This window comes from Mytilus californianus, unplaced genomic scaffold (genome assembly GCF_021869535.1).
Source record: "Mytilus californianus isolate M0D057914Y unplaced genomic scaffold, xbMytCali1.0.p SCAF_9, whole genome shotgun sequence".
In the NCBI taxonomy this organism is placed as follows: Eukaryota; Metazoa; Mollusca; class Bivalvia; order Mytilida; family Mytilidae; genus Mytilus; species Mytilus californianus.
In genome coordinates this window covers 72,374,954-72,447,042 of record NW_026262745.1, presented here as the reverse complement: position 1 = coordinate 72,447,042, position 72,089 = coordinate 72,374,954, and the positions used below count along the sequence as shown (strand labels likewise).

The following is a 72,089-nucleotide window of genomic DNA, read 5'->3' as shown; positions in this document are numbered from 1 at the left end:
CAATACGATAGAAAGATTTAGAAAAAAACAAATTTATATAAAATTCATATAAAACAAATTTAAAGAGTGATATTGTAGAAAATTGATGTATGGAAGGTTGAAAATATGTAAACAAGCAATCAATTTGTTTTTGAATTCAAAGGGCTTCATAGTTCTTTCAACTTTAAATGTATGATATCATTTCGCATTGAAGTGTATACTCGAATTAGGATTAATAACAATTAAATTTATGGCACGATTTTAACATAAGGTGTGCATAATTTCAATTTATAAAAAAATAAGCATAATGGTATTTGTTGACGGTTTAATTCCATCCAAATGTCAGGTTCAAATAGTTTGTTCATCTCTAAATGGTTGATGAGGTTACACATGATGGGGATGAATCGTATGCTATAAAATTCAATGATCTGAATATAGTAGAATTAAATAGAATTAAAAACTTCATTAGAGGATTCGAGATTGATCATGAAAATTATTATCACCCAATTTATTGATGTTTATTTAGGATATTTGGTAAAGTTGATCTTGAAAAACATCAATAGTCTTTAATCCGGAGTAAAAGTAATCACGAATATACATGCCCATTCAAGTAGTCATACTGTAAGGAAACAGAAATAAGGGTAACCCAGGAAAAACATTCGTCCTGACAATGAGAGATTGACAATCGCTTATAATGATTAATGACGCCCTAATTGAATATTTCCCAAAAGAAGAAAATAAAAATAATCTGAATAAAATGTTGTTGTGTTATTTTTTTGTTATTTTTGTTATGGTAGATTTTCTGTTATTCCCTTTTCTTACTTTGTACCTTTCAAAATGTATTAAAAAATACATTCCACGAAATATGCATAAGGCATATTTTTCGATGCCGAATTCCATCGGTCAGAAGTACTGGTTTACTTGTTTCGAAACGTAGTGGTAATTATAACATGTATAACAATTTCATGCTTGCTGCCTAAATGGTTTTTCTTTTTATTCTATCTGTTTGTAAGTTGATATTGTATTTATATGATTCACATTTAACATTAAAATTAAACATTTTCAGACTATGATACAAATTTATAATGGATTTGTCAGATTGTCAAATAATTGTGTAAGTCCTTGAAAAAAAACCACAATTAGGTGTACTTGCATTCAGACTTTGGAAATAGGAGGCTCCCGGCGTTTGTATGTATCGTAAAATTGGGAACGCGAGTCTCAATAAAATACATACAAAACTTATATTTGTTTGGTCATATTAACAGTTTTTTGACAGTTTCATCAACCTACTTTAATCGTTCTAAAGATCAATTAAAAACTTATTTCTAACAAAGCTAATTACAAACACCTTTAGAGATTACCAGATGTGTGGCGTATGTGTCAATTACAAAGCTTAGGGACGATAAAAAGCACCAACGGACAACTAGAGGTCAGCATAAAGTCAATTTATATAGCACGTTATCAAGAATACTGAACTAGACAAGTTTTAATGTAACTAGCTTAATATCAGGTCCCGCCAAAAGTCACCGCAACCAGTGCAGTAAACATTCTATGTTTGTCAAAAAAATTACTACGCACAATGCTTACTATCAAGTAAATTGTGTTTGCTGGACTCTATTTGCTTTACGAGAAAGAAAATATTTTTGAAAGATATTAGAATTAAAATACGAAATTTCATTTAGCATATAGTTTTCATTCCTTTAAAATATTTGAATGGATTTAAAGATCTCATAGGCGTTTCATTGAAAATACAAATGGACACTTTGTTATTAATGTTACGTGAATTGGATGCAAATGTTCAGTGCATAACAACTGAAAAGATTTGTTTAACTACTTTGACAAAAAATACAATGGTAGAATTATGAACGTACCAATTAAACATGTTAAAGATTATTCCATTATATTACATTTATTACATTAGATAAAAATAAACAAAATAACTTGAGATTACGAGATACAATAAAAAATAAATGTTTTTAACTACATTCCACGTGTTATTAAATGATTGTAAACTCGTAAAAGCAAAAACTTTTCTGTGGTCCGTTGTGTCGATTGATCAATTTTTTTTTTATTTTTTTTTGTGGTAGACTTTTAAAGTCTCTGTAATTTCTGATTCTTACTTTATGTCTTTCAAAAGTAATGAAAATTTGAAATACACTTTATATGCATAAGTAAATTAAATTTTTGATATAACTATATACGTATTTGTTTGCCAGTTACGAAATTGTCAGCTACTTGTCTGATGAAACCTGTGGTAGTTAACATAATGAATTATTTGCTGCCAACATTTTTTATTCTATCTTGGTTTTTTAATTTGTATTATAGTCCTTTAATTTACTTTTCTTTTATATTTGACTATATTACTATTTGATTGATAACTACAAAGTTTAAAGTCATTAAAATATACTTAAATGTAATAAAAATATTTAAATTTTCTTCAGTGAAGTTAATAATTCACAAAAATCGCTTGTGATAACTAGAAAAACTACTACTTGTCACTAGGTATGATTTACATCTGTTTTATATCGTGATTTACTAGATAACATTTTAACTTTATTTAGCTGAGGTAAATTATTTGGCAATCATTAACAAAGGTTGTATTGTCAGTTTTAAACATTATTTAATAAAATATTTATATACAATCAAGATTTCACTTCCATTGGTTTACAATCAATTTATGATTTCATACCTACTACTTCTGCTTGAGTTCCTGCCTCGGTCAATAACAATTGATTGAACAAAATAGAGAGAAAAAAGTGTGTGTGTGAGTTACAGTTTCTTTAGATATTTAGATGTATTTCTTTTCCCAATTAAATTGTAATCAAGGAATCGATCATTAATGAAAAAAAGCTTAAACGATATTTTCTTATTATCATTTTTCAGTAGGTTTCTGAGTTTTCAACTTTAATTAATATATCTAACTTATGGCTATATCGGTACTATTCTAAACCTTAGTTTATATACTTTATTTTGTCTAGTAGTTGAATTAAGTTAAAAGTAGTTTTTGATGTTCAAATCTTATAAAATCAAATAACAAGACAAAAATAAGTTACTAAACGAAAGCTGAAGGAATCGCAAATCGTCACTGCATCAAAATTGTGCGTTATAACTTACGTTAAATCGTTGGCCCAACGCATATGGAATTGTTAATTGCACAATATGTACAAACAGTTGCAGGTATAAGCAATGCTTCAAATTAATGTAAACCAAAAAATTCATAAAAATAAAGATTCCAATAATAAAACAAATTTTTCGTTTTTAGACTGAGTTTTTTCAGCATTTTTAATTAAATGCGAATTTTTATCGATCACATACTTTTATTTTAAACATCTGTAAACTACTGTTGCCTTGCTAACTATAACCTTTTTTGTGTTCCCTTTTGATGGCACAACGATATCGAAACTTGCTATATAGAGTACAGTGAATAATTTAAAGAACATGATTGAAACACAGAATCGCCCCTTGTATTATAACAAATTATAACAACGCTTTCATAAAAACTAATTGTATCTAGTATTGTCTTTATCTGTTTTTTAAACTTTAACTAATCATATAACAATTTACCTGAATTTAAACAAATTAACATGTTTGAGACGAAAAAGTAGGAGAACATAATTTATTATTACCTTTGTAAATGTAGATATCGATAAAATTATAAATTGATGTGCGTATACTTTAAATCATAACTGCTTGATTGACAAGTGAATAATATTAAAAAAAAGTATTTTAGTATTGATGACAAGCTATAATTTTCATGCTTGAAGATTGTACTTAATTGATTGAAATTACATGGTTTAAATTCTAAAATAAATTTCCATTCAAAAATAATATGTAACGATAATAGACACTTTCTACAAAAAATGAAAATATATCGAACAAAAAGACAATCAAATTTCATCGTTGAAGTATTCATCTCTAGACAGGTTTAATCATTGTGTGTGAAGTGTCCTATCTGAAAAAAAAGATCTGAAGTCTGTTATGTTTACTCTTTTGGTAGCGCGTGTATATATTGTGGTAGGGGTGCATTTTGTTGCGAGCGCTTCACCTAGGAAAGTCATCGAACAGCACAACATAAGAGCAATTTATAAAGGTTTGACCAACCAGGTCAATAAAAAAAGCAAAAAATGACTTACAAAACACTATAGGGCTATGCTGATTTAACAAAACTATATTGTATAGAATTAAGCTTGTATGTATCTGTAATTTTAGTGAAGATTTTATGTCACTTTATCTTGGTAATGTCCTTGTTTCTTGTTAACACCATATCGCGAAATGTATTTTTGTTGAATACTAATGTTTCACTTAGTTAAGATAAGTATTTTGAGAGTTCTCTCTTTTTTGTAGGCGACGGAGCTAAATAAGAAGAATGTGTCTTGCTCTTTTGGTTTTTCCAATCATGTGTCTTTTTAATCTTCCGCAGTCGTCTTTAAGTTCCTCGTAAATTAAAATGGAAATATTGGGAAATATTAAAATAAAGAATAGATATATCGGAGAATTAACAAATGGTTTAATACTTTAGTTTTTACTAGAAGAACTGTGTCAACACAAACAACTTTCTAAGCAGTTTTTAATCACAAACATAATCTTAAAAGTTTATCGATTTGAAAAATTATCACGATTGTGTCAGATTTATTCATTTACTACCATGTCAATATCATTCCACAATTTCCACAAGTAACCTTTAAGTTCAAAAAAGAATAATAAAAGAAATGACAATAACTGCTAAAATATCCAAGTGAACAGTATAACAGTCATCTTAGGGTTTATTCAATCCATACGCAGCTAATATTATGACTGCAAATGGGAAATGTGAGAAGTTACCTATTCAGTGATATGATTATAACAGTACCCTTATGAATACTGACTCATGTTTTCCATTCGTTTGATGTGTTTGAGCTTTTGATTTTACCATTTGATGTTGTACTTTCTGTTTTGAATTTTCCTTGGAGTCCGTTGTTTTGTTATTTTACTTTTTTCTTAAAATGATTGAGAAATTGGCAGCAACAGTGGTCTAAAGATATTCGAATTTCACTATGATTAAGTGATTACCATTAACAATCTGGTCTTTGAATAATTGTAATTCAATTTGCATTAAAAAAGCAATTTGAACAAGGGGTGGCGTTTCTCAATTTAAAAAATGAAACCCATAGAACAAACTTATCTTCTATATGTGAAAATAAAGCTGATATTATGACTACAAATAGGACTTATGAAAATCTACCTCGGTGATATGTATAGAACAGATTCTTTATAAATAATGACTCTTGTTTTCCATTCGTTTGATTTGTTTGAGCTTTAGATCTTGCCATTTAATTTGATAGGGGACGTTTAGAAAACTAATGGAGCGAAAGTGGTTGCCGCGGTGGGTACGCATCTCCTTTTTATGATAACTGAACGCATCTGGAGAATCCAGATCCACTGAAAATGTCTTGTTGTGAAAGGGTACAATCTTGATATGTATAGATCAAAAGACTTTTCCGGTATCTAAAGATTTGCGACAGTGCAAAAATATATATCTATTGAGATGAAGGTCGGACATACACAAAATGAATCGCATCGGTCAATTTATCATGGATGGTGACCATAATTTGTGAAGTATTGTTTTCTGACGTGTTTCCGCATACTACTGATTGAGGGTTTTAGCTTTAGAAGCACATGACACAATGTTGTGCTACAGAATAGAAATCAACGTAAGATATGTGGAAGGTGCAAAACATACGTATGCAACACGTTTGACGTTTGTCCCTTATATTTCACCAACGCCTTCGATTAACACAAAGAAGCCTCACCCTTCAAACAGACAAGAATATGTATACTTACTTAGGCTGTTTATCACAACTTCCTGTTTTCACGGCGCACCACACAGTTCTTTAATATAATTCGTCAATCACGTAAGGAAAAACTAAACTTTATTACAGTGTCAGTTATAAAATCGATTGATATTGCAGCTACGATTGCAATAACTTATTGATATCAATGTCATCAATCACACTTCAAACACGTTTATATTAAACAATCGTATTGTTCTAATAAATGATTTTGTGTTTTGAGGGTACAACAAAGTGAGTCTGGTGTTTCAGATTTACACTTGCCTCAAATCCTTGTCAATTGAAACGTAATCGCGTGTATTCCGCTCGATTTTCTGTTGACTATTACATGTTTATCTAAGGGTCAATCTACTGCACAGCTCACATGACAACTAAACGTTTGGTGAACCATTTGAATGAAAGCAGATTTTGCCGCTAATGAATTCCGATCTATCCTTAAGTACCGAGACAATATACATTTTTTTTATTAGATAACTGTTTAATACTCATAGGACCTGTACGCCTTTTTATTAAAGCCATTTCATATAATCAATTCCGATTCAATCTAAATCCAAATCTTAATATGCATACACATTTTGTTCACGCATTGTTGTCAATATAATGGAATTTGATGCGACTGTCATACAAGTGAGAGGTTTGGCTAGCTATAAAACCAGGTTCAATTCACCATTTTCTACATAAGAACATGCCTGTACCAAGTCAGGAATATGACAGTTGTTATCCATTCGTTTGATGTGTTTGTTTTTTTGATTTTGCCATTTGATTGGGGACTTTCCTTTTTGAATTTTCCTCGGAGTTCAGTAATTTTGTGATTTTACTTTCTACACAGTGACGGTACGATTGATTCATTTCATGTATTGCTATTATAGAAAATCAGCTAAATGGTTCTGCATTGTAAAATTCATACTGAAGATTGCATCAGTGGCTTTTAATAAGAATATAACAATGGTAATTACATTTTTGCATATGTGTACAAGATCAGAATAAATTTAGACAGGAGTGAACACAGCTTGCATCGATGTACAAAAATTAGATTCAATCTTCATCATGGCCGAAAGCAGTTGTGATCAAATCTCAACCTTGATTCCAGACATAACTATTTTTGGAAATTGAGCTTGCTCTAACCTTGAAGATACTTCTTGTCAACGTATGTATTTTGAATATATTCACTCGGAAGGAAAATCTTTCTCCTGTAACTGTTTTATTATCATTTTTGGCTGTTACCGATAGCTTAACTGCAGTTACGACAGCAATCATTGATTTCTGTGGATATTATGTATTCCATAACGATACAAACAGATTTGTTTAGAATTCTTACCCTTCCGGAGCACCTGAGATCACACCCAGCTTTTGATGGGGTTCGTGTTGCTTAGTCGTTAGTTTTCTATGTTGTGTATTGTGTTCTTTTATTTGTCTGTTTGTCTTTTTCTTTTTTAGCCATTGCGTTGTTAGTTTATTTTCAATCTATGAGTTTGACTGTCCCTCTGGTATCTTTCGCCCCTCTTTTAAATCGACGTACTTGAGTGACACTGTTTTGATATGGAATAGGAAATATCCCGGATGTGTAGTATTTCAGGTACTAGACGATGTTGCGTATGCTTTCCATATGACATCTGTATTAATAACAACTTTTTTAAGTGTTCAGAAGGCGTTTGCTATATTGTTCCCGATGTGGGATCAAACATACTTGACATTTAAAACTTCTCTTATTGCCAGCACAGTAGCATAATGTTGTTCTCTATCTTTGTTTTTGCCTATTACTATTTCTTCATCATTAGAAATGTTCAATGCATCTAATGGCACGTGCTGTTATTCTGACAAACGCGTCTCAAAAGTTTTAAATGTTTTTCCGAAATGAAAGTGATAATAGCTGGTTAAATGAATCAAGCATCGACACTCCGAGTCAGGTTGTTCACGGTTTTCGTTTCTTTTTTTGAAAATCAGACCAATATAATAATGCTGACTATAAGATTCATGTCTATACAGGAATAATTTCATTTGAAAATGTCCGATATCGAAACAAATAAACAATGATCTACCATAGAATAAAGAAGCATAATTATCAGTTTCATTCGCATAACTGGAAAGGAAGATACCACATATCTGTATTTAGTAGCATGTTAATAGGTATCTTTCTCTGGTTGTCACTGCTTTTAATTTTTTCAATTGAAAAATGATCCCTTGTAAAATAACGAAATATATTCTATTATAATAAATTACGCGAGCTGGAAACGTTTGGGTTTACAACACATTGACTTGTAAATTGCCTGCAATGACCTATAAACGTGAACGTTAGAGTTTTGTGAACCAAAACGTCGTGATTGGTTAAAAATGTCCTTAACAATGGAAATTTAACCAATGACGTGATATTATTTTCATTTTGGGGTAGTCCTTTAGATTCTGATCGGCCAATGCCGTGCGATAATATAGTATGCTATTTGTTAATGGATTTTTGGAATGAGGAAATAATCGAAGCCTTACCTGTTGTGGCTAACGTTTGACAAAAAAAATGAGTTTTATCTATTTTTTCTCTACTCCGATTATATGGTTGTAAGGGTGTGATATGTTACTTTAAAATAAAAGTATTGTTTTCAATAGAATATCATTTGGAAATAAAACTGGTAATTATATTAAGTTGCTATCTTAACCTGCTCCGAATAGTCCGGAATGTGGACATTAAATGTATTTTGCAATGTTTTTGTTGTTGGTTTGCTGTTTCCATTACGGCTCCTGTTACAAAAAATGTATGCATACATAAGATTATATTTCATAATTTAATGTTCAGTACTCCCTCTAAAAACAAAGTATTCAAATGTTGTTACAAATCAAGAAATAGCATTTAAATTAAAATAGCCTTCAATATCAGTATCTTATCAAATTCAGTCGAGGTCCTCTGAATATATCCAATCGCCGTTTTAAATTCTAATGCATTTTAGGTAATATATTCAATTAAAACGTCTAATAAGCAGTAGAAATGCAAGCAACAGTTTGAAGTTATTTTCAATTTGAGGTATGAAAAAAGAATTGCCAATAGGGCATTATGTTCTTTACGGGACGAATTCTTACTTAGTGTTATAATTGTGCTAGTGCTCTCTTGAATATTAAAAGTAATTTACTATTCATCTTGGTTTTTATTAAAACCATAAGATCTCCAGTCCGTTGATTTGTAAATCTGTTTTTTTTTTATTATTGTTATATAATTTCATGATTAGGAATCTATGCAACACCACTTGGATCACTTTTTATCTATTGGCAATTTGAGTCAGAGGTGGACTTTTTTTTATATTTATCACATTTAGGTGATTATTCTTTAGATTATTATTTAAAAAGGTACCCAAAAAACAGACTTATCACTAAAATTGATATAAAAAAAACTCAATATGGTAACACATCACTGACAAACAATAGTACACAAATCACAGCATAGAAAACTAAAGACAATACGAAACCCACCAAAAACTACGGATGATCAAAGGTGCTCCGGAAGGGTAAGCAGATCCTGCTCCACAATTGGCACCCGTTATGTTGTTCATGTTAGTAAAAACCCTGTTTGGGGTTTTTTTATTGCATCGGAGGCATACGATATCTATTAGATGCAGTAATAACGTATGACACACGTTCTGATTTTTAAATTATAACTTCATAGAAGCGACACTCTTCATTCCTATACTGTTATATACAACTCAGGTGGTAAAATATAAATGAAGTACAATTTTTATGATAACAATCTATTGATATCACAGCTGCAATTGCAATGATATATAAATAACGACATCAAAGTCATGAATTAGTTTTTAAAAAAAATTAGACTCGAATTAAATGCTTGTTCAGATCATAATGTTCGCATCGTTAAAATTGTATAAAAAAAATGTTGGCATAGGTTAAATAATTTACAAACGGATAAAGTGTTGTATAAACATAACGTGATTAGATGTAATCATTTAACAACCAGTTTAAATTTAGCATTTTTAAAGGTGTTCTCTAAACTACCACCAATTTTGTAATTAGTAGATGTGATTTTTTTGTTTTTTTGTTTTTGTTTTTGTTTTGGTGATTTCTATTGAAATAGATATAGATACATAATAAAAGAAAGAAAGAAATAGGAATTTAATAATTTATTCAATGTATCATAATCATTAATTTATATACAAATTTCATTCACATGCATTTTATACAATACTGATTAAAGTTAATAGATTTACCTCAAATCATGCAAAAACTACTTATAGCACTGTTATATTAACAAGTTACACAAATCTAAACATAACAGATAGTTCATTACTACTGAAGAAGTTCACTTTGATTGCTAAATGTCATACACTTATTTAAATGCAGTAGAAATGATGTTGCATCTCCATACTCTACTGGTGACAACTGCAAGGTGTTGATGTTGGTGTTGGTGTCATCTATATCTTCTGAGGCATTTAACCAGACGTCCTAAACATGTTGTATTGGTATAAGTGGAAGCACTGCTGCACGTCTAACCGAACTGTTGATGTCATTGTTGTTCTTGTAATGGATATGCCGTCCTGTATCCTGTTCCTTTCGCCGTATAAATTGACAATAATGAAAGCAGCAACCTTTACTAAGAATACCTGGGAATATCTGATATGCTGCGTTATGTACTGCAACTTCATTGTCTTAGAAGAAAGTAGTTGGTTGTAGCTGTAATAATGGCGTTAGCATACTTGTTTCAGTAGTGTTAGGAACCTTGTGTAGGTGACTTGGCTCTTTCCAGGTAGTAATGAGTACATTAGTGGGTAGATTGCTCCGTCGACGAAAGCACGGAAAGTATACAGTTGATAAAATATATTTTGACACGTGTAAAATGTGCCATCACAAAAGATAATATCTGTTGCTGCAAGGTAGGTAAGGTTTGCGTGGTAGTAAAGATCATAATTCTTTCTTGTGCACCATCATCTGCCATTAGGAACTGTTCTCCAACTGTAGTGCGTGTCCACAATTCTGCCAGGTTGATCTCATTGCGTGTTTTTGGTAGTGCTGGTATGTGTTTAGCTCTCTCGTTGTAGAAGCAACCTTTGCAGGACTTATAATTTTGATAGTTATTCAAAATTAGAATTGTTCAATCATTTAAAGTATTCTAATTTCATTAATTCATATTTTCTACAACAAAATTATTTAAATTAAACTTGAATATAAAGAATAAAATTAATATAATGTTTTTTATGCTTGTTTTTTATTTAGTATTTATTAATACACAGTGTTCTATTTTTCTTATTTTTAACTATAGGTGAAGTTTTTAATGCTAGAAAAAACTGACTGTATTTTACCTGTAATAAATAGTTAATTATGTGGGCATAGGTTGAATATGTTTTTATCAAATTAGAGCATAGGTTAAAGACACCGACGGAGCGACGACTAACGTTAAAAATTAAAAGTTAAAGCCATTCCAAATGAAAAGCACTTTCTAGTAATTGTATTCAAACATTAGTTGTATATCATGCATACTTGACGATATCGTACATGCTTGTCATTTGTATTCGGTTTTTAATGGTATTGTGCTATTGTTCTGTTGAAAATTTTTTTTTATTGCTGATATTTTTCCGAAAAAAAAAATTGCAACAACTTGTGAAATGATTCAAACACAGAGAACGTCAACATAAACGTTTTTCCAAGTAAATGTTTTGGGTCCTCGTTTCATTGGTTGAAATTGATAAATTCTGACTGTCAAAAACATCATTATGGAGGCATATTGACAAGATGTTGAATATTTCAAAGGGGGTCCGTAGCAAAGTTATGAGTCCCTTAAAAGAAGTGGATCTTTGATGACTAGGTGCCACGTGCACTCTTCAGGCACTCCGGCTTCCTCCACTAATAAAAAACTGGCCGCCTTGTAATAGCAAATAGTGCTTAAAATGGCGTTAGTTAAACAACAAAAATCAATCCATCAAGAAGCGGGAAGGGAAGATTCCAAATACTAATTTTCACTACAATTTTCTGCTACTGCATGTATTTCATATAAAACTTTGGTTTTTCCAAAAAATATTTTGAAATCATTTCTGGTTAGATTTTAATCAACTTGATACCAATAGTAGCAGAATTGTCACAGGTTTATTAGGATATTTGTTCATTTGTTTGTGTGAATCGTTTTCATTTTCTTTTGATTTAAACACAAATCTTATTTTGTATCCCTTCTGGCTTGCCGAAACGGTAACAGTGGTAAAAAAGTAAGATTTATGATTGGAGTCATTCTGATCATTTCTGCGAAGTTTTGAGACAGTAAAGGTATACTTGTTTGGACTCACGATAAACCGCACGAAGTCATTTCTCGATGTTATGCCCGGTTTTTTTTTCGTGGAGTAAGGGGGATAACTCGCGTATCTTAGGACGCACGTTTTTTAATCATATTCTGCTAGAGTAGTGCAATTACGTAACGTCGCCTCAAATCGTTTTACATTTTTCATGTATGGGCATTTTATAGCTTGCTATGCAGTATTGGTTTTGCATCAAACGAATGGAAAACAACTGTCATATTCCTGACTTCGGACAGGCAATTCCTTATGTAAGAAATGGTGGATTAAACCTGGTTTTATAGCTGGTCAAACCTCTCACTTGTATGACAGTCGTATAAAATTCCATTATATCGACAACAACGTGTGAACAAAACAAACATACATAATAGGTAAAAATGTCAAAAATACGGGTACAGCAGTCAACATTGTGTTTTAATCTTAATCACTATAAAAACAAACAAATATGTCAACAAAGAAAAACAAAATGTCATATAGACAAAGCACATAAGCAAAAATGAAAGACAAAAAAACAAAAACTTACCATACCACAATAACACAATGGTAACATAACGGCCAATCAAATCGTAAAAGGTCGCTTTAATGATACTTACATTGCGAAACGAATCTAAAAGAAAATTGGTTATATTGACAGTGTAAACTTATTATCTATCACAGATTTCAATGAGCAAAACTGTTAATCAATAAGCTTCTTCGGGTACTTTAGATACACAGCACTGAGAAATGTAAATAAACAAAAAACATCGAGAAACATGAAACCTATGAACAATCTCTTTTGATTTTTGTAAACGAATACACAAAGATTAATGATAGGCCAATTTTATACCTTCGTCGTTTTAAGGTATACATAATTAAATTTTTAATGAGAAAATACTGTTGATAAGTAAAATTAACGCTTTCTGTAGATAGTGTTTCTTTGTTTGAATTGAAAATGACGTCATAAATAAAATTGCTTACAACAGGATTAACTTTGATATTTGATATGTTTCCGTATTTCAGTTTCTTTTTCAACAGAAATTATGCTGGGAATTCATTTGTTGTGTGCACTATTTGGTAAAGAGTTTTTTGTTGTTCAGCACTCAGGCATGAAGCCAATGATGTAGGGCATCTCAAACGTTATTGACTGTTTTTAAATAATAGCAATTTCTAATATAATAATTTGTAAAATATTACATTTACTGTAGTTTTAAGTTTGCTAAAATCATTATTCAAATAATCATTAATACGAACTTCTTCTTCTTTAAAAGGTAACATTTGCCTCATATTAAAATTAATACAATTTTATCAAAGTAATGTACAAAATAAATTCGACTGGAGTTAAATGCTAGTTTAGATTAAACTCTTCGCACCACTGCAGTACTGTTTTTGTTTTAAGGCTACGACAGAGGGAAGTTTGATGACAAAGATAAATCAAAAGTTCACTATGGTATAAAGTCATGTGACATTTAAAACACTTTTCTGTATTCCATCAAATATGCATGAAATATATGCCACTAGCCTTAAAATCAAAGCAATACACAGAAAAAAATTTCAGTTTCGTTTTTGTTCAAACTCCGCGTTTTGTCACCAGGCGTTTACTGTTTTAAATTTCTACATCAATATCGATGATATAATTAAAATTAAATCCCTAAACACATGTTACATTAACATGATTGCATCTCAGTATCTAAATGCATTTCAGATGACATTGTTATCATTGATCAAAGAATTAAATGAAACTGTAATATTAGGATTGCATATGTATATCAGCGACTTATATCCAATTTGCATAAGATTCAAAGTGACTTAACCCGTCCGAAGTGTAATCGTAGTGCTAAAATGTATATCGACGTATAAAAAAAGGAAGACCACCGTCATGACGGCCGATAGAAGTTGTAATCAAATGTCATACTTGATTCCTGATATGATCGTTCTATACATTGAGCTTGCTCTAACCTTGGAAATACTGCTTGTCAATGTGTGTATTCTATGTATATTCATTCGGAAGAAAAACCGTTCTCCTGTAACTGTTTTATTATCAGTTTTGGCTACTACTGATTGCTTAACTGCATTGCTTACAGTTACTATGGACTTCTGTGGATATTTTGTTTTCAGCGACGATGTTAAACCTACTGTTAAGAATAGTAACTTAAATGAAACTGTGCTGCTTTGGAACAGAAAATACCCATCTTGTGTAATATTTAATGTATTTGACAATATTGTATATTCTTGCCATATGTCATCTATATTGATTACAACTCTGCTATGTGTTCAGAAGGCACTAGCCATTCTATTCCCAATATGGAGTCAATCCTACTTGACCGTAAAAACATCTCTTATTGCCGGTATGGTAGCATTATTGTCTTCTCTATCTCTGTTTTTGCCTTCAGCTATTATAGCATCACTAGAAATGTCCAGCGGATCCAATGGCGCTTGCTGTTATTCTGATAAACACATATCTGTTGTTGTAAATGATTTACGTAATGGAAAATGCAACACCTGGTTAAATGAATCAAAAAACAACTCAGACTACTTTCTACGAACAGTTGCTATGTTTCCTCGTTTAGGATAACAAATAAAATATTGACTGTCAGTTTCATCTTTGTAGAGATATTATTACATTTAACTAGGTTCGAAATCTGCATAAAATAGTGGATTCATTCAACAATGCTTGAGAGTATCGTGAGTAAAATTTTCCTTGTGGTCAACGATGATGAAAGTTGTGATATCAAGTTTCTGTTCTAATAGTTTATGTTACGATACATATTATGATTTCTAGTTCTTTTTTTCTTGAACTAATCGAACTTTGATATCAGACAAAAATTGCGATACATGTTCTATCATAATAAGTTTTATGTTAGTATTGTGATTTGTTACGGTGTATGGTCACATAACAGAACATTGTAGATCGTCTGCTCTATTTTTTGAACTGAACGTATTGTTTTCAATAGAAAAGCTTGAGCAAATACATATTTGGAAATATACATAGAAATAGCACTTTGTTTATAGGTTAGACTGCTCTAAATACTTTCTATTGTTTTGGCCTTTGGTATCTTTTACATGTTTTTGTATTATAGGGTAGCTGTATCCTTTTGCATCTCTTATTTTACCTACTAGTATATAATTATTGATGGATGTTTTCATAAATTTTTGTTTGATCTCAATTTAATCGACTGATTGAGTAGAGTAAGAATACGAAGACGTCATTATCCAGTGTCTCTTTCACGTTGTCTAGGAAAATAGCTATAAACAGAGTATACTTGGTGTCTTTTTGTTGTGAGGATGCATAAGTACCCTCCCACGTCCACTCTGTGTTTTTGTTAGATGTATTACTATTTGTATCCATCTGATGAGTTAAGCCTTTTTCAACTGATTTTTATAGTTTGTTCTTATGTTGTACTGTTACACCAATGTCCCACGTTAGGGGGAGGGTTGGGTGCCTGCTAACATGTTAAACCCCGCCACATTCTGTATGTGCCTGTCCCAAGCCAGGCGCCCTTAATTCAGTAGTTGCCGTTTGTTTCTGTGTATCATATTTGTTTTTCGTTCATTATTTTGTACATAAATTAGGCCGTTAGTTTTCTCGTTTGAATTGTTTTACATTTGTCATTTCGGGGCCTTTTATAACTGATTATGCGGTATGGACTTTGCTCTTTGTTGAATGCCATATCTATGGCTTTTCAGGTCACGGTATTCCTCGGATACATTTCATCTCAGGGCTATCGCTTTCGATGATACTGTAGCCGTAAAACTCGATCTAGTTTTCAGAAACAAAGATAATGTATAAATATTTCCAAATGTAGTCTCTGTAGTCATTTGTGTTCAAAGAAGCGACTCTCATACAGATACTATTATATAGTTCTTACTCAGGCAGTTACTCATAAGTCCTAGATTTCACGTTGCACCACACATATGGAATAATTTTCTTACGGTTTAACATGTTTATATATGGAAAAATATAACATTTTTACAATGTTAGTAATAAGAATTGACTGATATTGCAGCTTTAATTGCAATGATATATCGATAACAATATCAAAGTCAGAAATTAATATACAAAACAAATTATACCTTAATTATTTACTTATTAAGATAAACTTTTCGCATCGTTGCAGAAGAAGATCTTCGTTTTATGGCTTCTACGGCGCGAAAGTTAATAAATGTCAATAGAAAAGCAGTTATTCGTGTTTTCCACTAGGCATTGTATTCGTGATAAAGTGTTGATCTATTAATCAAAATACAGCACAGCTCTGATGAAAATTTAAAAGTTTGGCGATTCGATATGAATTTAGCAGATTTTAACTTCCGCTAGTAAAGCCCTTTAAATAAGCAGTAATCTAAATGATATACAAAGACATTTGTCGCCATTGATTACTTTTATCAGCTCTTATTTTATAAAATATTCGATTCCGATTCCATGTTAATCCTAATCTATTTATATATATGCATATATAACAAGATATCATTGTAAAAGGATTCTGTTACGAAAGTCTCCCGAACGAACAGCAATTGAATTCCCTGTTGTATATATGCGATTGCTATACGGAAATTGAACATGTCTGTTCCGTCATTGTTTGACTTTATATAATGTTATGTTTGTGTCCATGTGGTGGGAAAAAACAGATGTTGTTCCTAGCAAAATATATTGAAAGAGAGATTACATAAGACCTCATACAGTTCCCAAACCCCAATAATATTACATGGTAGAGAATCCGTTAGTGACAATACGTAGAAAAAACGAAGTTACAATTGTTTTTACACAGAATCAAACGCCTCGGCGGCCAATCCAAAACAACATTTTTTTTGACAATATGCATGAATCGCTACAATCCCTTTCACAGTATACCAAATATCCGTCATCGACGCCAAAACAAAGTAACCGAACAACAAAACATATTACAGTCCGTATATCTTTTAAAGAGCTAACACCAAAGTTTTGTGAATGGTTTTAAAACGTCCTAAACAATAGACATTCAAGCAATAGTGAGGTACAAACAAAGCAATTACCCAGAGTCCTTTAGGTTCTTTACAATACGAAATTTTTACGTAGTGTTATAATTATGTTAGTTCTTTCTACAATATAAATTGTCAATACACATAATACACTAACATTACTCCAAAACAATGATATAACTTTAAATTGAAATTAAGTAGTGTACTATCCTTCCTGGCTTTTATTCAAACAACATGATTTACACTCCGTCGATTTGTACTTCTTTTTTTTTTCTAATCACAGTTATATACTTTTACTTTCTTTCTACTAGCAATTGGAGTCAGAGGTGGGCTTCCAAATTTTCAAATTTAGCTGATTTTTCTTTAGATTATTATTTTAAAAAGGTGCCCAAAGAACAGAATTAGCATCAAAATTGATAAAAAAAAGACTCAATATAATAACATCTTAATAATTGTTTCCCGCTAAAAAAAACATTCTGGTAAACGCATTTCCTTAAGTTTGTTGCTGGTGTTTTATTTTCTAAATAAAAGTTGCAACAGCTTGTTAGATAACCAACGTCATCCTAAACGATTCCAAGTAAAAAAGGTAAAAGAAGACAATTATGACTGTCAAATACATCGTTATGGAGGAATATTGACATTACAAATGATCGCATCAGATGTTAAATATTTTAAAAAGGGACACTAGGCAAATTTTGGGTCCCTTTCAAGAAGTGGATCTTAATTGACTAGGATTGAAAGTTTCCCGGTCAAAGATCGGTGCTTTTCTCTGTGCACTCCGGCTTCCTCCATCAATCACAACATACGGCCATGAAATAGCCAATAGTGCTGAAAGTGGCGTTAAACACAAACAATCAACCAAGAATCAAGAAGGAAAGATACCAAATATCAATTTGTATAATGTTTTGCTTAGTAGATCATCAATTTGATCTCTTAAACGATTTTTCTTATTGTTTCTGCTATTGTTGCTAAGCTAATAACACTTTTAATTTCCGAAAATATCAATGCTCGATATAATAAGTTTAGTCTCGTAAACCATAACGACTTATGAATCATGACAGCTATTTGCAATTATATACAATATGAAATAAAATAAATTTGACGAAACAAGAACTGCATATTTGAAAATATACGTAGTAATGACAATATCTCCATACTTATGTAATATTACTCTAAACAATTTCGATAATTTTACCTTTATGCGTCTCACTTGTTTGGGTTTTTTTAAGTTCTGGTCTTATTGGCATATTACCCATATTCCCTTCCATTGATAATTCTGTATTCTAATATGACACTCCTGTACCGCGTAGAAAACAAAGTCATGTTCTCATTTTAATACAGAATGGGGTGCACTTGCGTCACGTGACAATTACAATTGCATCGTAAGTTGTCGTTTAAATAGCATCGGATTCAAATGGACATTTCTGCTGACATTTTCCGCTAGGAAATTAAATAAAATCATTCTAAAAGTAAGTCTAGATGCATTTGTTCAGTTTTTAATCTCGACACGGTTGGAATTCATCAATTCAAATTTGCATGTTTACTTGTCTTATACATTTGTAGGTCCGCCTTGTTAAATTGGGTATATAGAGTAGCATATAGACTGTTATCTGTATAGAACCTTATTTAGTTTAGTTTTATCATTGACCGTTCCTTTCTCACACTAAATTTACAAATAGAATAAAATAATGAATCAAATTTGCGAAACTGATTTCATCAAATTTTTACTGTTAATATGGTTTGTCTAAAATTAATTAATCTGACTTCTGATTGTTATGTTCTCTTCCTTTGATAATACTGTAAACCAACTAATTTTTGCCAGCGATCTATTTCCGCAACTTTCGCGAGTAGAAAAATAATGCGAATATTAGTCACCGTGAAAATTTCAAACTAAGATCTTTCCTGAATTAACTACATCAAGTAATTTGAAAATCGCGAAATTAAATCGCCACGTAGTGGACAAGAATGGACTAAATGCTAAATGAAGTATCCGAGAAAATAAGTTTGTTTACAGTATTTGAATTCAAGGGACTAAAAGACAATTTTATTATACATGTCATCCTTTCTCTCCTTCAGGGATATTTTTAGCTTTTATTCATAACGAATCCTAGCACCGATTAGATCAGATAAGTTCCCTGAATGACAAAATTTTTATTGTGTGAACGTTAATATTACCATAGTCTGACTTTATATGACATATGCTGATTTAAAAAACAATTAGACACATCCTATATAATTAGTTTGTATGTATCTGTGGTAATTTTCGTGAAGATTTCATGTCACTTTGTCTCGGTGATTTAATGTCCTTTTTCCTTGGTGACACTAGATCGCTATTTTGTTTTAATGCTAATGCTTCACTTGGTTTCAGGTAAGATTTTGAGTATTCTCTCTTTTCCGAAGGCGACGGAGTTAATTTCGAAGAATGTTGTCTTGCTTCTTCAGCTTCTGCAATTAGGTGTCTTTTTAATCTTCTCTCGCCATCTATAAGTTCCCTGTGGATTTAAATGATTTAGATGAAATATTGAAATAGTAAATATATATATTAAAGAATAAACCCATGATTAAATATTCTAGTATGTACACTAAAGAGATTTATCCTGCTGAACTGACTTTAAGTAAAGCTAATACTAACAACTAATACTAATACCTAACTAACGGGAAGCTTAGTACCAAAATTTATGATAAAAGAGATAATTCTTCATTTCTTATTGAAAATTATCCATTTTTAGGTGGTGACGTTCCCTTGTCACCATCTTATGGTGTTTATATATTTCAACTTGTTCGGTTCGCTCGTGTATGTAACAAAGTATTTGATTTTAACGAAAGAAATCTCTGTATTACTGACAAATTATTACACCAGGATTTTCGATATCACAAACTAGTCGACATTAACGAAATGTTATCATCTGTACAAGGACATTATTCGTAAATATAAATCAACATGCAGACAACTTATACGTTCAGGTATTTCACATCCAATCTTTTATGGTATTATTCTTTACAAAGCACAAAAAATGTCGGCATTCACCTCAAAAGCTAACCAATCCTTTAAACAGACTTATTCAGAAGGATATAGTTACGATACTGTCGTCAGGTCATTGAAGATGGCATATTTTGGTTTAATATTGATTCACTCATAGGGTCTTTGCATCGGAAATAAACACATTTGTTCTAAAACCAGTTGTTGGCATGATACGGTTTATGTTCTTCTCATATATTTTATGACGGTATGATACTAAACCCCTGACGGGAGGAATTGTGCTTGATTTTCATATGATAAAGACATAATCTTTCAATCAGTTTAATTGAAGTCTTCAGCTGGCATGTCAGTAACTGCTAGTAGTCCTTTGTTAGTTTATGTATCATTGTCATTTTGCTTAGTTTCTTTTGTTACCTATTTTGACATCGGACTCAGACTTCTTTTAAACTTAGTTTTACTGTGAGTATTGTTATGTGCTTGTTTATTCTACATTGGCTAGAGGTATAGGGGGAGGGTTGAGATCTCACAAAACATGTTTAACCCCGCCTGTCCCAAGTCAGGAGCCTCTTGCCTTTGTTCGTCTTGTATGTTTTTCTTAATTCTAGTTCATTTATATTATTTTGGGGTTTAGTATGACGTCCATTTTCACTGAACTAGTACACATTTTTGAATAGGGGCCAGCTGTAGCCCGCCTCCGGGTGCGGGATTATCTCGCTGTGTTGAAGACCAATTGTTGGCCTTCGGCTGTTTTCTGCTCTTTGGTCGGGTTGTTGACTCTTTGGCATATTTTTCATTTCCATTCTCAATTTTAGTTTTATCAGTAATTACTAGAAGTGTTTTGTCAATACAAACAACTTTTTGCAGTTTTAATCACAAACGTGTCGTAAAATGTTTATTAAGTTGAAAAATGTTCACGATTTAGATTTCTTTAGGGATTTTGGCATATACCCTCGAGTATCTAAAATATCATTCCACAATTTCAACGATGAAGCTTCAAGTTTAAACATATGAATAAAAGTAATAACAATAACTGCTAAAAGTGCGTCAGAGGATTGCTGTCTACAAGAAATATTATGCAAAATTTCCCTATTGGAAGAAATGTTAAATCAATTAATATATCGAAATGGCGAGGCAACATGATAACATATAGATCATCAACAACCAATAAAGCAATTGAAATAATTAAACTTTACAAAAGGTAGTAGTAACTTAACTTCAAAAACAGTAAATCTATTCAAAACAAGTGAAACACATTTAACATGTTTAAACTATATAGCACATATTATAATATATATATATTTATTTATCAAACATGTGATTCAATCTATGCAAACAGACTCTAAATTAAGTGGGAAGATCTGTAAGAGTTCATAGACAATACGCACTTCTAGAATATATGATTTAATTTTCCGTTTTTTTTAATAATAATAAGTATCTACAGTATCTGTCATGCAAAATAGCGATAGACAAAGCAAAAGATATGTATAAATATTCGTATGAATTATGATAATAATAGCAATCTATCTATTCAACACTAGGAATCAAAGCATATATTATAAGCATTGTATTGTCATAAGCGCTATTGTTACCCTGATCTTTTCTTGGATATAATATTTTCTATACGTTTTCTCTCACTTTCAATTTTTGTCCGACTGCATGGCAAAAATAATCCAATATGGTAAAGTAATTGATAAATAAAAATAAAAAAAAAACACTATTTACAAAAATGTATTTCAAAATGGAGATTACATAGATGTTCTGCTCATTCTTCTGGAGCACCTGAGATACCCGGATATTGATGTGTGCGTATTGCTCTTTCTTAATCTCAAGTGTAGTGTTTTGAAGATTTTTTCTTTTCGTCATTATTCGTTTTTTGCCATGGCGCGGTTCTTTTTTCTTTGATTTATGAGTTTTTATTGACTCTTGGAATCGTTCGTCTCTTTTTGTAAACACTTTATAATGATTTGTATCCTTATCATATGCAATAATATCGGCGATAGTATGCTTCAAAAGTCGGGAAACCCCTTAATTGATGTCTGTTAAGTTAAACTCATTTTCATTTTTGTTTTCCAACTGTTGACTGTTACAGTTAAATATATAAACTTCCCTTGAGTATAAAAAATGTAAATTGTTTAAAAAAATGCCATTAAAACATTAAAAATAACTGTACACATTTAAACGATTAAAGTGCCACGTCCCGGACTATCCTTGTTCTACAAAGAAATTTCCCTGTCGAATATACTCCAAAAGAAAGAAAACATTAAACCAAAATGTACGAAATCTATTACACTAGATTAGATCTAATCACTGCCAATTCGAAACGAAAATTATAAGTTTCTTGATACATTTGTGATAAACAGATATAAATCAGTGAACACCCTTTTAAATTAAAGAGAAAAATGGCGTAGAAAACAATCTGGTTATGATTTTGTACATTGTTGTTTTAGTAGCTTTTGAGGTTTTTTGTGTTCTTTTTCTTCTTTTTTTTAAGCGGTTTCTTTTTTCTTTTTTCGTTTTTATGGGTGGGAGTTGTGAACTGAGTGTATTTCTAAACGTGTTGTGATTCAGATTTGTTTTTTAGATATGGTATAGGTTGTCCTTTCTGATTTATTTATTTTTATTTTTTTATTTTATTGGCTACTTAATTGATTTAACATGTTGCCTTTGTTTTATAGTACTTAGTATTCATTTTAAAAAGTACTTACATAAGGTCTACGTCACCATCTCTATTAGTATCTAGATAACCCATAACTGTATCTAAAGCGCTAGTACTGATTGGATAACCTTCTCTCTAAAATACAATTTGAACAATCACTGTAACACTTTATAAAACCGAACATAAGTGTATGTCTGTTCCATTTACTGTAAATTCAGAAATTATTGTGATGTGTTTATTAATACGAAAAATAAAACAGGATCATTTCGCAGTAATGAAAACTTGCATTTATATTTTCAGTAATCATATTCTTCTCAAATTGTTTTCAATCGCGTTAGTTAGATTGCGTATTTTTACCAGTAATCAGTGATTCCTAATGATAAATGCACGTATTAATTTCTACAGATAGCCAGCAATACTTTGATTGCTGATAGTCTGAACTTGTCTGTATATTTAAAAAAAGATTTAAGCGAAAATTGCGTTTTAACAACATTTGTCTAGAGAATCAACATCAAGCTTTAGCTTTATGAAAGTAACATACTATAGGTCAAGCCTCAAGTCTCTCATGGTCTAGTCATTTGGGGAATTAGTTTAACAGAGACTAAAAAGAAATTCAATCATAAGCATTTTTCAAAGAGCTGAATCAACTGAGGTAAAACTTAACACACCCAATGCCAAATTTTACCGAGGCACAATAACATGTTGAGAGTTAAATACGTGTGTTGACAGCTCAATTGCCTAACCTTTTAATCTCAAGGAGTGTACTAACGAAAGCTACTAAGACAAATGTTTAATAAAATCCACTTCAGAATAGGTAAATACCTAAGCTACAGATTCATGGACGATTATCTGAATATATGGGGATTTATGTATCGAGATCACAGGTTCACATTTGATTTAAATGGGTCAATTATACTCGGTTTAAATACAGCTCTACTGATGTCATGGCAAACTTACTTCAAAGGCAAAATGTAGCTCCTCTCTTGAAAGTGAATTACTGTTGTCTTTGTCAAATTTTAAAAACATGTCAATCGTCCTCATGTGTTCCTTCATGAAATATAAAATTCTGATAGGATCAATGTTAAACACATTTTTTGAGTCAATGTTAGAGACCACGCCCTTCCTCACCGGAAGTGAAATATCATATCTAGCCATAAAAAGTCTTTCGTCTTGTATAGTTTCCAGCAATGGATCAAACTCCTTATCTACAACAATACCCTGAAAATAATCAAAACATCATATGATAGATACTTGAGGAAAATATGTCACATAATTTGTAAAAGTTACCTATATCTAATATACATGTCATTGTCGGACCAATATAAATGTAAATATAGCAAATTCGTTCATATTGCACGTTAAGATTTGGTATCTTGCAAATGTATTAGTACATATACTGTTATTCTTGTATTGACCTCAGGTTTAATTTGGAAGATTTGTGCCTGTACAATGCGCGATACAGTATTAATTTGGTTAAATTAAACAAAAATACTTCATAATCGTGACACTTATGATTGAGATGTGAAGTTGTAGATCTATTTAATTGTTAAATATATTGCAGTGTCTTACGTTGAGTTGGTGGCGTTTTATAATTTGCTCTTGTTTCTTGATTTATACAATGTGACACCGTGAACATTATTACATACGTTATCTTTCTAATTGAGAAACAAGTTGAATAGGAACATTATATCGAATAATCTCTAATATTTATATTATCATAATAATCCTGATCGAGTTTTGAAGGTATCATCTGCATGTTATATTAGTCGCTGTTTTTGTTAATAACGCCAAGTTTGAGAAAATGTTGCGTTTACACTTAACAAGCTTTTAGACTTAAACTTACCTTAAAAAAGATATCCTGAAATCTGAAAATTTGTTCTATGTTTGTTATTTAGCTTTTAATGTGTCTATGCAATTTGGGGGAATTGACGTCCATGGTGAATGTTAATATTTCCAGTCAACAAGTGTTTCTGAAATAACTTTTATGCCACATGTGGAGCAGGATCTGCTTACCCTTTCGGAGCACCTGCGATCACCCCCAGATTTTGGTGGGGATCATGTTGCTAGGTCTTTAGTTTTCTATGTTGTGTTTTTGTAATGTTGTTTGTCTGTTTGTCTTCTTTATTTTAGCCATAGCGATGTCAGTTTATTTTCGACTTATGAGTTTGAATGTCCCTTCGGTATCTTTCGCCTCTTTTTGTAAGGTGAACCTAACCGTTTTAAATGACTTGATGGAGTTGCACAATGACGAAATTGTAAAAAATTGAATTTACAAACTATGTGTCATTCATATCATGACAATACCAAAGCAATGGCTACAAGGCAAATGGTGCCGCCTAGATCTAAACAAAATATTATATAATTTCCGTGGTAATATCAAGTGTTTCTGGAATAATAGTGAATTCGATCAGGTATGTTCATTACCAAACGTTTGGAGAAAAGAACATATCATGGCGTTGTCATTTTAATTATTTTCTACTTATAAGATTGAATGTCCCTTTGTTTATTTCGCCTCTCTTTTACATTGCATAAAAGAGCTTATCACAAATTTGTTACGAAGCCATTGGATTTTGCATATGCAATAACCGCAGTTTGTCCTAGTCATATTCCTGCCCGGAGTAAATTACCGGTTATTTTTTCCAGTTATGAAGTTATTGCTTTTAGAAATACAAACCAAAAAAAGCTGAGATAGATAAATGAGAACGCAATACAAAAATTTAAACATACCTCCATGTCTAATTCCTTCAGTCCACATTCCTTTGATGTTGATATCCGTTGGAGAATAATGCTTGTCATAGGAGCTGTGATTGGATTTTGAGCAAGCTGTGGATTTTAAGTTTACTAAATATTACAGTGACAATATTATAAATAACAAAGGGCATGAAGCCATAAATGATACATAATAGTGCACAATGTGTATGGCCTGTTTATGTTTCTAAATTACCAATATTTTGGTGGATTGAGTTCTTAAGACAACGCATTGATAAACAATAAAATGTTTAAATAAGGCTCAACAAGTTGGGCATTCTTTTTATTTGTGGCATAATAAGATACCAATTTCCTTACATGACCATAACCATGATTTAAAAAAAAAACATCACAAACTCTTTATCGATTTTGTCGATATTTCTAATTCCTTTGAAGTCATTTGTCAAACATGTGCTGATTTCAATTGTTGATTGTCATGCTTTTATAAATAACAGTTGCACAATAAGCATCCCATAAATGATAACTTGTTTCATGAAGAAAACAAAGATGATTATTTTATTGAAAACGTGTTGGATTGAAACCAAATGTTAAACGTACTAGTATCTGAAATTAGACAAAAAAGCTTTATGGTTATGTCAGGCATAATTTCTTTTTATTGTTTTAGTATAAATTAGGACAGGATTTTTTTTTCTTTTAAACTGCTTTGAATGTTGTCATTGCGGAGCGTGGTATATCTTTAAATACATTTTGGGTTTTATTCGTTTTTGATGACTGTACGCGGACCTGTAGTTATTAATATCCTTGTTCTTTCGACTTTGGTGGATTGGTATCTCATTTGCAATGTTACCTCATCTCTTTATTTTTATAAGTAAGAGATATGCAAAAAGATACAAGTCTAGTAAGTTCAAGTCTGCTTGATATTTTTACATTCAGTACGCTTCATAGTTGCATATTTTATCCACTGATTGTCATTTAAAGTGAAGGACAAGGTAAAAAGTACCAGATTTTTATTTGAAAAAGATGGACAACTGACTCACCCGTATCGTCGAAAGAGATTTATTTCCACAAACTCCTTTCAGCAGTTCAAACATGGCCGGATTGTGTATCCTGTTGTTAGCTAGGTCGATAGTAGATAGAGTTGAGTTATGAACTAATGTGTGCCCTAATGCTGCACAACCTTCAAAGGCAAATCCATTCCATGCCACTTGAAGATTTAATAATTTTGTGTTTTTCTGAAATCATGATTCTATGAATTATTCAAAAAACATATTATATTGAATGTAAAAATAATGTTTCACCTCAACTCCTTCAAATAAGTATATGCCTGACCCCAGTAATGAAATTAATCACTGTTTTTTTTTCGTTCTACATTGGAATCTCAATGTCTTTTTTATTTGCACAAGTTAACGTTGACGGCAGATCTCTTTTAAAATCTTCTCAACTTTTGCAGTTTCTAGACATTGAGAGCTTGACATATTTAATAGAGACATCTCTTTTTAAACACTGTATGTTGAACCACTCATTTTTTGCCAAAAAAACAATATTTCAATTGTTGCTCAACAAATCATACCATTTTTATAGGACAGACAACACATGTTTACCTTTAAATATATATCAAACACATTAACGAAATATGTTTAACTTTTGATGAACAAATCTTACCATTTTATGAAAGACCATTGACTTAATTAAGGCGACAATTGTTTACCTATGTGAAATTATCGGAAATCGATTAGGAAGAGACAAATCAATGTAACAAACAAAAACTGAACGAAGCGCATGAGCTCCAACAGTAGCAAGACCAGCTACGTCGACAGGGAAATGGTATCCTATGGCATAAATAAGTATTTACCTCTAAACCTCTCGCTATACCGATGGCACCATTACCACGAAGGTGATTCCAACTAAGGTCAAGGGTAGTGATCATTTCGTTTTCCTCTAAAATTTAAAGAACGAGTAATTACATTGAGAGAATATTTGGAAATAAATGTATGTCAATGAGCTCATAAAATGTTTTGTTTTATTCATTGGTTTAGCAAATGTATCAAATAAACAAACATAATATATTTTTCTAAACTAGCTTTAAGTCAAACAAAAAGTTTTAGATAGCTTTAAGTTAAAAAGTAAATAAACGTATGAACAAAAATACCAAACTTGAAGCTAAGTTCAAAAAGGGGGAAGTCCAGAAAACATTAAAAAAAAATAAATTCAGATTATATCAACTTAAAATTGCTAAATGTAAAGCATTCATGATCATTGCAATACTCATTTCATCTGCATCATATTTTGATATTTTTACTGTTACGGTATGTATGAATCCTGAACTTTCAAGTAATCAAGATTTTCAAATATGGCTTTTTAAACTATATGTTATAAAATTATGAAAAGAAAAGTAGGGCTTAGTGGGCAAAATTTTTAATGGCACTACATGGATAAAACCAGAGGATTCCGAATATCTGACAAAAATTCAAAAACACGAGAAGCGAACATCCTTAAGCTGTCTTTATGTCGTTCGTTAACATTTAGAAAAGCAAAAATAAAACTTACTCAAAGCATTCCCAATCAAAATGCCACTATCTCCTAGCTTATTCTTTGACAAATCCAAATTACTTATGCTTTCATTATGCTGAAAAAAAGAAAATCATTACTCTACTTCTTCTTTTAATTATTTACACACAAATTTGCATATTACCTTGTATAGCATATGTGGTCGAGTGGTAAAGGTCACGCTGGACATAGTACAGGTGAAGTTGACACGATGTAACAGATGCATGGGCCCTCATTATCCCGCTCAGGAAAGAATAACATTTTCGACCGCAAATTTGAATAAATTGCTTTGTTGGGCTAAATTTCAGACGGAGTATGTCAATTAGTTGGTATTAGTTCTGAATAAGCCTACATTATCTATTCGATAGAACATCTCTGTCGTAGAGTTTTAACATTTAAACATACAATTATAGAGAGAATGTGAGAGGGCGATTTGTTTTAGATTTTTGTTACAATATGCCATCGAATGATGATGAAACATCGGTATTTTGTGTGTTGTAAACTTAATGTATATAATCATAATTATGACGCAGGTAGCAGCATACATAGAAAGTATGATATCTTTAAGGATTGTATTTTCTTACTTCTCTCTTCTTACCATCAAAAGATTCATGTTTTTTTTTATTTTTTGGCTTACCTTACATTATAAACATGATATAAGTAATACCTCAAAATATCTTGGATATTGCTTCCCTTTATCACGACAAGCGTAATGTTCTGTTTGTGTGATGCACATGCATTTTTGATTTCAAAAAAGGATATTAGTTGAACTAAAAATTGTGTGCAAACGGTGTAAAACATGTTCTAAAATTTTAAATCAATTAACATAAAAAGAAATACCTCGATAATCATTGCCACGTGTGGAGCATCTTTGTCGTCAAAATGATTATCTACAATGTAAGAAATGTTTTGTGTTGCAAAAATCCGGTAAATATTTAAAATAAAATGAAATCCCTATATGCATGTACCTGTTTTCTATATTGGTGTGGTATACACATGTTAAGGGAAACTCTAATTCGTGTATGATATATACCTAAATTGTCTTTTACATATATATACTCCATCTCAATTATTATGACCACTTTTTTTATATATTCGATATTTTTATTTCTTTCTAACCTGTCACAAAAGTTAAGATAATCCAAAAGATTGGATTTTACAATTATATAGCGTTGTCACACACAATGTTTGTGGTCGACTTTTTCTGGTCTATTTCCTCAGTTCGATATTTTACACTTGGAAGATACAGCATCAAATTCATTTAAATGCCAATAAACACTCTAATCGAATAAAAAGTAAAATAAATAAAAAATAGAGAACCCCAAGGAAAATTCAAAACGGAAAGTCCTTTATCAAATGGCAAAATCAAAAGCACAAACACATCAAACGAAAGGAAAACATCTGTCATATACCTGACTTTGTACTAGCATTTCCTCGTGTAGAAAATGGTTCATTAAATGCATAATAACGCAAGCATTAATGAATTGCAATTTATTTAACTTAAAAATTATTCTTTAAAAATCTAGATGTGTATTTAGGGCAAACACAGAAATTGAAATATTCATTTTTAAAAGCTTTTTTTTTCTTTTTTCTCTAGAGTTACGATTCTTACACCATAGGTGTTAGATTTTATAAGATTCGATTGAAATAGACACGAATGCACTAGTACTAGTATAAATAATGGTATACTCAAGAAGAGGTATAGTTCGTTGGTCGAGGTAATCTACGCTGAGAGAGGTTAATGCCACCCTTGTAAATGGTAAGAAACAGAGGCCAAAGATATCAAAGGGATACTCAAACTCAGGAATCTGATGTTCAGTAGTTGTCGTTTGTTGATGTGGTTCATAAGTGTTTCTCAATTCTTGTTTTTTATATAGATTAGACCGTTGGTTTTCCCGTTTGAATGGCTTTACACTAGTAATTTTGGGGCCCTTTATAGCTTGCTGTTCGATGTGAGCCAAGGCTCCGTGTTGAAGACCGTACTTTGACCTATAATGGTTTACTTTTATAAATTTTGACTTGGATGGAGAGTTGTCTCATTGGCACTCATACCACATCTTCTTATATCTATCATATAAGTTGGGAACAAAACGACGATGTCATGGCAAATACAAAAACGACTAGAAGACAAAAAGTACACAAAACACAACATAGAAATAAAAAGACTGAGCAAGGATAATTTACGATAAAGTGTTAATGTTTAGAAAGGAATTATTATCAAATTTAATATGATAAACAGAATGTATAAATTTATCTGCAATGTTCTTGCAAACTAGTTCTGTATACCATTTGTGGTGGATCAATTCGTTGCTATGTTTTAAGCAAAGATTTATTCACTGATCATGATTCATGAAAACGAAATTTTGCTTTCCAATTTTCTAACTCCTGACTGGTGCCACATGTGGAACGGGATCTGCTTACCTTTCCTAAGCACCTGAGATCCGTGGGCTTCGTTTTGCTCAGTCTTCTGTTTTCTTTTTTTTTTGTGTTATGTTGTCTGTCAATTTCGTTTTTTACCATATCATTGTCAGTTTGTCTTCAACTTTTTTATGTCTATATTTAGACATTATCGGAACTGTATTTAATGTTAATCTGCCTTGTTTCCCTTTTTTATATTAATTTTACCAAATGTAAACAAACGATTTCAGTTTGTTTTGATCTTACAATTATAAGTTTACAATAAAAAGTAATATTTAGTTTTAATCATTAAGATAGCGTTTCTTTTCGTATTGGGCAAATAACATATTTATTTTATCATTAAAAATAAAACATAGTTGTCCTTTGTAGCAACTATACTTGTATATTCAAGAGTCCATTGAGGTGCTTTTATTAAATTGTTCTATACTTGTTTCTTTAATTGAAAAATTTGTATGATTTAATATTGCGGAAAATATTATCTTCGTTTATCCCCTCCTTTTGAATATCAAGTTTTACGTATACGTACCGCTAATATCTAATTTTCGTAATGTATTACTTTTGCTGAGGAATTCTGCCAGGGTTCTTATTGGTGCACCACTTAATCCACATCGTCTTAATGTCTGGAGAAAAAACAAATCATTTACAATTTAGAATTCATCATCATTCCCTGCGTTACAATAATATGTGCTCCCAATTACCTTCTGTGTTTCCAAATTAAATTTTTTTTTTTTTTTTTTTTTTTTTTTTTTTTGCAAAGGAAAGCGACTCTTATGTGTGACAAACTCTACCTTTACCTAGTTAAAAAAAAAGCATGATTTGATATACGTAGATGCTACGAATTTTCAAAGCGTAATCAACCTCGTTGCAATCCTATTTCACCATAAATTTGTAATACACTTTCAAAGTCAACATTTTCATCAGATCCCAAACAAAACATCATTTCTTTTTCTTTTTCTTTTTTTTTTTTTTCTCACTAAAAGAAGTTTGCCCCCACCTCACATTTCATTCCTCTCCTACTGTTAATATTTGTATTGCTATGCTAAAGCGTTATGTAACATAGAACGAAATAGTCTCTCTGTTACACAGTATCACATATAAAATCATTCATTGCTTGCAAGAATTTGGGCGAGTATAGCAATAAATGTAGTATGGCGGAGATCAAAAGGTAGGTAACACTGAAACGTGTTTTAAATGCAACTCCCTTAAAAACCGACGTCATGTGCTCTGAAATAAAAATTGCGTTCGATGAACCAGGCTTAGATTTAACATATAATAACTTACCAATGTAGATATTGTTTTATTTGTCCTGAGTATTTCGGAGATGTATTGGATATCCCTAGATGTCAAACTGTTACCAGAAAAGTTTATCTCCATTAAATCTACATCGTTCTAAAAACAGAGATGGAATATCTGAATATCAACCTATATAGCATATAACAAAAATATCATTTTGCATACTTAAAATTATGTATACAATCTTGAAAGAAACACCTATTTAAACGAGAATAAATCTAAACATGTTGGACTTGGTGCTTTTAATATATTGTAATTGTTCAAAAAAAATCATTTTTACAAACGATTTACTCGGTGAAATTAAAGGATTTTGCATAATAGCCAATGACTTCCAATTGTACTTTGAATTTTCTTAAACTTCGTAATGGATCTTGGTTTCCAATTGATTTTCATTCAAGCGCCAATGAGAGGTTTTATGTAGACGAATGGTGCGTCTTGCGTAAAAAGTTTTAGGCCTGTTATCTTTGATGAGGTTCTTTTATCAGTTATAGGTATATCATGGTATACAACATTGCCCTACTGTAAATATTTTTAGTCATGTTCTTGCAAGGCCTCGGTGGCTGAGTGGTCTAGGCAGTTTAACTACACTATTACTAGCCTGTCAAAACTGTGATTGTGAGTTCGAATCCCGCATGTGGCAGGTGTGTTCGACTCCAATCTTAATTGTTAAGATTCTCAGTTTTCCTACCAAATGTGTACCTTATCTTCCTCCACCAATAAAAACTGGTACATGTAGCCACGAAAAAGCCAATAGGGTTGAAAGTGGCGTTTAAACCAAAATATCAATCAATCAAATCCCAAACCATCTTATTACCTTTAATATTTTTGAATAATAATTGGTTACAAGATACATAGTAGTATAAAATCCAGCCATGGAAGGACAAAACCATGGATTCTGTTGATAATTACAATGTTAAGACTGATTAGAATTGGGAAAAGGGCACAAAAAGTGGGTATATGAGATTCTGGATAGGGTTTACAGAACAGCAAATAATGGGCCAAGAGTACAGAAATTATATGAATATAAAATGGGCAAGAAAAATACAGAATAGAGAAAATATGGTGCTAGAACATGAAGAATAGAGAAAAATGGGCAAAACAAAAGAAGAATAGAGAAAAATGGCCTAAAAAATAAAGAAGAGAATAGAAATCAAATCAAATCAAATGAAGACCCCCTCCCCTTTCCCCCATCCAGATACTTATAAACATGTTTTAAAACTTTTTGATATCTTTGAAAAAGGTAAACGTGTCTCATATCACAAGAGTTCATAAATTTCTCTAATCACAAAACACAGACCGTACATATTACTTTTAAAAACCTCTAAACAAAAACCGAATATTAAACATCAAAATCCCCTAATCGTAAAATTATTTACATCACAATATATAATAGGAAACGTTTTAATACCCACATAATTCTGAATTAATAAATAATCAAATCTCGATATGAAATAATGGTATGTGTTGATTTGTTTTAATTACGGACATTTTATATTTGATATAGCCCAGTGTCCAGTTAAGTTGCATCAAATTCATTCTTGTACTTTTTTATCTTGTATCATAAAAATACGAAGATGTAGTATAATTGCCAATGAGACCACTCTCCACTAGAGACCAAATGAAATAGTAATTAACAACTATATAGGTTACTGTACGGCCTTCAACAACGAGCAAAACCCATACAACATAGTCATCTATAAAAGACCCCAAAATGACAAATGTAAAACAATTCCAACGAGAATACTAATGGTCTGATTTATATAAAACAAAAACAATGAACGAAATACAAATATGATAAAAAGCAACAAACGACAACCACTGAAGTACAGGCTCCTGACTTAGGACAGGCACATACAGAATGTGGCGATATTTTTTATTGCCATTTTGTTAGCGTCACTAGTGGAAGCTGGAACTGCCAACCCACATCCTGGATAACTGAGTTCACTATAATCAACATTGAAAAGAAATTTTTTGAAAAAAAAAAGGTAATGATCATAGAAATTATTATAACAACGTGTCCTGGTGTAAAGGAGTGATTTGAACAATTAAAGGTAACTTTATAGCATTGAAAAGAAACTTTTTGAAAGAAAAAATGTAATCATGAAAAAATTATTGAAACAACGTGTCCTGGTGTAAAGGGGTGATTTGAACTATTACAGGTAACACTATCACTAACTGTTATAGGTTAGATTTCGGTCAGTGTTGCGAAATCGTGGCTTATATGAATAGTCAAGATGTCCTACTTAGATTAATTCAAAATAGGTGTTAAAAAAGATTGAGTACAAGTTAATCTCTTCAAGATTTATTAAAATCTAATAATCCCCGTACTTATTCTTCTTAAGTAGTTAAAAGTTTATAACTAACACCCTGTTTTTGGATTTAATATTATTCATAATCACTGTTCGTAATTGAAATTGACCTTTTTTTTTGAATAAAAAAGAAAATAAAAACTATTACAGTAACTAATAAGTGGGCCATTTAAACGTATTACAAAATTTGTCCGTGTTAAGATATACTGAGTCTCTATAAAAACGCAATGAACATGGCTTTATTGTATTTCTTCAACTAATGTGCTTTGATTTCACATTGGCACCCCCTTATATCTTTGACCAGTTTTTAATTCTAAAACTACAGGGTATCGGGAATATGATGCGCCATACATGTATGTGTATTCCGAAAAGAGGTATGATAAATTTTCCGGAACTTTTTTTTTTTTTTTTTTTTCCTTTCCGATTTTTTTTCTTTTTTTATGATATCAAAATCCTAAGTTTTAAACTATATCGATATTATCAAATAATAAACTAATAAGAAAATTAGTACTAAGCATTGCTGTTGCTATAAGATACGAATTTACCTTAAAATGATTTTTCAAATTTTTGCATCAAAGGTTATTTGAAACAAAAAATGTATATGAAAAATAAAAATCATTTAAAAATCTTGTCAATTTTGAAAATATATTTGATTATCAATTGAAAATCAAAGATGTCCGCGTTATTCCGTCTTTTTTCCGAAGATATGATTACGCATTTCTATTTTTTTCAGTATTAATAAATCGTAATAAACAATAAAATGTAAGAATATTCCCCGCGCCAGTGTACTTCTACAATGTGTATTAATTTATAAGTCTGTAAATCCGAAATTAATAATAGAATTGTTATGAAATTAAGATTTGGATTACAGAAGTGCGAATATTACTTAAGTATATATAAATATACAGTACAAACAAATTGTAAAATTTAATCAGAGAACAATAGCAAAAATACGAGGATCTAATATGATGAATAAGGACTATTAATAGGAAAAAAAGCATGCAAATACCACCACCTGAAGAAACGAAATAAATAAGGGAAATTTTCTAGCAAATACCTCTCCATCCAGACATATTTCGTTTTCCAACTGAAGTGAAAAATAAGTGATTTTAATTTCTATATTTGAAAAATGCGATATGATAAAGAAATTTCTATATGAAGGTTGCACCAATATTCGTTTTATATCAAACTCCATAATATGTTAATGAGGATTTTTCAATACCGAAATTTTTCGTGTTTAAATGATTGAACAATTTTATATCTTTTTTTATACTGTTTGAATTCCGACAATTGAATAAAAAACTTAAAGTTTATCGTTTTAGCTCACCTGGCCCAAAGGGCCCAGTGAGCTTTTCCCATCACTTAGCGTCCGTCGTCCGTCGTCGTCGTCGTCGTTAACTTTTTACATTTTGAACATCTTTTAGACAACCACTGAATGGAATGAAACCAAACATGACATGAATGTTCCTTATGAGGTGCTGACCAAGTGTTGTTACTTTGTAGCCGATCCATCATCCAAGATGGCCGCCAGCGGGGGACTTAGTTTAACATAGGACCCTATGGGAAATACATACAAATGTCTTCTTTTAAAGAACCAGTGAATGGAATGAAACCAAACATGGCATGAATGTTCCTTATGAAGTGCTGACCAAGTGTTGTTACTTTGCAGTCGGTCCATCATCCAAAATGGCCGCCAGCGGGGGACTTAGTTTAACATAGGACCCTATAGGAAATACATACAAATGTCTTCTTTTAGAGAACCACTGAATGGAATGAAACCAAACATGGCATGAATATTCCTTATGAGGTGCTGACCAATGTTGTTACTTTGCAGTTGGTTCATTATCCAAAATGGCCGCCAGCAGGGGACTTAGTTTAACATAGGATCCCATGGGAAATAAATACAAATGTCTTCTTTTAGAGAACCGCTGAATGGAAGGGAACCAAACATGGCATGAATGTTCCTTATGAGGTGTTGATCAAGTGTTGTTACTTTGCAGTCAATCCATCGTCCAAGATGGCCGCCAGCAGGGGACTTAGTTTAACATAGGACCCTATGGGAAATACATACAAATGTCTTCTTTTAGAGAACCACTGAATGGAATGGAACCAATCATGGCATGAATGTTCCTTATGAGGTGTTGACCAAGTGTTGTTTCTTTGCAGCCGATCCATCATCCAAGATGGCCGCCAGCGGGGGACTTAGTTTAACATAGGATCCTATGGGAAATACATACAAATGTCTTCTTTTAGAGTACCACTGAACGGAATGAAACCAAACATGGCATGAATGTTCCTTATGAGGTGCTGACCAAGTGCTGCTACTTTGTTGCCGATTTACTGTTCAAGATGGCCACCAGGATATTTTATTAAATAACGGGACCAATATTAAACCAAATTTGGCCTCAATCATTATTTGGGTACCGTTATGATTTTTATCTATCTTTACATGATTTCTAAATCCAAAGTATAGTCAGGTGAGCGACACAGGCTCTTGAGGGCCTCTAGTTTCTATAATGATAGTGTATGAATTCCGACAATTGAAATAAAAAATATCTGTATTCTATATATACTGAAACTATTTTTTATGTATTGAAATTATTTCCGACAATTAAAAAAAAGTTAATCTTTAATTTTTTCTGTATTGAATTTTTTTAGATTCCGACTATAAAACGCCGGTACATGACTGTTCAGTATCTTGTACACATCTGTTTGGGTAAAACAAACAATGAACAGAAAGTTATTATTTCGTGTAACATTATTACTTTTTTTTTAACAAATTCCTATTGCTTCCGTTTTTTTTTTGTAAATGCATTACCAATAAGAAATAATTAAAAACAAATAAAAACAAAACACACAAATAATAATTATAGAATGCCATTGTCCTTGTTCGAATTGTATCCAAGACTTGTATAAATCTATCTAATGTAATAAAAAAGATATACTTAAAAAGCACTTACTATCATCACAATGTATAAAGCTCTCAGTTCTTTCGATGAAAGATTCAAGTCGGTGATATCTATCAATCCAGTACCAAATTGGTTCATAACTTTCCTTGATGGTATAATTCCCAATTGTCGACATTTTTGTTTGTATGTGTTCTTGTGTTGCTCTGCGGCACTGCTATATCTCACTGGTATCATTTCTGAGAGAGAGAAATCAACACAAAACTTTATAAATGGCATGCGTCCGAAAAGCTTTTCTAGATTTACCTTCATCAGGAACGCTCAAAACCGAATATTTGAATGCCAAAAAGAGAAACAGTCGATATAAAAGTAGGAATAACATTAACGGTACCAGTTTTACTGCGCCTGGTGCGCTTTTCGACAATACATGTCTTTCGATGATACTCAAGGCTGAATTATTTGAAGAACCAAATGGATGAAATTTGAAAAAATGGCAGGACAGGAGTTTTGAGTAAAAAAAAGGCAGGATGAGCAACTTGGCAAAAAGAAAAGGCAGGATGACAATTTATGTAAAAAAGTCAGGATAAACAAATAAAAAAAAGGCAGGACCGAATATAGTGAAACATAAAAAGGCAGGACAGAGATTACAACTTAAAAAAAATGCAGGACAAAATTTTTCATTCATTTTCAATAGATTTTAATTCACGACTTATATTTTTAAATCTATCTTATTCTTGACAAACAAACACATGATACATACTTGGCACTTGATTTCTGAATAATAATTGTAGGTCAATTGCCAGAGAAAACAAATTATATATCAAACATTTGAAAGCCTAACACCAATGAAGAGGACTAAAAGGGACACCCGGTCAACATTAACACAACTATGCTGAAATAACATAACCTGGAAACAACCATGTAAATTATATCATTGATATCATACTAGCGAAATGGTGCATGTTACATGACGTTTGGAGATTATGAGAAGAAAAATTGGCTCTATTTCTATGAAATCTGGCATTCTTCAACACCTTAAGGTGGTACATAACACTTTAGGGAGATAACTCTGTAAAATTAAGCTGAACGTTTTAATCACGTTCTATTTTTAAGGAAATATTAAGCCTCTCAAAGATCAAAATTAGTGTTTGTCAAACTGCTATATATCCAATGAAATTTTTCCGATAAAGTGTGTGGTTCAAGTTTTTTTTAAATTTTTCTTTTTTTGTCACGGGTCAAAGTAAATATATTGTCAACATTTTATGAAAATTAAACGAGCCAAATTAATTTTAGTCAATGTGTTTGGTACCACCTTAATAAGGAATTCGTAATATTCGAATTATGAAAATTGCCATTTGAACTATTTGATTTAACGCAACTGTACAGCAAACGACTGCAACATTTATATGACTTGTATAAATATATTAACTTTTTTGACAAGAAATTGTGCTCTTTTCTCCTTGTATGGTGTGTGATATCATGGTACCCTCATGCAGTGGACAGAAGTGGTGAAAAGTACGCGTTGATATTTTCAATTGTATTTTCAAACGCGGTGCAGCTGAATTACCTTCGTCACTGTCCCATTCATATTCTTCATCAAAATTTAATTCTGCAGGTGTCTGCGCTATTCGAGATTTGTTTCTCTTCAGTAGTCTTGAAGGTGGTTTAAACGATACTCTAGAAAGGTTCCGAGAGGCTGTCCTTGATGCGACATCTTGATGTCTCTGTTCATCTCTCCTCCGAATGTCTGCTTCGTTCGTCAGATTTGTGCCAAGCCTTGAAAATGTTACAGTTGACGGCAGTTCTACGTCTGTTGCCATGTCATCAGCTTCCCCTAATTCTGGTGGAACTATGAATATGAAAATAGCATACAGAACAGATTATTTGACTGACATAAAAGAGGCGTGGAAAACGAATACAAGTAATTATGGGGTTATAGGCCAATTACATCGTAGATACAACGCAGCAACCAAATTATACACAAATATTGATGGTTGATCATTGGTTGAACAAATTGGACTTTAATCCATGGAGGGAGATGGATATAAGAAAAAAAATAAGAACGTTTTCGACGATTGTATGTGCTTTCTATGCAAATTTTCACCTATTTTAGTTTAGTATTATTTCAGAAAATAAAAGTGATACTGCAATATTTTTTTCTATTTTCACTTATAGTTTAACGAGCCCGAGTTGTATGCAAAATTACACCAAAATATGTTACATAGGCTATATTTACTGTACCTTGGCTATAATTTCTCATCTCATGAAAACTACCCTCTTTTTCAAGTGAAAGCATCTTCATTCGAGTTGACACACTTTGCTAGTTATTTTATATATTGTTGATTTGTTATCACTCAGATAATACATTAAAAACTTTGCCGCTGGACGTTTAAGCAAATAAACAACCTGTTACCTCGAATTATAATTTGCTAAACTGTTCCTTTATGGGTTTATATAATACTTACGACATCGTTGAATAACAATATCATTTAATCTATTTGTATTAAAGTAAGTCATTTTAAATTATGTACTAGTACTGTATATATTAAAGCTAAACAGTCATAGTATTTAAACACTTAATTTGTTTTCCTTGCCGATTTTATGAAAAAAAAAATTCCCCTACAGCCATCAATTAAATTTTTTTTCAATGTTTAACATATGTTCAAAGAACGTCAGTGGCGGATATCCAAGGCCGTCAGACGTCAGAGCAATTAGTCTCGGATTCCAATAACAGATATCCAACGGTACCAACATTATTGTGTGTATGGGATGAAATAATACGAACATATTGTAATGTAACTTTTAGGTTGTTAAATAATTGCGAGAACAAATCCGTGATGGGGTAACACGGGTGTGCTCATTCCAAAATCTGCTCTGTTTGTAAATTTTTCCGACTTCTCCCTTTTTTTGCTTCTTTTTTCCCAGGTCCCAACCTTTTTTACCCGTATATCCCACATCCCCACTTATTAATCACACCTTTTTTACCCCCACATCCCACATAACAACTTGTTTTACCCCCTATATTACACATCACACCTTTTAAACCTCCGTTATCCCACATCATAAATTTTTACCCCCTGTTTCCTAAATCAACCTCCTTTTTTACTCCCTTTATCCCACATCACAACTTATTTTACCCCCTATATTACACATCACACCTTTTAAACCTCCGTTATCCCACATCATAACTTTTTATCCCTTCTTCCGTAATCAACCTTTTTTACTCCCTTTATCCCACATCACACCTTGTTTTACCCCTATATTCTATATCCCAAAAGCATGCCAACCCCCTCATCCGTAGTTATGCTCTCTGTGCGAAAAAGAATCGTGGAAACAGCTCTCAAATTTCCATGGGAGACATTCTGCAGGGGGAAATCATATTCCTTTTTAACATACCCTCCTTTTCTAGTGGAAGTTAGAAATTGTCTTCACCCCAGTCCTCCCCTTTCCAGAAACAATACCTATTAGAGTATATCATTATTATTGTATTCTTGTCCTCAATATCTATAAATGTCTGCAGCTGAACTTAGAACTAAAATCAAATTTGTCTTCGTATGATTTATAAAATTGAGAATGGAAATGGGGAATATGTCAAAGAGACAACAACCCGACCAATGAGCAGAAAACAGCCGAAGGCCACCAATGGGTCTTCAACGCAGCGAGAAAATCCCGCACCCGGAGGTGGTTCTCAGCTGGCCCCTAAATAAAATTGTGTACTGGTTCAGTGAAAATGGACGTCACACTAAACTCCAAAACATATAAAGGAACTAAAATTAAAAAAACATACAAAACTAACAAAGGCCAGAGGCTCCTGACTTGGGACAGGCGCAAAAATGCGGCGGGGTTAAACATGTTTTGTGAGATCTCAACCCTCCCCTATAACTCTAGCCAATGTATGATTTGTTGACTTTATATTGATAAAATAACAACATCTTTAGATTACATTTTTATCCAAAATAAGTCTTGTTTGAATTAGGTATTAAGAAGACTACAACAAAAACACAGTTTTTAAACTGATAATATTGTTTTTGTCAGGAATTTTACGATTTATTTCCCTTACAGCCATGTTATAAATAAAATGTTTATTTAAAATGTTTTCAAAGAAAATCAAGGACATATATATTTCTAACGGCACCAAATTAATTGGTGTGTTATTTTGGAATATATAATATAAACGGATATTTAAATGTTCTTTTAAATTGAAGCAAGTCTATTATCCGGAGATAGGAGTTAAATATGTCATATTAACCGAATGTCATAATGAGTAGAAGCTATCTGAGGTTACCGAATGATGACCTTTAGTTGTTTGCATTACATCCATGTCGTTTGGACTCTTTTGAATAGTTGTCTCATTGCCAATCACCAAACGGCGAAGCTCGTGTGGATGTACGGAATCGGCCGAAGTTGCGACGAATGTGGTATTCCAATAAACTTGACATATTTTCTTTCAGATCAAAATGATTTGAAAAATTGTTCCTTCTTTCTCATTATGTTTTAAGTTTTTAAACTATAGATTTCCATTTGCAGAAAGTTTTGTTAACAGTCTGACCAAGGCCTGCCTAACTAACCACTTGCATTGGTATAAGTAGATAGTGACTGATGGCTTTATTCGGACAGTTTTTTTTTCTTAATATGCAGAACAAGATTGTAGTCTTGTTGAACGATCTGGTCTCTTTATACACCGAAATGGTAACAAAAGCACTAAAGGTTCAAACTTTTTAAAATTATTCTAACATGAACCATATGAATGTGTGAACTAATAAAAAAAGAAAAATGGAGTACATATGCATCTTTTTATCTTTTTCTTGGTTAACACCTTTTTCTGCATACTTTTCTCGTTATAATTCAATTTGATTGATCTTAAATGCCTTTGGGTCAACCTAACCGAGTCCGAAACCGCGACACCATTCCCACCCCGGACTCGAGGCGACCATGAATATTAAACTGGTACTTGTTGTGTTCGATTACCTATATACTAACAAAAGTTATTAGGAGGAATGCTCTTAATTTGGACACAACAAGGTATGTTGCAGAATTACCTGAATAATCAAGTATTAACATATTCTACTTGGGAGGCTACTGACCGTAAAAGGGCACATCAATTATTAGAGAAACTGAAGATATGAATGCAAGATTTCATCAAAATTTTTAATTTTGTCCAAAATAAAAGTTGATAAGTATTAAAAAACAAAAACATATAAAATAAATAGATAAATATATGAAAATACATGAAATATTTGCCACCCGATATTATGCAATCACTAATCAATAAAATATGAAATAAATGTTAAAAATTCAACAAGATCTGAAATTCGTTATTGAGGGTCTGGGTGGGGTTAACATAATAGAGAATAATGGCCAAAAGGTGCAGATTAAAGGGCCAAAAAATAAAGAATAGAGAAAAATAGGCCAAAAATATAAAAAATAAAGAAGAATGGGTTCCTGAAATATACAAAGAATAGAAGAATCATGTGCCAAAAAGATAAAGAAAAGAGGAAACATTTGTCTTAAAAATTGAAGAATAAAGACACGAAGAACCCCTTTCTAGACCCTCATTAATGAGCATAAAACACACATATATACATCTTCCTATATCTATATATTAGTTTAAAAATATTCAATACTTACGGTACAGACCGGGTGAAAATAAATATGTATCAGTAACGAAGATCGACCCTTAAATCCCGAGAATCGTAAGTATGTGCTGACCTGTATCGTATATATAATCTATTTTTTGTCAACTTCCCACTTTCTCAGGTCAAATTCATTAACCCAGAAAGTTTCCTGTATCGTAAATGTAATATTTTTTTCAACTTCCCACTTTTTCCGGTCAAATTAATTAACTTATAAAGTTTACCTTATCAATTGAATTTTTATATTACTTAAAAACCATGACATTTATATAGCCAGCTTTCGTGATATAAAGCTGTTCTATTCATAAAAAAACAGCGATCAATTTATAATGAAGTAAAAAATAAATAGATCACATTTTCCAAATGACTTTAAACAATTGACTTTTGTTGAAAGGGAAGCAAGTGGGGGTATATCTGTATAACAGAAAAATCGATTTCGAGTGCAACCTTTGCTTATATATTATAACCACGACGTAATAATAATAAGAACTTGTGTTCTTTGTAAAACGTGTAAATAATGTAAGTGCCCGTATGTAAATCTTGAACAAATTGTTGCATGAAAAAAGAAGCAACCCGTGTGTTTGGTGGATGGATGGAGAGACGGTGAAGGGTGGTTTGTCAAAAAACTGGTAACATACAATACTTATTAATAGACTGGATGAAAAGAGAGAAAACAAGCATTCTTTCTTATAGGTTTTAGATTACATTCATGAAAACAGCCATACTCCTTTATTTCATTTACTGGTTTTCGTTTGCTTTTCGGGAATAAAAGGATCACTTCCTGGTACCTAGATGATTTTCACCATTAAACGTTTAAAGGTTTAATATTTATATTTCCTCATAATTGCATTGCAATTTATTTGTCTTCTTTTTAATTTTTATTTACGAAACATGCCTAATTTTTATATTTAAGACTAGAAGGTTTTGTACTGTTTTCCCAATAATTACAGTGTTTAGTATAAAAATTCACTAATGTCCTAAAATAACACCTGTTCGTTTTTATTATGTTTTCTTCTCTGTTTTTGGGGGGTAGATTCAATGAATATATATGTATACATTCGAGGAAGACATCGTAATTTCATACAAAATCTTTTAAATCTAAGCTTTCAAATTTAATTAATTCAAATGGTAGTTTTCTCGTGACTGATTAGATTTGGCGTAAAAATTCAATGCTATAGAATCGGAAACTTATGAATAATGATTTATTCACAGTATCTTCATATTACAAGATTTTATAAAATTATTTTAATTTTTAGTGGATCGAATGCATATATTCATTACAAGCAAGTATAGGCGTGCATGTGATCGTGTTTTAATGTAGTAATTCTATATTACTGTGCAGTTATATATATATAATACTTTGTTTGTATTTCATATCATCTCAGATGTGTTTACTTTAACAGTTAATCTTGATTTGATTATGGTAATTGAAATTATAAACTGAATTTAAAAAATTAAATAAAACTTAAAAGTTAAAAAGGTGTTCCAATTCTTATCAAGAGTACTTTTAAGTAATTGCATCCTATAAACGTGCCGGATCGGAAATATAAAAGTGTTTACATATTTTTAACAAGTGCTTTTTAATCGAATAATTTGTTAAATATTGTCAAGATGTAATATTTTTCATTAGAATCCTATTTTGAAATTTTAATGAATGTGCTTTCCCATATCACAATTAAAATTTTCATTTTTGTACCAGTACCGGCAATCCCTGTGGAAGTAATAAATTCAATCTCCGGTCTTATTAAAAGAAAGACTTTAAAATTCTGAATTTTCTGCTTTCCCGCTAAAACACAGAATGAACACTCAGTGTCACTGAGTCGGCAATAAAGACTTTTAGTGCTCGGTTAGGGTGACAAGTCTTTCCGGGGGTCGTTGTTCTACATGTATAAGGCCTAAATTTGTATGTTGGTGCAGTTCAAATTATTCCTATCGTGTTATTGTCCTAGATGCATACGCATGCAGTAATTGCAACTGAACGTCAACCAACTACCATTCTATTAGTTACATTAATAGAGCTCTCATGATACATATATGTAACTCATCTGCGTGCATATTGATTTAAGGATACATGTATTTTGGAAAATGACCCCATTTTGATCAAATATGTAAACAACTTTACAAAATTGGTTTGTACAATTTCCTCAAAACTGATTTATTTTTGTTGAGATTAAATTTTGCTATTTTTTTGGCAAAACTTATTAAGGAGGTCATAGTTTCGGGTTCTCTTTTTGTTACCTCATTTTTAATGTCTTTAATGTTCAAATCTTCGCGAGAGGATATCTAAACGATATCATCTGAACCCCGAAATTAGCTAAATTGGTCACTCGCAATAACTTCACATTTCACATTATTCTATCCAATATCTGGCTTTAAGGTTTAATTCATGTCATTATCTACAAATTTGTAGTAAGGTTTTGATAACTTTATTGAATTTTTATGTTATGTACATGTATCGTCTACATTTTTTCCAAAATTTCAGTGCCAAAAAGAATGTTTTTAAGAGGAACAGATCTCTATCTGTCTTTTATTCATTTTAAATGCCGTGACTTACTTCTTTTTTACGGATAAGTTGCAGATTACAAGTTGCAATATTCTTCCAAAATTCGAACGGACATTATATTTTACAATTGTTTCTGTTACCTAATTATCGGATTAATTACGTACGTTGTAGAATAATTAACCCCCTTGTAAAGAATTAACCCAAAAATTACCAAATGTTAAATCGTTTCTACTTTGCGTACCCGGATTTCAATACACCATTACCGTAACAAACTATTTAAATTGTAATAAAAACGTTGAATTGTCAAATAAAAATACATAAAATGTACTGTACCTCCGATAACATGCGGCTACATCCAAAGTTTAAAAGTTATTTATGTGTTCGTCATAACACGGTTTGTTTTATGGCTAGTAATTTCACGCATTAAGTTTAAAATTAATTCTATACTACTTAAGAAATACAAGGGTTTTATTCTTAAGATTTATTTTCGTGTATGTATTAAATTGTTATTCATAGGGGCACAGGTTCACCGTCAACAACTAAAGTTTTACCAATTAACGTTTATTGTGATCCCGTGTTTCAGACAGATTTTGTTGTTGATGTTTTAACAGCTGTCTACGAGTTTAATACTTATTTAACATTTCAATACATAATAAAGCATGTTTTCGGTGGTGATCTGTTAATCTTATCTAGTCTTTGTATTCAGACAATTTGTACAACTACACGAAAGTGTCATGGGCCTTGTGATGGACTTTTGGACTATCACAGAACCATACTATGATATGTCTTAGATTTTAAATCAAAGCTGTCCTTACATAGTTATAATGATTACGGTTTAATGACTATCCACGTGATCTTAGCTAAGTTTTATTTACGTTCTAAAGGCACATTAGCTGTCAAATTCATGCTCATCGAATAGACACAGATTCTCAAATTTGATTCATAACATACTAACACTCATATACAAAATACAAAAACTCCAAATGGAACAATTAAAAATGCATGGATTCGTTATCATGTATCAGCACTTCGTGTGTATTTTAGACTAGTCGATCGAGATGACCTCCGAGGAATGCCGATGGTCTATGACCCAATATAAATATAAATACACAGAAAAGCACGTGCACTCGTAGAAGATGACGATTTGTGTAAGTCTGCTTGATTTCATATCATAGATTAAATAATTAAGTAATTCATCGTTTTCACCTGAATAAAAAGGTTTTTCATCGGCCCCCATTCGTCCACTTTTCAATGTTGACTTTATTGTAATATTTAGTTACTGCCCATGTTTGGCACGGTGTCTTCCTCGAATGACAACATTTTATATGTGACCTATTCCTTGAACGCCAACAAAAATATTTCAGTAGATGTTTATATAAAACAATAGGTGTTTTTATAACTATTTAAATGTTTTTATAAGAATTTAACTGTTAAAATAATTAGTGAACTTGATAAAATTGCAACATTTTATCACTTTTTGATAAGAAAAAATAGTATATTTTGGGGTTAAAATTATTATGAATTTAAAGAAAATTAAAACATTTTTATTACTTTTTAAAAAAAAAAGATATTTTGGGATGGAAAATCTTTATTAACATAAGACTTATTAGAAATATTAAAGAAATTTTAGTTAAATACAATTATTTCAAACTGAAAAACGGATATTAGTCTAGAGATTTGGTGGAGAACGTCTGGTTTCAAGCTCTCCAAGACTTGGAGGATGCAGATACCTAAATCAACACCGCAAGATTTACTGACTACGTGACCGAGTAGTGGGTAGAAGGCAACCGTCATCTGTGGAACCATTACAACACTGTAGGACCAAGAACAACCAACAACTTAGAGGGGTGGCACTCAAAGATCAAGAAAATCGTCCAGACTCCACACCCAAATATCTACAAGTTGATCGAGCTGTTACAACGCCAGGAAGCTGCTTCCAGATGTCAAATGCTGCAGTACGCCGCCGGTGGTAAACGAATCAACAGAAAGATAAATGCAGAGAAATTGAGACCAGACTCGGTAACCTGAAACAGCAAAACGCCAACAGAGAGATGACAGCTGTACAGTTTGCAGACTCAGCATCGTATCTTTTACACTTGTAATAGACTGTTAAATGTGAAAAGTCCTTGTATAAACTATTCAACAACTGTTATCAGATCAAATATGTAGTGCTTTTTGTCAATCTGCTAAATGTTTGCTTATGTTATATGTATTGTTTTCTGTGTGCTCTGTGTACAAATAAATAATTTATTATTCAAAATTGATTTTTTTTCTTCTTTTTATGCTATGAAAAAAGTATGAAAATATCATCCACAACTCTACAAAGTTTCAAGAAAATCCATAAAATAGGGTAACAAGAATTCTGATGAGTTGCGAACATAACAAACACCTAAACAATGTATTATGAATCACACAATAAAAAGGGTGTAATATTATAACCAAGAAAAATATCCTGAACAACTGAACAAAATAAAACATAGTAATCTAACACGAGATACAAAGTTTCAAGAAATTCCATCAAGTAAAATGGGTGGATATTACAGCATACACAACTATAGAAATATTGAAAAAAACATCAATGTCCAAAGAGTCTATTGTAGAATTTGTGAAACTGGAATTCCTGACAAAATGCACATGTTGACTTTGTGATGCAACACTTTTCAAAGTTTCATTTTAAGAGAATCCATATTTGTTCAAGCAGTAACAGCAAAAAATGATTTTCAACAACTTGACAAACATGGACTAGATTTAGCTACCTGTAATTTACCTATCTGTTTAATTAGTATGATTGTTTTGATAAGCATGCACTTTAGTTGTGATAACTACTTACACCTATTCCTCGAACGCCAACATAATTTTACAGGTAAATTGTCGGTAGATCAAAGGATGTTGGCATTCAAGGAATAAACCGTTTGGCACATGCGTAACCCATGTTCAATTTAGGGTCAAATTGAAGGTTGCATGAATACGGATTCAAATGATGAAGTAGAATTAATGACTTGCAAGCCGATAATGCATCATCGATGTTTTTTAGCTTTTTTAAAAAAAATGAAGCAAACTCACTGCTTGTACTGAAATGTTATTTCAAAATCCATCTTTTATAAAGGATTACGGGGGAAATCATATTACATATTTTTTTGTATAAATCGTAGCTCATCGCCATTAAAAGACATTTAAAAGTTTTCCTTCTTCTACAATGAACTAATGCATTTAATTTTCTTAAATATAAATACTATGAATATTGTAATAATAATGATAATAATTTGTATAAAGAAATATAACGATAAAAAAACAAAGAAGAGCAAAATAAATAAAAAGTTTTTCCAGACATCATCTTAATATAATTACATTACATGTATGTTTTACAAGAATCCGTTAGTTTGATTGGCTTACAACAATCGCGCGTCATTCAAAAATTAACCTTCATATCAAAATAAAATGTTACATTCGTGATGACAGGTGCTTCCACAAAAAAGTGCACAGGTAAATTAAAGAAAAACCTATTAAAATCTTCCGCGCTTCATACAAAATGTGTTTCGGTCAACACTTTTACACCCCAATAAAATTACAAAAAAGAAGCATTCATTTCTTAAATGAATATAATTTATGATAACATCTTTTCGTTGCAGTTAATCATAACAACATTAAATTTTATTTACATTATCTTGAACCGTAACATCAATTCAGATAGACGGATTTTACGAAAACATTTAACGGACATACATATTTCATAAATTTCCTTTAACAAGACTAAAACTATCTAGAATAATAACACTTTAAAATTCACAAAAAGGCAGAATGTAGCAAAATAAATATAATTGTATGGGAACAATTTTGTGAGACAGAGTATCATGAAACTATCTTATAACATGACTATAGATGTCCTCACTTTACGATATATTTTTGGATTTATCCTAACTTGAGAGACTTACAAAACATCACTTAGGACCATCTAATGACATGCCTTAGTCTTAGATACCTTCGAAACCAAGGCACAATTTATAGAGACAGGTTTGACACAAGAGAACTTCCTTAGTCGAACTTTAATGCGTAACATGTCAGATAGCAGCTGGTAAATCATTTGGTCTCACGTGTAGTATACGCATAATTTTGCACGATCAGTGAAATTTTGTCAAAATCAAATGGTTGGTGCCGTTTTAATTTGTTTTTGGTAATCTTGTTCAAAGGTTAAACTGTAACCAATCGTTGACACATAATTTTTGGTACCAAGTTTTGCTAGACTAAACTCAGGATTGTTGGTCATCAACATCCGCATCGTCCTGAACATGCATGAAAGTTTTGCCACTGGTTGTTAAGCAACCAACAATCAACCAATCAACATATGCATGATATATGTTGACGTCCTTTTGCTGTCTTCCGTCAAATATCCGAAGCCTTTAACGGAACAAGCTGCAGAGTTGATTGTAAAACAAACTAATGCGGGAGCATAAAAAAAAAGAAAATAATTTATTTTTTGGAAGAAAGACTTTTGAAAGTAAATCTTCAATGGTTTGACATACGATGTATAATGATACACAATGTAACAAATGCATTCATCATGCATGCATTAATTGTTTCTATTTGTATGTATAAACAGGATCAAACAGAGGTTCCAATGGCCAAGTGACAAACTATCACATACAAAACAAGTTCATCGAGTTAAGTTTCATCGAATATTTCACGTTCGGAAGTCTCTGGGTTTACATAACCCGAATCATTCAGTCGATCACAAGGACTGACTGAGTTATTCGGGTATGGTTTTCAACATATGGTTTTTTTTCTGTTCTTTGTTTTCCAACTCTTGGTATACAATTAAATTTCAGCTTATTCAAAATGACACTTATGCCTTTTTTCTATGCGTCTTGTTAACTTCAAAAGAGGAAATTATAAATAAATGGAAAATGGGATTACTAGTATACGTTAATGATGCAGCAACCGATAACACAAGTGAAAACAAAAACATTTCTTTATTTTGAGCGGTTACAAATACCACCTACGACAAAAAAAATCCGTAGCACCTGAGATCACCCGCAGTTTTTGGCGGGGTTCATGTTGCTCAGTCTTTAGTTTTCTGTGTTGTGTTTTGTGTACTATTGCTTGTCTGTTTCTTTTTTAGCCATGGCGTTTTCAGCTTATTATCGACTTATGAGTTTGAATGTCCCTTTTGGTATCTTTCGCATCTCTTTTATTACAAATAAACTTTCTAACCATGATTTCGATTTTTCATTAAATATATTAAATGCAAAAAAATAACAGAAAAAATCCTAATAAACCATGAATTAATGATATGATATTAGTTTTTAAAAAATTGCCATAAACAGCCGAATGCATAGTTCAACTCAAATTGAATGGCTAATAACTATACGTACTTTACTAATACATGTGTATCCTCGACCTATACAAATGTACACGTATATTGAGAAGAATGGTACAAAAATTGCTATGAAATGTATATAAGTTGTTTATATAAAACTTACGAGATACATCACTATCTTCTCTTGCCATCTTCAATTCTGTGATTAGAGAAGTGTATTCCTCCATTTTTAGTAAATTATTACTTAAGAGTAAATATTTTTCAAGTGACAATCCTCATTTCTCGTTAAATCTTAAGTGATAAACACGCGCTTCGTTTACGGATTTAAATCCTCAAATATTATTGTTTCATAAAACACCGATGTACATAATTGAATAAAAAAAATGTCCAAAATAATAATTTTCCGGTTCCTAACTGAAGAAGGTACGTCAGTTTTTATTATGAGTAATATTTAATCGTGTTTTTATATCCTAATTTATAACCTATTTATTAAAGGATAATAAAATTTCGATCAGTCATTTATAATTTGTGATAATATTTATGTTATATGATTAAAATTTGTTGTTATTTCATTTGAAATCAAAATGAAACGGATCGCCGCGTATTGATTTACATAAGTAATCGATTTTACTTTTTTTTCAACTGAATTTTCACATAAAGTAGGTCCATTAAAAACAATTTAGAAATGCATATTAATGTGGACATACATTTTACGGTAAATGCTTATATTAAAATTGATGTTAAACATCGTTCTTTTGTCAATATTTATTGCTTTTAAATTATTATCTGTACTTTCATCAAACTTTCATTTATTAATGGGCTTTCCGGTCAAAATAATTCAAATGGTCTCTCTTTTTTCATTATTTCAGTCATTTAATTACTATAATCATATTTCAAAATTGATGAAAGCCAAAGTATTTGATATCTTTGAATGTGTTTACAAAGTAAATGTGTTTGCTCTAGAAGATACAAGGGGGTCTAGTACCTTTACAAAATGTATATGATCGCTAATACCTTATAATCCTTAAAACTAATAGCATCGCAAGTAGTTCTTAGTCATTTAAAAAAAAATCAGGTGCTTGAAGCATGGACTCACTTTGCCCCATTTTGTTTAATGAAATTTTCTTTCTTTTTTTAAAGTATTTCAACTGATTTCCCCTTGTTTATAGAAGAGGGACAGTTCGGATAAACTACGTTATTATAAGATTGTATGGATAAGAGCAAAGTGATGTTCTTGTGCCTTTCGTTTTATATAAATCATCGCTTCATATGTTTTTGATAATCAATGATCACCGCTACATATGTTTATTTGATTTTCAACAATCACCGCTACAGATTTCTATTATTCAACTATCATATTACATATACATCTTTGATATACCACGATCACCGTGTTTATAAATACTCATTTAGTACAATCCTGGATTATCCTAATACAAATCCGGATATCACAATTTCAACTAGAAAAAGAGAAGCGAAAGATACCAGAGGGACATTCAAACTCATAAGTCGAAAATAAACTTTTAACGTCATGGCTAAAAAAGAAAAAGACCAACAGACAAACAGACAAACAGTAGTACACAAAACACAACATATAAAACTAAAGACTGAGCAACACGAACCCCACCAAAAACTGGGGGTGATCTCAGGTGCTCCGGAAGGATAAGCAGATCCTGCTCCACATGTGGCACCCGTCGTGTTACTCATGTTAGTACAAACCCGGTAATAAGTCTTATTCGGTAGGTCACATTCGGGAAAATTGGGACGGGATTATAGCTACGACATTAGGAACATATCCGCTATCATCTGTGAAACGGATATTCCATAACGGTTAGCCAACTCGTGATGGCTTCCGTAAAACTTACGAAGGGATGATTTCAACTTCACCACTTGGAACTCTTGGTTTAATAGCTTTCTTGTGAGCAGCAACCCTATATCAAGGAAATCATGATAGAAAATACAAGCCCTGGAATATCGTATCAACTGGGAGATATATACTCCGTATGCAGGCGCTGCTGGAATGTTGCTACATAGACATGGAAAGTTCACAATTGGGAAGCTGAAATCATCTCTTTTGTCGTAAAGTTTTATTTTCAACCGACCCTCATTGTCAATTTCTAGATAGTAGATGTTGGAACTCTAGTTTGTAATGGATCTAATGAGTATAAATCGGAATTCTAATTTCTTCCAGAGTATACTGGTTTCTTCTGATTTCCAATTAGTACTGTTAGAGTGGAATAGATAAAAAGTCTGGATTAACCATAAATGTAGCTCGATAAAGGGGCCTACCCTACCTCCCCCTTAGCCCGCCTCTATCTCTCTTATACCGTGGTTTCTTATCTTTTGAATGCAAATTAAAACTAAAACAAATAAAATGATTGACTGTCGGTTGTATGGACACCATTGTAACCTAGCATCTCGCCAAAATCATTGACCAGATTTTATTTCAGTAAGTAAAAATAACTGGAAAACTTGATATTACATCAAGATTGCATTATTTCAAATGTTATTAGACTACGTTGACTTAGGATGGAGGTTCTTATCAACCGAATTAGGGTTATTCGCTGGTCTTGTTTTTGACTTTTTGTCAGCTATTCGGAATCTTCTGGTATTATCCATGTAGTCCCATTAAAAAAAATTTGCCCGCTAACCCATACTTTTCTTTTCATAATTATATTACATATAGTCTTAAAAAACCATTTGTGAAAATCTTATAAAATACTTGTTATATTTCATAGTTTGTGAAAGAAAAAAGGTGCCAATGATAAATGTATGAAAAATCTAGAGAGAATCGTTCGATCCCCACCAAATTTTCAATGGCCTATATTTCAAAAAAATAAGACACGGACCTTTCATTTTCATCTAAAATTGAGAATGGAAATGGGAAATGTGTCAAAGAGACAACAACCCGACCATAGAACAGACAACAGCAGAAGGTCACCAACAGGTCTTCAATGTAGCGAGAAATTCCCGCACCCGGAGGCGTCCTTCAGCTGGCCCCTAAACATATATATATACTAGTTCAGTGATAATGAACGCCATACTAAACTCCAAATTGTACACAAGAAACTAAAATTAAAAATAATACAAGACTGACAAAGGCTAGAGGCTCCTGACTTGTTTAGTTCCGTTATTTACATAAGGGTACTATCAATTTATACCAGTCTTTTGAAAGGTTTGTTATTTTGATACAGATAATCGAACATCCGGCAGAAATACGCAATATAAATATTCCCCATTACTTTTCTTCATACTGATAAATGATATGACTTCCACGTAAATTGTGTTACATGTTGTCATATAGGCGCCTTACTTTACTGTATTGCTTTCGCTCATTGACTATATAGATAAAAATATCAGCCTTTTTTAGGCTGAAAGTTGCTTGAAATATTCCTGTTTTTTCTATTACAGCAAGATAGAAAATACCATTGAAAGTTTCTCATCTGATAACAGATCAGCATGCATGATCTCCAGTTTTCCCTGACTAGATTAAACCATGCAGTTGCTACTAACCACAGTTTATTATATTTACCATGAAACGATTGGTCAATCGTATATAATCTTACTTTTTATTTTATACTGGAGGGAAATATCCCAGCTAATCCTGCAATTTGGTTGGTTATATTGACAGCGTATTTGAGCCCATATATCCTGTGAACAAAAACGATGATCAGCATGGTAAATAATGTTGATCGAAATCAGGACACTCCATTATAATATAATTGTTATTCGGGCTTCACAGTGGATATGGGCTCATTTTCCCTGTCAGTGCCTTATATTACCTTCGCCTGAGGCCAGGCTCACGATATATATGCACATATCCCCTATGAAAATTCTGAATAACATATAATATGTTACTCTATACTCAGAAAAATAAATTTCATTTGGATTTTCAAACGCGGTGTACTGAAATTTTTTTTACGTATTTGTTTAAGAATTTCTTCAAGAAATTGTCTGTTATTCTGTGATAGTGCTTACTATTACAAAGAAAAGAACTTCATCAAGTCTGGATATTTTAACCAGCCTTTTAATAAAACAAACTGTTTAATGTTTCACAAATAACCAATCACCCGTTGTCCCTCGTCCGGTGCTTATTCCAATATTGACGATTTTTAATTTTCGATCATCCATCATCATCATAAACTCTCTGTTATTTTCTTTGAGTCCCATTCCGACTTGAATTATCTGGTTTTTCCAACTGACCCAGAATCGAGTAAATCTTCTGCAATTTAGGAATGACCTTGTGAAGGTCACGATATTTGTCCCGCGTTTTTCAGTTCGAATGGCAGACCTTGTGTTGCCATTTAGTCCAATTGCAATTTCTATTAACGGACCTTCATCGTCATATTCTGATGTCAAGACAAGATAAACATCTGAGCAGGCTTTGACACTGAATGAGAGGAAATTCTGTTTGAAAGGAAGGTTTCCTATTTCACATCTCACCATTCTAAACTCGTACTTTTCCGGTGTTGTAAAGGTTTTGTTACCTGAAAGGTAAAAAAAATTATTAATGTAGTACCAAAACAGGCCTTCCTCTAACGTGGACTTTTTATTGACCAAACTTAATTGTAAACACACCCTATAAAGTTTTTTCCAAGTAAGACTTCCGTCGTTTTACTTTATCGAAGATTTGTTTTATAGAACTAAGTTTCGAACTATCTTTTAGTAACTGCGAGAACCTTGAGATTGGTAATATTTGTTGTTGTTGTTTTTTTTTTTTTTTTTATTTATTTATTTTTTTGTTAGTTGTCATTGTGTTTAGTATCAAAGTGATAATTAAACTTTTTTCAGCTGAATTTACAGATTGTTTTATGCTGTGATAATAAATGCCCCAATTAAAAGGGAGAAAGGATGAACCTTCACCAACACATATATACTACATGTACTAAATAACGAGGTTCAATGTGTTAGCCGGCAGGACATAAAAAAAACTATGAACAACAGACTGAACTAAAGAGTTGCAGGAATGAACGATCACTATGTCCCGTTTTTTGCAACTTTCATCGTTGACGGGACAAAAAGGATAAGTATGATAAACGTCAATGAGACAGAAAACCAAAGACAAAAATAAAGCAATTGAAAATTCATCTAAATGACAACACGCAGTCTTAAACAATATACAGATGTCTACCCAATATGTCAAGCTCAAAAACATTAAAAGTCTATAAAAGTTGTGAATACAAATTAAAAGAAACAATCAACTATCTTTGTTCTTACCTGAAGGTGATTCAAAATTGTCATAATGATTAATACTAGGTGGTGTAGGACTAGAAGATCCAAATATTAAGAATCCAGCTATTGTTAAACCAATTCCTATAAATAACCCAAGAAACAATGTAACACAAAGGTGTAGCTTTTTCTTCCATTTCCGTTTTGAACTGATGATTATTTTTGGTTCAATATAAGTATATACTCCGTTAGAATTTTCATTTAAAGCCGAATAAATATGAGGAACACTTTTCCTTGTATCTGGTACTTCGTAACCAAATTTTGATTTGACCTGAATTTCCATCCATAAGATATGTTGAACGAAATGAAGATGTGTACGAAAAAAGTTTTATTTGGTAACAATTATGAGTGAGTATTTAATTAGATTACAAATATACCAAGCTCCGGGTCAAGTGGCTGTCTCATATATATATAACATGATATAAGTTTATTTTGTTAAGTGTTTTGTTTCCTGTTTAGATACTAGCTATCATGTCACAATGGGTAATATGTTAGAGATGTCTTTTTTCCGGTAGACGTCTTCACACAAAAGAGTTACTTGGAACATTCAAAAACCGAATCATTTTCTCGTCTCTTTATACTGTATTGATGTTAACTGACGCCGTAAATAGCCTTCTACACCTGAAAACGTCCTGATGTTAGACAACGTTTTGACTCCAATATTAGCATAAGTACATTTTTATATCATTAAATGGCTATTTTTTTTTCTTTGCTTCAATTCAGTGGCGTTTCCATAGAAGCAATGAGGCAACTGCCTCACTATATTTGTTTACCAAAATGTAAAATTAGCATTTCGTAGCATAGCACGGTTCTAGACATTAGACTTCTCTTTCATTAAAGATCTACACAAGTATGTTTCTCTGTAAACGTAAGACGGAATGAAAGAAGTACTTTATCAACGTAGATACATATATCTTGTTTTAGCAAGGAACAAATAGGGGCTTTATAGTCGTTTATAAATACATATCAAACAAGAAGTTCTGTAAAACTGGCGTCATTCAGATGCTAGTTTTAAAATTGTATTGACAATATATTTGTTACAATTGATGGGCGTGTTATTCAACAGAAAGTTAACATTATATCGCCTACCCCTTCTTATTTGCAAAATATGACTCTTCGTGTCCACATAACTTATATAACTAATTAGCTTCGGTAAACTGCTAGCCTAATGCATATTCTTATTTAAAAAAAATCAATTGCAAAGCTTACATAAATTGACAAATATGTTCATTATAATATAACCTTTATTTTTAAATTGATAGCATATTTTCTTCTACATCGAAACGTTACCGAAACTGCTTGGCTGAATCTATAAATTTATAAGTGCAACATACGGCGCATTGAAAAATATTACACAAAGTCCAAGATAAAAGTTCCTTAAATCCAGATTATTCTATAGAAAAGAAATTACTGCAAATATGTTACCAATCAAAAGGGCAAACAGATGGAGATAACCCAATATTTTACACAAAATCTTAAGATGAAAATCATGATTCCAACTGTATATATATATATATATACATAGGCTTATGTAGTCCAAATAATTATGACTTCTTGACAGGCTATTACACAAGGCGTCAAAGAAAAAAGTATAATAGCCTCTCAAGACGTCATAATTATTTGAACTAAGGCCCGAAAACTCCTCCTTGTAAATAAATACAACTGTCTGCAAAAAATGTTTTTTTTTCATGATAAATGACAAGTTAACTTGTAGCCACATCCAAATGACGCCAAACATGATGTACGATATAGAAATATAGTAACCCTGAATTATTCCATCCGCATATGAAGCCTATGCCAAATGTTGGCGTCTGCAGGGCTTTTCGGTATGTTCTTCTACATACGCTGATTTTTTTTGTCAAAACGGAATATTAAATCAGATACCTCGTGTAGCGAGTGTGCTACGATATCTGTACGTTAAAGAACGTTTGCGACAGTTTATTAAGGAGTGCCTTGGTGGCATGTTGCAGGGCAGTTTTTCTTCCACTATCAAACATATCCTCTTTTCGGTGGCAGTCCGAATTTACCCTCCCTTTATCCAAGTCTACCGTTTGTATTTAGAACCTTCCTACTGCTCGGTTTATTGTTGATGTGTTCTAGTACTTAATATGCATGAAATATTTGCCACTGAACGTTAAGCAAACATTAAAAAAATCACCTTTTTGCATCTATAAATGCTGAAAATTCTTTTTGGACACTGGCTTCACCCTTGAATCATTCCCTACCTAGTAGCATTATGATCATTGACTTACATTGCCTCGGACGGACGGACAGACGGACGGGGTCGAGTGGTTACTAGTCCTGCTTTCTCCTTCGGCAACGCAGGTAAAAAAAAACAAGTCTTCAGTTTAACGGTGTCCAATCATGTAGAGACGCTAAATCATTTTGCTACATATATAGTATTAAATGTTTGTGCAATAGAAATTAACAAATGATGAAATTTTCTTTTTTTGTACATTACATTAATATACTCTCAACGACCAGTCATCTTTAGATTAACGGACTGTGTCCTGTAACCAAATGACGTATAATCATAACATTTACTGTATAGCCCGGTGAATCATTGAGATATCAAGTTCAAACGGAAATAAATTCATATTCAACATAATACCGCAACATATAAGTCATGTAAATTTTTACATGTACATATTTGGATACACTACATTAATATTACAACTACTTACTAGTAGTCTAAAAACATAGGACTTGACACACTTGTTTGCAATATCATTTTATAAGAAAATGATCTCTCAAACTGGGGTCAACTGACTGGTCTAATAAAATCTGGCGCTAATATGTTAATGTAATTAATTCACAAATTTAAACCTATAGTTTCTGAGTTACATACTAAATCGATGCGCACTTAAGGTTCATGTGGATCCAATGGCTGCGTTTTCACCTCAACATTTACTCTTGAGTACAGACAAACATGTGTATCTGGAAAAGTTTTAAGGCACAGCATGCCCTAGATACATGTAAATAAAATTTAAATATAAATAAGAAGATGTGGTATGAGTGCCAATGAGACAACTATCCATCCAAGTCACAATGTGTAATAAAAAGCAAGCAATTATAGGTCAAAGTACGGCCTTCAACACGGAGCCTTAGCTCACACCGAACGGCAAGCTATAAAGGGCCCCAAAAAGACTAGTGTAAAACCATTCAAACAGGAAAACCAACGGTTTAATTTATATAAAAAACGAGAAACGAAAAACACTTATGAACCACACCAACAAACGACAACCACTGAACAACAGACTTTTATGTTTTAGAAAATGAAAACTTAACTGGATGTTGCCGTGCACTTTTTTTTTGTTACTACAAAAGGTGCCAAAGGTGCCAAAATAAATAAAGATTGAGAATTTCCCCACAGGTAATAATTGAAGTGAACTGTATCAATTGACATGGACAATAGAGGGACAATAGATACCTGACAATAATTTGAAATTTAAATTCTGTCACTGAGTGGACCATATCAAATGAAACTCAACTGATTATTAATTTTATCATCTTCTGCAAGGACGAAAAAAAAGTGCACAGCAAAGTCCAGTTACGTTTTTAATTTTCTAACACATTAAATGCATTTGAATTTTATTTACCTACAGCATGCTATGCCTTAAAACTTTTTCAGATGCACAGGTTTGTCTGTACTCAGAGTAAATTGTGAGGTGAAAACGCCACCATGTTAACCAAAGGGTCCACATGAACCTTAAATGACAACTGGAGATGAAAGATAAATATACAGTCCTTGAAACCAATCCACATAATTATTATGACATTGTTGACCTAACGTGGTTTTGGATATCAAAAAATTTAATAAAAAAAAATACCGAGCTCCAAGGTAAATTCAAAACGGGGAAGTTTATAAAAACTGACAAAATCAAACGCTCGACTATATCAACCAACGGAACGACAGGAAAACATGTTATTGACTTGGTACAGTTATTTTCCGAAGAAAATAATGAGTAAACCTAGTTTTATAGCTAGCTAAACCTCCCACTGGTATGACAGTTGGATATAGGTTCAGGAACAGTCCTAGTCGTAAAAAACTTAACCTAACAACTACATGTAGAATGTGAGATTGAGGTCAAGGACATAAAGTTTGTCAGACAGACATATAATTTGTCTGACGGACATAATTTCCTTATAAACCAATCCAATACCATATGATATTGACCTCCCATATAAATGTACATGTTAATTCTGCAACAAACCTCATCCTTGAAACGTTACACAACAACTGGAGTGTGAAATTGAGGTCAAGGCCATATGTTAGATGGACATACACTCCTACCAACAAATCTATAATATATCAAATATTGTTGAATTCCCATATATAACTACTCGGGAGCAAACTATCATAATAACTGGAGAATGAGTTCAAGGTCAGGTGAAAATGGCTAACTGGCAATGCATCATCATGAACTATCTTCATTTTTTTGTCCTACAAAATGTGTATGAAAGGGAGGATCAGATATTGGGTTTAATCTACAAATTGTTGATGCCGCACCTGTCGACACTAGATACGTAATCGAATTTATGCCTTGCCTACATTTTCTGAGAGTCTGGGTGGGGGGTCCTTTTATTTCTGTAATTTTTAAATTTTTAGGCAATTTTCTGTATTCTTTATACTTTTAGCCCATTATTCTCTATTCTTTATATTTTAGCACCTCATTTTTCTCTTTTCCTTATTTTTAAGTCCATTTTGCTTTATTCTATATACTAGAGTTTACTGTTAATATTCAGGGGAAGTTACTTTTTCCCGAACTTTTGTTAAAGGGAAGTAATATTTTCCCGGACTTTTTCGGAACATCTCTGCAAGTACACATAAAACAAAGAAAGGGATACGATGATTTCCGAACTATTATAAAAAAGGCGCAACTTTTTCATTGCTGAAAAAAGAAAAGATCTGTTGTAGAAATAGTTTAGAGTGATTTTACCAACTTTGAGACAAACCCCCATTTAACTATCCACACTAAGAAACAAAAAGGCAACTAACTCGACGCCATCTTGCGTGCTATAAATAAATAATAAAATTGACCTACCTGGATTCCCCATCGATTTTTATGGAAAACATGCCTTTCTCGCAGTCCGATCGCAGACGTCGTTTCTATTGATCAAATTGGTACTGTTCGTAACATTTTTAGTCCATCTCAAGCATATAATAAAAAGATTTTCACTATTTTCACTAAATTCAAATTTACGTGCCCGGAAGTTTACTGTTAATATTCAGGGGAAGTTACTTTTTCCCGAACTTTTGTTAGCCTGGCAACCCGGCCCGATCTAGCTGCGCATAATACTGACATGTACTCCTTACAATCATTCTTTAAACCAAATATAGTTGACCTATTGCTTATAGTACTTGGAAAACAGACCAAAACAGAAAAACTTAACATTGACCAATGAACCATGGAATTGAGGTCAAGGTCAGATGATACCTGCCAGATAGATATATACATCTAACAATCATTCCATAAACAATATACAATGGATTGTTGACATATTCCTTAAAGTACTTGAAATACAGACCAAAACACAAAAACTTAACATTGACCAATGAACCATGAAAATGAGGGCAAGGTATTAAAGACAAGACTGCACACGCTGAAATATCTCGCCTGCTTTACTGACCATTAATTTTATGTTGATAGTCCTTAATATAAAGCTTAACTACAAGTATCACATAAACTTAACCTTATCCAAGAAAATGAGGTCAAGGTCAGATAAACTAAATCGGAAATACATGTACACCTTACAATCAATTCCATACACCAAATTTAGTTGACCTATTGCTTATAATTTCTAAGAAACAAACTTAATCTGGAAAACTTAACATTGACCAATGAACCATGAAAATGAGGTCAAGATCAGATGAGCTATGCCAGACAGAAAGACATGTACACCTTACAATCAATCTATGCATTAAATATAGTTGACCTTTTGTTTATAGTATCTAAGAAACAAACTTAACCTGGAACACTTGAACATTGATCAATGAACCATGAAAATGAGGTCAAGGTCAGATGATACCTGCTAGACAGACATATACACCTTACAATCATTCCATACACCAAATATAGTTGACCTATTGCTTAAAGTATCTAAGAAACAAACTTAACCATGAAAACTTAACATTGACCAATGAACCATGAAAGTGTGGTCAAGGTCAGATGATTCCTGCCAGACATATACACCTTACAATCATTCCATACACCAAATATAGTTGACTTATTGCTTATAAATTAAGAAAAACAGACCAATACACTAAAACTGAGCAATGAACCGTTAAAATGAGGTCAAGGTATAAAAAAATCTGCCAGACTAACATGTACATCGTTAAATATTTCCATACACCAAATATAGTTGACCTATTGCATATAGTATTAGAAAATAAAATGCTCCGCAGGGCGCAGCTTGATACGACCGCAGAGGTCGAACCCTGAACAGTTGGGGCAAGTATGGACACAACATTCTAGCTTGATACAGCTCTGAATTTGGATTGTGATTAAATATTTGACACAGCATAGGTTTCTGACACAGAATGAATGTGGTCTAAGAACTTAAAAATTTTAAATTGGACATTCACCTATTATGGTCCAATATCCAAAATCTAAATACATGGTTAGATTCAGCATATCAAAGAACCCCAAGAATTCAATTTTTGATGAAATCAAACAAAGTTTAATTTTGGACCCTTTTGACCTCAATGTGGACAAAGTTGATAACGGGGCCCAAAAATCAAAAATCTAAATACATGGTTAGATTCAGCATATCAAAGAACCCCATATATTCAATTTTTGATGAAATCAAACAAAGTTTAATTTTGGACCCTTTTGACCTCAATGTGGACAAAGTTGATAACGGGGCCCAAAAATCAAAAATCTAAATACATGGTTAGATTCAGCATATCAAAGAACCCCATATATTCAATTTTTGTTGAAATCAAACAAAGTTTAATTTTGGACCCCGATTTGGACCTACTTGAAAACTGGGCCCATAATCAAAAATCTAAATACATGTTTAGATTCAGCATATCAAAGAACCCTAAAAATTCAATTTTTGTTAAAATCAAACTAAGTTTAATTTTGGACCCTTTGGACCTTAATGTAGACCAATTTGAAAACGGAACCAAAAATTAAGAATCTAAATACACGGTTAGATTCGGCATATCAAAGAACCCCAATAATTCAATTTTTGATGAAATCAAACAAAGTTAAATTTTGGACCCTTTGGACCTCAATGTGGACCAATTTAAATACGGGGCCCAAAATCCAAAAACTTCATACACGGTTAGATTCAGCATATTAAAGAACCCCAAGAATTCAAGAATAAAACCCCATTGAAATTGATCAAGAAATAAGCAATTTATACGTAGTATCTTCTTTTGCACAATACTGTGCAATTGAATATTTCTTGCTATTGCACAATACTGTACAATTGACAATTTCTTGCTATTGCGCAATATTGTGCTATTGGATATTTCTTGCTATTGCGCAATACTGTGCAATTGAAGATTTCTTGCTATTGCGCAATACTGTGCAATTGAAGATTTCTTGCTATTGTGCAATACTGTGCAATTGAAAATTTCTTGCTATTGCACAATACTTATTATATAATAATTTACACATCCTATTTGGTGTGTATCTCCTACCATATCATTATTATTTGCTTTTAAATATAAATCAGAAATAACCAACTTAAAATGGAAAATTTTAAAAGAAAAAAAAAAGGAAAAAAAGAAAAAAAAAAAACCCTCCAAATTTTTTGAACCCCTTATGATTCATCACCCCCAAACTCAATCCCAGCCTTCCCTTTGTCGTATGGTACCTTGCAGTACAATTTCAGAGAGATCCATACACTTGAACACAAGTTATTGTCTGGAAACTAGAAAAAATGCTTATTTTTGGCCCCTTTTTGGCCCCCAATTCCTAAACGTTTCGGGCAATTACCCCCAAACTCAATTCCAGCTTTCCCTTTGTGATATGGAACCTTGTAGTACAATTTCAGAAATATTCAAACACTTACACACAAGTTATTGTCATGAAACTAGAAAAATGCTTGTTTTTTGCCCCTTTTTTGGCCCCTAATTCCTAAAATTTTGAGGCAATTACCCCCAAAATCAATTACAGCCTTCCTTTTGTGATATGGAACCTTGTGGTACAATGTCAGAGAGATTCATACACTTACACACAAGTTATTGTCTGGAAGTTACAAAAATGCTTATTTTGGCCCCTTTTTGGCCCCTAATTCCTTAACTGTTGGTACCATAACCCCCAAAATCAATCCCAACCTTCCTTTCCTGGTATTGAACCTTATGGTCAAATTTCATGGAGATCCTTTCACTTAAACTAAAGTTAGAGTGCGAAAACCAATGTGTCTTCGGACGACGCCGGACGACGACGACGACGACGACGCCAACGTCATACCAATATACGACGAAAAAATTTTTAATTTTTGCGGTCGTATAAAAAGACCAAAACACAAAAACTTAACTTTAACCACTGCACCATGAAAATGAGGCCAAGGACAGATGACACCTGCCAGTTGGACATGTACACCTTACAATCATTCCAGACACCAAATATAGTAGATCTATTGCTTATAGTATATTATATATGGACTTGACCACGAAAACTTAACCCTGTTCCCTGATCCATGAAATCAAATCGAGGTCAAATGAAAACTGTCTGACATGCAGGAGTACCATGCAAGGTACGCAAAGACTAAATATAGTTATCCTATTACTCATAATAAGAGAGAAATTAACGTTACAAAGATTCATTCAAGTAGTCACTGAACCATGAAAATGAGATCAAGGACAATGGACATACGACAGACGGAAACTTCATAACATAAGGCATCTATATACAAAGTATGAAGCATCCAGGTCTTCCGGCTTCTAAAATATACAGCTTTTCAGAAGTTAGTTAACACCACCGCCGCCGCCAGATCACTATCCCTATGTCCAGCTTTCTGCGACTGAAGTCGCAGGCTCAACAATTAAACCTGCCAGACTGACATTTACCCCTTACAATCATTCCATATATCACATATAGTTGACCTACAGTTTGTAGTATCTGAGAAACGGACCTAATCATGTAACTTTAACCTTGATCACTGAACCATGAAATGAGGTTGAGGTCAGGTGAACCTTGTCTGACGGACATGAAGACGTTACAAAAAACTCATATACCAAATATGGTTATCCTATTACTCATAATATAAGTGAGAAATTATCATGACAAAAAAACTGTAATTATTTTTTCAAGCTATCGCTGAACAATGAAAATGAGGTCAAGGACAATGGACAATTGACAGATGGAAACTTCATAACATAAGGTATCTGCATACAACGTATGAAGTATGAAGCATACAGGTCTTCTACCTTCTGAAATATAAAACTTTATATAAATAATTTACATCGATGATGCTGCTCGATCATGTCGATAGTAATCCCTATGTCTCCCATGCTGCAGGTTTTATCGAAGACAAGACAAACACTGAACATTTACCAATGCACCATAAAAATGAGGTCAAGGTCAGATGAACCCTGCCAGACATGTACACAATGCAAATTGATGCAATCATTCCATAAATCAAATAAGCTTATAGGATCTGAGAAACATACATAACTATGAAATCTTAGCATTGACCAATGAACCATGTAAATGAGTTAAGGTCAGATCATGACAGATGAAACATGCCAGACAGACATGTACACCTTACAATTATTCCATACTCCAAATTAAGTGGCCCTATTGCTTATGGTATCTTAGAAATAGATCAAACCCCAAAACCTTAAAATTGTCCAATTAACCATGAAATATTATTTCTAATTATCGCACCGCGGGTAAATTATCACGTTGTGATTGGTTTAACGCCGTCACGTGGTGACCCCCTATGGATCCGTAGGGGGTTAGTAAATTCCATAGTGGGTTCATGACGTCACGTCTACTGTTAATGGTGACGTCATCTATTGATGTTTTTGTATTTCATTGTTTATTTTTCTACAAAACGCTGCAGAAAAAGTATCGCATGCGATAAATTCGTTATACGGTTAACTACTGACCCCCTACGGACCATAGAGGGTGAATAAAATCCATAGGAGATTCGGCCTCCGGCCTCACCCCCTATGGATTTTACTAACCCTCTATGGATCCGTAGGGGGTCAGTAGCGAACCATATAACTTATAATGGTATACAAGTACTACCTATACTACTGAGAAACACATGAAAATCATGACACAAATTGTATATTAATGCATCTTGTTAATTTGTAGTATAATTTTTTTTTTACAATAATGAATTAGAAGAAAAAATTACGCTTAAATAAAAGAACAGAGTTCCAATGTCCCCCGCGCTGCACATATTTTATCTATCCAAGGTACAAGGGAAATAACTAAAAACAAGAGGCTCTCAAGAGCCTGAATCGCTCACCTGTATTTCAGAGGAGAAGATTTTTAAATGTTAGCAAACTTGATGAACAAATTATGTAAAATTGTCTTTCAAGGGCAATAACTCCTTAACTTTTTTGTAGATCTTACTTTGCTGAACATTATTGCTGCTTACAGTTTATATATATATATCTATAATAATATTCAAAATTATAACAAAAAACTGCAAAATTTTGTTAAAACTACCAATTCGGTGGCAGCAACCCAACAATGGGTTGTTCGATTCGTCTGATAATTTCAGGGCCCATAGATCTTGACCAATTAAACAATTTTACCCCAGTCACATTTGCTCTAAAAGATTTAGTTTTTGAGATATAAGCCAAAAACTGCATTTGACCCTTATGTTCTATTTTTAGCCATGGCGGCCATGTTTGTCGATGGATACAAACTTCGGATACAATTTATAAACAAGATACCCTAAGGAACATTTAGTCAAAGTTTGAAGGTAATTGGCCCAGTAGTTTCAGAGGAGAAAATTTTTAAATGTTAGCAAACTTGAACAAATTGTGTAAAATTGTCTTTAAAGGGCAATAACTCCTTAAGGGGTCAAATGACAATTATGGTCATTTTAACTTTTTTGTAGATCTTACTTTGCTGAACATCATTGCTGCTTACAGTTTATATATATCTATAATAATATTCAAAATAATAACAAAAAACTGCAAAATTTTGTTAAAACTACCAATTCGGTGGCAGCAACACAACAATGGATTGTTCGATTCATCTGAAAATTTCAGAGTTGATAGATCTTGACCAATTGAACAATTTTACCCAATGTCAGATTTGCTCTAAAAGCTTTAGTTTTTGAGATGTAAGCCAAAAACTGCATTTGACCCCTATGTTCTATTTTTAGCCATGGCGGCCATGTTTGTCGATAAATCAAAACTTCGGATACAATTTATAAACTAGAGGAACATTTAGTTAAAGTTTGAAGGTATTTGGCCCAGTAGTTTCAGAGGAGAAGATTTTTGAAATAGTTTACGACGACGACAGACGCCAAGTGATGGCATAAGCTCACATGGGGCCCGGTGAGCTAAAAAGACACTTTTTTTTTTGTGCTTTAAAACTTTTTATAAATATCTTAGAGAAATGAAGGCTTCAGAATAAATGCAATTCGATTTCCGTTATAATTAATATTTCCAAGGGGCATAACTCATTAAAAATATTTGATCAGCACATATTTTCGAAAGTGTCAAAGACATTGCTGATATAAACCTATGATAGAAGTTTCATAAAATTCTGGCAAGAATTGTACACATGAGAGGGCTAACAATGCAATTTTCCATATACAACATGTAATGTATATTTCCAAGGGGCATAACTCTTTTAAAAATAATTGATCAGCACTGATTTTCGAACTCGTCATAGACATTGCTTATATAAACCTATGATATAAGTTTCATAAAAATATAGCAAGAATTGTACACATGATAGCGCTAACAATGCAATTTTCCGTATAATAAATGTTTCCAAGGGGCATAACTCTTTTAAAAATAATTGAATGGCACTGATTTTCGAACTCATCCAAGACATTACTAATATAAACCTATGATATAAGTTTCATAAAAATGTTGGCAAGAATTAAACAAGTGAGAGCGCTTACGATGCTACTTTCCATATAATTAATGTTTCCAAGGGCATAACTCTTTTAAAATAATTGATCAGCACTGATTTTCGAACTCGTCCAAGACATTGCTGATATAAACCTATGATATGAGTTCCATAAAAATTTGGCAAGAATTGTACAGGTGAAAGCGCTAACAAGACTAGACGAACGCACGGACAGACGCCCGGTATTTCTATGTCCCCCCGCAACGCGTTGCGCAGGGGACAAAAATTTAACCCAGCAACATTAGGTTGACCAAATAATTATACTTTTCAACTCGCCAAAAATAAAAACTGGGTAGATCAATATTGACAGTAAATTTTACGAAATTTTGATTTTTGTAGTTTTGAAGATAAATATATACAAGTGTATTTGATCTTTTTGTCTTATTTATTCAGCCTGAATAATTCAATTTAGTACATGAAATTTAAAATCAAAAGTTCTGTAAAATAATCAAACAAAATTATGTATGTACAATGATGTAGCAGTTTTAATTTAAGAGATACAAGAAATAAAAAAATTGTAAAATAGGTCTATTAATGTATAGAACACATGTAGAATTTATGTAAAAAGGGGCGAAAAATTACTTTTTCCCTTCTTGAAAATGTTGAAAGTAGGTCACCAGAATTTTGTGTAAAAATGATATGTTATTGCAGTAAACATTTGTTGTTGAATGATATATGATTTATTATTGTCCTTCCCTTCGCCTATATCACCAACGTCACAATGACTTAATGACTAAGGAGAAGTTATCAGCGACATCACAATGTGTGAGGAGACTTTAACAAGCCTACTTTTATCAAGAGTAAAGCAGTCTAACATGTCTAAAGGAACGAGAAAAGACCAGTAATACAAAAATAAACAGATTATCTAGTTTTCTATGTATAGATTTCACAAAATATCAGCCGCCTGACACAATGTGATGTTTTTAAACTTGTAAGCTGCACTAACTTGCCAAAAAAGGTTCACATTGTGGCGCATGGCTGATATTTTACGATATCAATGTGTCAGTCAGGGGTTCTACTTGTACAAGTAATTTTTATTTACTTGAAGAAGTAATATTAATATACTTATATAAGTAAATTTGTAGGATACTTATACAAGTGTATTTTATTTACTTGTATAGGTAAACAAAAAATTGGCTTAGTTATGTCCCTTAGACATTCAGATTTTTTTTACTTATATAAGTGAAAAAGTCATCCTATCTTCTTTTCTTGAATTCTTAGGACTTCTTTGCTCTAACATGTCTAATAGAATTTTAAATTGTCTGTCCTTTGCAGATGTCTTAACTAATCATTGAAGTGTAATTTCATGGACAATGAAAATCTCATTTGTCTGTTATCTTCAGAACACTGCTCATTTACAAGCCCCCAAGGAGCAATTTTTGAAGGCCTTGCACAAATACTTAAGATTTTTGTGCAATCAGTTTCTTTGTTGAATTAATGAGATGAAACATTGAACTCTAATAAAAAATTATGAGCTTACCTGGGAAAAATCATTAAAGGCATGTTTTTACATCTCAAAACTTGAGAATTTTTGTGGGATTGTAAAAAAAATTTACTTGTACAAATGAATTTTTGAGAAAATTAAGGGGAGATTATTCAAACATTATAATTAACTTAAATAAGTATATTTTTTTTTACTTCTTAAGTAAATAAAGATTACTTGTACAAGTAGTACCCCGGACTGTGTGTAGAAAACCTGATAAACTATACTTATTGTTTGCATTACTTTGATTGGCATACATCATGTATATTTATATGCATATTCAAGACAAGAACAAATTTAAACAATTACTACAATAGATAGGTTTTCCAAAGAAGGGGTTGACTAGAATGAAAATATTAGGGGTCCCTGTGTTTGCTTTTTAAGTAAACATTGTAGAGATAAAAAAAGTCTCAATATGTATAACAAAACCAGAGTGAAAAAAACAGTCAAAAAGACAAAATAAACAATACAAAACATGTCAGCTTCCCACTTTGAAATAGTAGTTTTTCATGTACACATTCTGAGACTCGTATGAATTTATAAACTTCATGAACCTTTTTTTTGTATTTCAGTCTCCTTAACATTTACATGTACCTCTGGGGGTTTTAAAGCAAAAATGAATATAGTGATCACCTCTGATTATTTTCCCATCATTTTAAAAAGGATTTTGAGAAACTGTAATTCATAGCGAAAAAATGTATATCATCAGTTTTTTTTTAGGTACATGTACATTCTATAAGCATGATAAGCAGATACGAAATAGATCTACATTTTTTCATTTTCACAAATTTTTAATTGTTTGTTCATGTACAAATATAATGTAAATATGCTACATGTAATTATACATACAGGTACATGTATATCATGTGTTCTAAATGCATACATTGCCTTAAAACCCCCAGAGGTAAATATTAAGGAGACTGAAGTACATAAAAAAATGTACATGAAGTTTATAAATTCATATGGGTCTCAGAACATGCAGAATGTGAACTTGAAAAAATGTTTCCCCCGTTCAAAGGCTTTATATCAATGTCAGGCAAGTATATTCAAAATACTGTATTACAAAAGCTATACATAGTTTCTTAAACTACGTCATCATTTCTTAACTTTATTCAGTAGTTCAAGTTTCATTTTTTCAAGGAAAACTCTCATTGACAAGGCAAATAATGAAAAGTTTCTTCTGTACCATTCACCATTGTACTTCACATTCTTACGAAAGTTTTCATTTAGAAATTGTCTGTAAAAAATAGACATCTCCTCTGGTGTTAACTTTGACGGTACATCTTTATCTGTTATATCGGACTCTACTTTTTTCTCTGCAAGTTTTGTTTTTACAAACAATTCTTTTTCACGAAAGAAATCGTCATTATGTTTCGTCCAAAATTTATTGTTAAAGTCAAGAGTTTCTTGTCGTAACATTCGGAACTTCTTCTGTAATGCGGTTTCACTATTTGGTATGTGAAATTTTATTTGTCTCATGTTTGAATCTTTCTCAGGTGGTCCTACCCAATCTCGTTCTAGCTTTTCAGGAGGTTTTGACTTGAATTTTTGTTTATCCTTTCTTATGTTTGACATAGAAATATACCTGCTGTAGCAATAACTTTGCCATGATCTGAAGTTTTTCGCTAGCTTATTCATTTATATTCTGCTTTGCAGTTTTATCACCTGCTCACGATTCACACCTCATTTTTTTTACACAGGAAGTTTACAAAGCAATGATAATTATCTGTTCACTGACGGATAGGAATGCGATTACGGACCTACCTGTCAGTTTCTAGCGACCCTTCATTAAATGAAGATTATTCGCCGGGCATCTACTATAAAATTTGATTTGTACTTTACAAAATAAATAAAAACACAGAAAATATAAATCAGAAACCAAATAATATATGTACATTTGAAAAATAACATTTAGATAAAACTATTATACATTTGATAACCATAAATTTCAGTAAAGTTAAGGGTAGAACATATGGATTAGAGCAGAATCTGGCATCATATTCTTAAAACCCTGTACTGACTGTACTGTATGAAACTATTTGTTGTGGTAAGTTGGTTCCAATTTATAACTGAACGCGGATAAAACGTATGTAACTGTCTTTATATGTGTGTCATGATGATGCCTATATGAGTGTGGATTGCTTTGTCTGGTTCTATTCTCTCGAATACTGAGGGGGGTTCATTCCTGTTTTATTTAAACGTTTTTTTGCCATTTTCTCTATTCTCTTTTTTTTTGTCCATTATCCTGTTTTCTTAACATTTCAACACCCAATTATTATAGATCTATATGTGCCTATTCTTCATTTCACGAGACAAAAATATTCAAAATTCTATATATAACCTGGGACTAATCAGAGACGGATTTAGGGAGGTGGGGGCAGGGGGCCGCCCCCTTTTGTGGGACCAAATTGGTTGATTATTTAGGGAATCACTGAAGCATGACTGGAGCGGCCCCCCTCTTATGCAGTCAGTGGGCCCCCCTTATGAAAATCTATGGATACGCCACTGCTAATGCATAACATTATATATTGGCCCCAGATAAACCATGCTCAAAACTGCCCAAAACATATCGGAAATAATGTGTCGACATAGAGGTTACACACTACATTATCTTTTTCTTCTCAAATAACAATGACATCTAAACTTTCAACCTTGCAAGTTACATTGTAGTCTCTGTTTTCTCGTAAAGCATGCAGTGGCGGATCCAAGGGGGGTGGGGTTCCGGTGGTTGGAACCCCCCTTTTTTTGACGATCAATGCGGCATTTGAATGGGGACATATAGTTGGAACCCCCCCCCCCCCAAACCTTCTTTATCCTGGGTTGGGACCCCCACCTTTTTTTAAAAATGGCTGGATCCGCCCCTGGCATGCAAACGTATTTATTTGATGAAAACATCCGTTTTAAAAAATAATATAGAATCGGATCGGTGACCACTTTTATTTGATGAATAGAAGGAAATGTAGGACGTATGAAAATGTCACAGCAACCCAGCGACAACACAAAAAGTCAAAATACCGGGTCTTCGATCAACTA

At 32.2% G+C, this 72,089-nt stretch overlaps 2 protein-coding genes across 5 annotated transcripts; both read right to left on the bottom strand.

The window, feature by feature from the left end:
* Positions 1-19,147: 19,147 nt before the first annotated feature.
* LOC127714609 (leucine-rich repeat-containing protein 74A-like) lies at positions 19,148-50,572 on the bottom strand. Of its 4 annotated transcripts, none has more exons than XM_052220676.1 (15): positions 50,443-50,570; positions 38,397-38,678; positions 36,884-37,068; positions 34,981-35,010; positions 31,603-31,710; positions 30,848-30,941; positions 28,744-28,793; positions 27,904-27,982; positions 27,209-27,294; positions 26,394-26,588; positions 25,375-25,470; positions 23,605-23,865; positions 22,697-22,782; positions 21,581-21,643; positions 19,148-19,503 (listed from the first exon to the last, which is right to left on the bottom strand). In XM_052220676.1, the coding sequence occupies exons 1-15, from the start codon at positions 50,504-50,506 to the stop codon at positions 19,248-19,250; spliced, it is 1,935 nt and encodes a 644-aa protein (XP_052076636.1). In that variant the 5' UTR covers positions 50,507-50,570; the 3' UTR covers positions 19,148-19,247. The 4 variants fall into 4 exon arrangements, with proteins under 4 accessions (XP_052076636.1, XP_052076639.1, XP_052076638.1 ...); XM_052220679.1 differs by lacking the exon at positions 50,443-50,570 and adding an exon at positions 45,299-45,395; XM_052220678.1 differs by lacking the exon at positions 21,581-21,643 and having other exon boundaries at positions 50,443-50,572.
* Positions 50,573-54,284: 3,712 nt separating this feature from the next.
* LOC127716603 (C3 and PZP-like alpha-2-macroglobulin domain-containing protein 8) lies at positions 54,285-55,867 on the bottom strand. The gene is made up of 2 exons (XM_052222841.1): positions 55,497-55,867; positions 54,285-54,766 (listed from the first exon to the last, which is right to left on the bottom strand). Exons 1-2 carry the CDS (start codon positions 55,789-55,791, stop codon positions 54,324-54,326), a joined length of 738 nt encoding a protein of 245 aa, XP_052078801.1. The 5' UTR covers positions 55,792-55,867; the 3' UTR covers positions 54,285-54,323.
* Between the last annotated feature and the right edge of the window lie 16,222 nt (positions 55,868-72,089).

What these genes read in the sequence shown, in the direction of transcription:
- LOC127714609 (XM_052220676.1), bottom strand. Translation starts at nt 50,506, where the DNA reads ATGGAGGAATACACTTCTCTAATCACAGAATTGAAGATGGCAAGAGAA. An exon ending in TGAATGGGACAGTGACGAAG is followed by an intron (nt 37,069 to 38,396) that starts GTAATTCAGCTG and finishes TCTCTCTCTCAG; the next exon opens with AAATGATACCAGTGAGATAT. An exon ending in TGAAGGAATTAGACATGGAG is followed by an intron (nt 23,866 to 25,374) that starts GTATGTTTAAAT and finishes GATTATTTTCAG; the next exon opens with GGTATTGTTGTAGATAAGGA.
- LOC127716603 (XM_052222841.1), bottom strand. Translation starts at nt 55,791, where the DNA reads ATGGAAATTCAGGTCAAATCAAAATTTGGTTACGAAGTACCAGATACA. An exon ending in CAATTTTGAATCACCTTCAG is followed by an intron (nt 54,767 to 55,496) that starts GTAAGAACAAAG and finishes TTTACCTTTCAG; the next exon opens with GTAACAAAACCTTTACAACA.